At 28.1% G+C, this 72089-nt stretch overlaps 1 protein-coding gene across 2 annotated transcripts; it reads right to left on the bottom strand.

The window, feature by feature from the left end:
• Positions 1–33166: 33166 nt before the first annotated feature.
• ebi (transducin beta like ebi) lies at positions 33167–69579 on the bottom strand. 2 transcript variants are annotated; one of them, XM_087165397.1, is made up of 15 exons: positions 69303–69579; positions 63334–63408; positions 57804–57949; positions 55379–55523; positions 51805–51937; positions 49290–49434; positions 47715–47778; positions 47517–47614; positions 44216–44276; positions 41034–41155; positions 40405–40479; positions 39075–39202; positions 35674–35839; positions 34142–34243; positions 33167–33447 (listed from the first exon to the last, which is right to left on the bottom strand). In XM_087165397.1, exons 2-15 carry the CDS (start codon positions 63389–63391, stop codon positions 33418–33420), a joined length of 1473 nt encoding a protein of 490 aa, XP_087021523.1. In that variant the 5' UTR covers positions 63392–63408; positions 69303–69579; the 3' UTR covers positions 33167–33417. The 2 variants fall into 2 exon arrangements, with proteins under 2 accessions (XP_087021523.1, XP_087021522.1); XM_087165396.1 differs by having other exon boundaries at positions 51805–51940; positions 69303–69549.
• Positions 69580–72089: the final 2510 nt, after the last annotated feature.

Below are 72089 nucleotides of genomic sequence, written 5' to 3'. Positions count from 1 at the left end.
TTCATATATTGGGTTACAAAGTAATCGTATGACATTACCTTATGTGCGATATTTTATAATAAAGATATATACTTACCATTTGATAATTATTAAACAATAAAAATTATTATATTGATTTTCAATTAGTTATATTAACTTTTATATAAATCTGAATTCCGAAAACGTGTACAATTAAAATAATAAATCAAAATATATTAGAGTCATTTTCAATAGGTAGGAGCATCAAAATACAGATCAAAACTCTGATAATAATTAAGTTTAAATTTAACCAGCAGAAAACATTTTAAGGTAAATTTATAATTCTTTCTAGTGATGGGCATTAACAAAAGTGTTTGCAAAAGTTTTCAATAAATGCCTTAAAATGCATTTTCTTTTTTTAACTAAAAGGAACAATTTTGGGCATTCATGATGTTAACCGATCCGATATAAGGCCAAAAAATGCTTTTAAAAAAATAATATCCGGATGTTTATGAATATAAATATGACTATATAAATTATAAGTCAGTTGCTTGTTAATATCCTTAACAAATGTTAACAATAGATAAGTTATATTAGTATTTTCATTTAAATGATTTTTAAATAAAATTTATGACGGCCGGGATAGTCTGGTCGGTTGGGGGCTGGACTGATGTCCGAGAGTTCGTGGGTTCGAACCCCACCAGCCGAAGGCTCCCCGTGTAGTAAAGTGACTGATGCACGTTAAATCTGACGAGTCACAAAAGTCCTCCATGTTCCCATAACAACTCAATACCTGTGGGGGTACTGGATTGGAGAACGATCGTTCTCTGATTCAGTCAAAATTACGATCTGTGGATGAATGAATGAGTCCGCCCTATAAACGGATGCGACGTATGGTGTGACAGAAGTCGAATTCTTGGTCATAGATGGCGCCACTGGAAAACAAGAACTATCGCAAAGCTAATTAAATTATCAGAAAATAAATGAACTTAAAGTATTTTTAGTTCCTTTTCATTCATAGTTAATGTATGAACTCGTAACTCTTATGTATGTGTATGTATTATATTTTTACAACTTCACTGAAAATAACGATAATAAATTCATATTAAAAGTGTTAATTTTTTAAAAAAATATTGATAATTTTGTATTTGATTTAAATCAGCTTTTGTTTTATTTTACCGCCAAAATTATACTTAATTCTGCATTTTAAGCTAATTAAAATTAAAAATAAGCTTATGAATTAAATATAAATATTTATCTTTAATAGAAGTAATAGAAATCTTACTTAATAATCTCCCTCCTTTAATTAAGATCTATTTGAAGATTAATAGGTAAGTAATACTCAAGTTATAATGCTTTTGTAACTGATACTTAATTGTATCAGCATCAGTTTATAACTGACAAATTGATACGCAACCATTTCTAGAGCTCATTATGACTCGTAAAATCAACCCAAACATGGACCTACTATGAATTCGATCCATTAAAAATATTTTCATATGTTTTATCTATATTTTTTTTAATTTTGAATATTAAATTTGAAACTGAAATATGTGATGAGGAATTTTCAAAACTTTCTCACTAGAACATATTCAGAGTTATTCAGTTGTATAGTAAATTTAAGATGAATCGCATACGTAAACGAAAAAAAAACATATTGAAGCATATTTCATATCAGGCTACCTCTAATGCATTTGATTCAAAAAAGTTTCAGAAGACTTCGAACCAACGTTTTGTGAAATAGAACATACCATTTGACACTTTTTCATCGACTGAAAGACTCAGAATGTCTACAAAACATGATAAATGGTTTTTTCGGGATATTTTTTACACAAAAACTAGAAGCTTTGACTTGAAACTTATACTCAAAATCGAAAGGTACCATTTTTTTTCCCTCTGAAAAAAAAACCGACTGCATAAAATAAACTTTCGAATATAAGGAACTATTGATGTATGTCAAGATTTTTTTTCTAGAGATTTTCATGAATGCGAGGCACAAACAAGAAAACAGGAAACGCACAATGGATTAATTCATTTTCACCTTATTCGTTATGAAATAAAGAAACAATAATGTAAATTTTGTTTGTCATTTGAACGATCCTACATAAAAAATAGTTTGAAAAAGGTTCTAATCTATTTAAAATAAAATTTACTAAATAAACATAATAATTTTTGGCGCTAATGAATATACCCCACCAACTAGCATAAATTAAAATTTACCATAAATTTCCGAATACACGACAAAATTTTTTGGAATATCTTCGAAAGCAAAAGGGGGAAAGGGATTGGCTTATAATTGGATTCATTAACTTCGCAAAATTCCTCGCGAACATTAACAGCAAAAATACTTTGCGTTTGCCGAGTATTAGCGACAGATGTCTAAATATCGCAAAACGAAACATGTGAAACATAACAAAATGATTGTTAGTAAAACGACTAAAAATAACAATTGAAAAAGGAAGCACATAAAAATGACAATAGACAAAAATATTTTTTTAAATAAGATTTTTCTTCACCACCTATTTTCTTCCTAAAACAGATAATTAAATCAGCAAAGGAGAAGTAAATTTTAAGCGTTCTGACTTCAGAGTTCGGATAGCTCTCGCAGTTAGACTCAGATTTACTTTGGCTTGTTGCCAACTATGAACTGCTGATGACATTAATTGAAACTAGTATGTTAGTAAGTTTTGAAAAGAAGAGAAAGAGGAAACAAAAGCAGGAAGGGAACAATCGATGAAAGACAATGAATTTTATTTTTCAACAAATGTAAACAAAGTAAAATGGCTGGCTAGTTTAAAAAGGAAGTTGAAAGTTGCCCACAAAGACAACGTGTCTTATAATTTTTTTTTCTATTGTGTCTTGTGGAATTTTTTTCCAAATCATCGCTGTCTACAGTAAAATAGTCGTTAATGGAGGTTAGTCGTTCTTAGGAGTTACCTCCATTAAGTCAAGTTGATCTTCACGTGGCGTGTCATCAATGAAACTTGCAATGTGTAGTTCACGTGGAAGGCGTGGCTCAGATCCATGAAACAATAAAATGGGGATCTGCATGTTAAATTTTGTAGCGTGATGTTGATAGCTAGTAAAGCTTTAGGTAATATTTTGTCCAATTTTTCTGGTTAGGTTTAGGTAATAGTTAGTCCCATTTTTTTCAAGTTGATGCAATGACGGCATTGGCATGTTCAACGATGTTATTAGCCTGTGGTGAATACGGTGGTGTCGCCGACTGTTGCATACCATACCTTTGCAAAAATCGATGAGTGTGGCGTACTGTAAACGCTGTTCCTCTGTCTGATAAATACATGCTGGGTATCCCATATCAAAGTATGATATCGTAATATAATGCGTCAATCACTGCATGTGCTAAGCGAGAGGAAGAAAATATAGCAATTACGTAGCAGCCTTACAGTTGTAATACCTTGCACAAGAATTTGCTGACGAAATGACTCCATAAATTGGCAAAAAAATTAGTTTACATGTTAAACGTAAGAAAATGGATTTGAAAACATGAGGAAACAAATCAAAATCAATAATTTAAACAAGATCAGCCGTAAAAACTTAAAAATGCTACGTTTCGATAGTTTAAAAAGAAATTAAATTAATGTCAGTGTTATTATAATGTCCTTTTTTTTACTTTTGTACTGTTAATAATTCGTTCTTCAAGTCTTTATTTTAAGGTTTCATATGAAATTTTTAGAAACTCTTATTTTCTTTTTCCCTATAATAAACAAAAGTTTACATAAGCTTTACTAATTAATAGATAAGATGCATAAGATGCTCATTCTTAAAGTAAAGTAAAAAAGAAAAGAAATATGTTTATATAAATATTTTTATAATTTAATGAAAATGAAATTATTGAAGGATTAAAGTTTGCTTTTCCTTTTACCAAAATAATATATTTCATATAAGCAGCTCTATGATTATTATGTATTTGTTTATTTATTGCTTTTTTGTATTTTTAAGGAGACAAAATTAACCTACAAAAATATTTTTCTAGCTTCTGAATTTTCAAACCTAATGTTTTGTATATCATCTATGCATATTCAGCATATTTAATTTATTCAGTTTCAACAGAAAAAAGTAAAAAGATATTAATTAAAACATATTGTTTATACACCTAAGCAAAAAAATTCCTTGTTCTATGAGATTTTAAAACTAATTTTAATTTCTCAAAAATTTAGTCATGAGTAAGATTTAAGAAAAATATTACTCAAAATGATTTCGAAAATATATATTTACTTGAATAAAGAAATATGTAATTTCAAATTTTCGTAAAATTTCTTCGAAAAAATGCTCATTTTTCAATGCATTTGCTGATTAAATTTTAATATTTAAACTTATTTCAAGTAACATTTGTTGTAGACTTTGTTTGTAACCAAACCATTTTAAGTCATCCTATTGGTTTCTGCACTTCTTTTTTGTTTCGCAAGCTGCCTTAATTAAAATTTTAATTTTCTTTTCTTTGGTAAGCAAGGTTTTTAATATTATAAATCTAAAGTTAACTTCTGAAATTTTTAACCTTTGTTTTCAAAGTAAAGTCACATTTGAACATAAAAACTGAAAATTTTTCACGTCACACTAACAGCTCTACAACAAATTAAAATGTATTGATATCAAACGAGTATTTTTTCTAGATCGATTATATGATTACCTAGTTTCTGAACAAAAATCTTTACAAAATTTCAAATATACAATAAAATAGAACTAAATATATTGTTCAGTGTTGTTTATCTTTGTTTTCAAAATAAAATCACATTTGAGCATAAAAACTGAAAATTTTTCACGTCACACTAACAGCTCTACAACAAATTAAAATGTATTGATATCAAACGAGTATTTTTTCTAGATCGATTATATGATTACCTAGTTTCTGAACAAAAATCTTTACAAAATTTCAAATATACAATAAAATAGAACTAAATATATTGTTCAGTGTTGTTTATCTTTGTTTTCAAAATAAAATCACATTTGAGCATAAAAACTGAAAATTTTTCACGTCACACTAACAGTTCTACAACAAATCAAAATGTATTGATACCAAGCGAGCATTTTTCTAGATCGATAATATGATTACCTAGTTTCTGAACAAAAATCTTTACAAAATTTCAAATACACAATAAAATAGAACTAAATATATTGTTCTGTATTGATTTTTTAAAGAAAAATACTAAACAATTTGAGTTAAAACATGATAAATTCCCTTTTAGACCTTAGCGTTTAATTCAAAACATTGCTTACAATACAGAAAATCTACATACAAAGTGTCAAAGAATTCCATAATAAACTTACTTTTTTTGTAATGTCTGTGATAGCGTAAAGAAATATTCTCAATATCAACGTTTTTCTGAAGAAGTATTTAATGTATGAATTGCTATTCGATTTCGTCTGTTAGAACGCAGAAAAACATCTAAAATTCGACTCTAAAGATTCGAGGAAAAAACTTTTTAAGAGATTTATAAAGCTAATGGACAAAAATTCAAATATAGAAATAAAAATATTCAAAATTTTTGTTAAAATGACCGATTTTTAACAAGATACCTTAAAATTTATTTATCTTGAAGGAAACTGCTGCGTAAGATTAATATTTCAATAATTGCATTAATTATGGCGGGAAGGCATATACCAATAATGTTAAAACTGACCTTTTTCAATGTAGCTTTTCTCAGCATCTGAAGAAAATATTACTTTACTTCTTTTTTTTTCACAGAATATTTACATATACATGCTTACATTGCGATAAATGTTAATAAATTGCTTTTTCAGAATTTTTTTTTAAAAATTATGAACTGAAAACTTTTAATTTTTTTAAATGGTTTATCATTATTAAGCAAAAATCTTTCATAACTGAAAAAGCATTCTTGTTAACGCTAAAACATTGTCCCAGCATGCAGTTGATATAATCTCAAATATCAAAAAAAAATTTCAAAGCGATATCATGAGTACAGGGTGGCTACTAAATACTGTAACACTCCAAAAAATAAGAATTACTTTTAATCGTTCTGTAAAACAATTGCTCTCTCACTATTCCTGTAACTGACACTTTCCATAAGTGCAGACGATTTTTGCTCGAGGCAAAATACTTAGAATCAATTTAAATATGGAATTGAAAAGGTTGCTGGTTAAACAGCTTTTCGAACGCGGATTTTCCGCTTGTAAAATCTTTAAGCAATTAAAATCTCTTGCGTTTAACAGAACATTTATATATTGAACTATGAATCGATTATTAGATACTAATATAGCTGTTAAAATCGACCTAGGTCTGCTCGTCCACTCTCAATTTGTGCAAAAAAGCATATTAAAAGAATTCATGAAAAGATAAGAAGATAAACTTTCTTGCGATAAAAGGGCAGCAGAAGAGAACGTGAGTCGGAGAACTATGCAAGTTATATTAAATGAAAACCTGGGATTCCACCCTTTCTGCAAAAGAAAAGTTCAAGCTCTGAGAACTGCATAAAAATTAAAAAGCTAACAAAGATGTAAGAAATTGTTGAACTGGCACGGTAACAAAAGTGTTGACAGAATAATCTTTTCTGATGAGAAAATATTTTGCACAGAAAATAGTTAGAATGCTAAAATTGTATGTTCAGCAACCTTCTATGATGTACCTGATAATGTTTAAACTGTGCAACGCTTTCAGAACAGGAATTCTGTAATGGTTTGGTCTGCAGTCTCAAACAATGGAAAATTTCTTCTGAAATTCATCGATAAATGAGTAGAAATCAATGCTGAATATTACAAAAAGGAAGTATTGGCTGCACACTTATTGCCTCATGCTGACAGATTATATTCCAAAAAGGTTTGAACATTTCAGCAAGAATCTGTACTATCGCACCGAGCCAAGGCAACACAGACTTGGCTCCATGTCCATTGCCCGAAGTTTATCAAGCAAGAAGATTGGACCCCTTCTTTACCGGATCAAAATCCTTTAAACTACTGTGTTTGATGGATTCTAGAGTTTAAAATTCGTGCTAATCGGACTCTCTCAGAGCTTCTTAATTGCGTGAATCGGGCAATTTACCTCTCAAAATCATTATTGCCGCCATCGGACAATGATGTAAAAAATTATCTTTCGTAATCGCTAAAGATAGTGGACGATTCGAATAAAAAAAAATTTCAAACTTCCATTTATAATGTTCATTATATTTGTGTATTTAGCGTTTTCTATTTAATATCAGTACAATAAAATGATTCAATATTTGTAACAGGCTTTGGTAGCCCCCTGTAGTTTCTTAGAAAAGGTGCATCAAAAAAGGTCAGTTTTAGAATTATTTATACATGCTCTACTGTCTCCCCTTAATATGTCTTCCAATATTTCAATGTCTTTAATATGATGTATATCCAATATGTCGCATTATTATATGAAGTATACATTATAATATGTATAATAATATTTGTAGTTCAGTAACATTTATAGAATAATAATACTTTCAATATTTTTAATAAGAATTTGCATACAAAATACCTCAAACATTGTCCCCATAGAACTGACTAGGATCAATAAATATCTTGAAATGTTAAAAACAAATAAATTTCATTCAAATTTATGGTTGTTTCTAAGAAATTCATGAAAATGAATGACAAATATTCCAAGCATATTCTGTAAGTATAATAAGATTATTTTCGAAGAAATTTCATTGATGTTTTGTAGTAGCTGTTTCTCTGAGAGAACTTTTCGTTCTCAGGATATTAGAGATCTATAATAATAAAATGAAGAGTGCGTGCGTGTATTCTCTTAAAACTCCAGAACCATTTGTTCTACCATACTGATATCATAACAGAGGCTGCTAAGGTAAATTTTAGCTCTCGATTCTAAAATTTGTACGAAATTTTCAAATAGGTCGTTCGGTAATGACTTGTGAAAGTTGAGTTAAAATTGGCATTAGCCATTTTTTTAAAATTAAAATATAGATGATTCAATTTCATTTTTCAGATAATTTAAAAGTCACATTGATGTTTGCTAGCTCTCATGTTTCAAAAAAGTAATTTATTGCAAATTCTTTCATTAATTATTTATTATTCGTTATATCTGATGAGCTAAACGATTAATGTGAACATGGTAGAATCCGCGAAATACTTCACCCAATTAGTATTCCTAAAATTACCTGAAACCACGTGTTTATTTTGTTTATATTTATGCTTTTATAATGTGTTTCTATAAAACTAAATAATTTAAAATCAACGGTAATGGTAATAAAAAAATAAATTATGAGCTGGAAAGAAAGAACAATTAATAGAGAAAAATTATTGATATGTTTAAAATAAAGTAAAACTCGCAATGCTAGTAATGAAGCCAATGATGCTTAATTAAATTTAGTAATCGGCAATAGTGACATAATGGTAATTGGCGTGGTTTTAATAGGCAGCAAATATGCTAATATAGGTACAATGTAAATTTAATTTGATACCTATTAAAACTGAATCAATAGTGTACATTTCAATGGATAATAAATATTGTTGAAAGAGATTTTTCGGAGAAAATTGCTTGATAGTGATAAATTCTGACTATCACGAGTTGAACTCGAGCAACAACATTGTAGCAAATGATACTGAATGCAGTTAATCCTTATTTTGAGAGTATGTACTACTAAAAATGTGTTTTATTCAATCTAATAGTACAAAGACAAGGGAAAAGACGCCAAATAATAAATAAATAATCAGGGGTGCAATGTAGATCTACCCCCTCGTGATGTACCCCGGTCAACGTTCATACGGCAAAATTATCTACAATTCTGGCAAAAAGTTGTTAAAATCTCCTCAAATGGTTTGCCAGTAATAACAAGACAGTGACTCTCCAGTGGATTCCGGCTCACTGTGGAATCCAGGGAAACGAGACGGCCGATTTCCTGGCAAAAAAGGGAGCCTCTGTCCTGCAGAGATCTAATTCTAGACTCCCTTTCTATAATATCAAAAGCCTCGAAAAGAACATCTTCAGGGTTTCTTTTCACGAGGAACTGAAAAATCGTAATTCCAATAAACCATGGCTTAAACAGATTCTCAATGTCCCTCAGTGGCCTAAGATGAAATCTGTTACCATGTTTCGTCTGATAACTGGCCACGATTGCCTGAAAAAAACATCTATGTCGCATCAACGTGGTTCATGATCCCTTTTATACATTGTGTGACATCCACGAGGTAATGGTCTCACCTGTCTAGGTTCCCTGCTTTCCCTCGGAAATCTATCTCGTAACGCTACTGGATTGCTCGCTCTTATTTATAGATTTACTGTTATCTTTTTGATGTTCAATTGTCTTTTAATGTACTATTGGAAATATTTAAAAAAAAATACAATTGTTTTAGCTATATTTATTGTGTTGGTATATGTCTTTCAGTTTTGTACCTGACTTATGTTTTTGTTTTATGAAAGACTAATTTATTGAATATTTATTTTCTTTCACACCGTAAAGAACGGAATTCAACTAGCATATAATAAATTGGAAGAATCGGTACATAATACAAAAATATCCTCTCACGTTTTACAAATAAAACAATATTAGAAGATTACCTATACTTTTCAAAATTAGCATAACAAAATATAACCTCAATATATAATCTCAATATATAAAACAGACTAGCGGAATACTTATTCTTCGCACGGAGAGGAAAAGTAAATAAAACTAAATCAGTATCTATCAATATTAAACGAAACTGTATACGCATCATTGGCGACGCAAGTAATAGCATGAAGATTTCTACGATTGTCTTAAACAAGTACATTTGTTTTCCCCATTAATTTAGCTTTTTCATACAATACTTCTTTTTATTTCAATTTGTACTTATTTCTGAAATTAAGCATCATTGGCATCAAAATTAGTAGGGAGATATTTTACGGTTCTCCTTAAAAGAATAAGTACCATTTTCCATTAATTTTGCTTTTTCAAACATAACTTCTTTTAGCTTCAATTGCCGTTGTTTTTAAATTAAGTTATTTTAAAGATACACATTTCAGAAGCATAACTAAATCGGAATTAACACTTGATTTCAGGTAACTTTTTTACTAAAATATTTAATTTTTTTAATTTCGATTATAACACTCATTGTTGATTTTTAATTAATTAGTTCATAAACAGTCTATCAAAATCGTATAATTATACACAAAAAAATAAACTCATGGTTTCAGTTAATCTGAGAAATATTTATTCACTGATGCATTCCACATTAATCATTTTGCTTGCCTAAAATAACAAAACGAATAATTAATTACGTATTAAAGAACAATGCAATACTCTCTTTTTTCTATAAAATAGAGATGTAAAGCAGTAATCATCACTGCTATTATCTTTTAAGCATTCAAAAAAGCAGAACCTTTAACAGTTTTATTTTTAACAATGGCTAATGAACATGGCTCGAAAATGATTTTCCCAAGTGTTATTAAAATTAAAATTGATTTACAATCGTTATCATACTTTTATACATAGGTTTAATTCGTTTAGATGCTTTGGTAATTAAAATAATTTTCAACTAAATTTATGAATCCAAGACATAAAGCATAAATTTTCTACTAATCTAAGCATAAATAAAATATTGTTTAAAATAGTAATAGTTAGTGAACGGTTTTCGAGTTATACACAAAACACGCACACAAAACAGACTAACTATTTATTCCTTTTATCATTCTAGGTTTATAACTTTTAGTTAACTGGTATGCCTAATAAGCATATTTCTTTTTTCTTTTATTTTCGCCCTGTCTGCTTTCTATTTGAATTTATTTAAATTTTGTGAAAAAGCATTTTTACATGCACCTAATGTATCCAGCTGTAAAAAACATATTCTTTACGTGTTTAGCATACAACTGTGTTAATATTAAACGGAATGGCGATAAGGAAATAGATATGAGTTCGCAAAGTGGGGTAACTGACTCTTAAAAGCAAAGAAGTGGTGTTGATCAATTGAACACTTCCCCTTCCTTATAAATTATGCATTCCATTTGTGGAGGTAACAAAATATCTCTCGGAAGGAAAAATCTTTAGAAATTTTAAAACACATGTAAATGGGAAAAAAGGTGTATTGGATGTGGTTGAATCCTCTAACAAGAACCAAAATACAAGAACAATATATTCTACTCAGAAAAAGAGGTTTTGGAGAACATTAAATGTAAGTAATATGTAAATACTCTTAAAATATCTGTATATATAACGCAATAAAAAGAAATTTAGAAATAAATATATACTGTGTTAATTTATTTTTCTTCAACTATATTAATACAATATTAGAAAGCTCACTAATCAGAAGATATAAACGTGTAAGCTAACAACGAATTTCATATTACTTTTGTTTTCTGATTTAATATTTTTTAATTTTTCTTCTTCTTCCTTAAAAATGTTTTTCATTTCCACTTCTTCTTTCCTTTACTTGTTTTTGTATATATATATATATATAATATGCGGTGTATCCACACCGATATTTTTTAGTTAAAAAAGCAGCATGATTAAGGAGTCCAGTTTCGGCATAATATTTTATTTAGAAGCGATGGTGAAATAGCAGTTTAACCCCTCTCCAAAGCGGGAGAGGGGGAACACACATCCCGTCTAAGCTGACGGATTTTATTTTAGCATGATAAACAACAAAAAGCCACGCAAAAACTTGTGCTCTGCGTTTTATAGGATGATTACAAGTTGTAAAGTGGTCAGTCATTATTGCCTTTTTCTGTATTCCTACGCCTCATCAATTTATTTATTACTCATAGAAAATCATTTAATCTTTCCTTATATGGAAGTGAAAGATCTTAAAATAACTTCTCTTTTGAAGTATAAATCTAATTATTATTCATTGGCATGTTTTTAGCCTTGAAGTCCCAAAATAGAATTTCTACCCTTATCCTTTACTTAAGATATTTTATGAAAAGGAATGACGTTTTAATGCTTTTATTAATACAAAAGTATTTAATTTTTGTATTACATCCCCCCCAAAAAAAATTTTTTGGTAAGCCAAAAAAGTTTAGAATACTATGAATATATACTTTATGTTGGTATGACTGTCCTCTTTCCTACTATAAATAACCTTTTTCCAATATGTGAAAAAAAATTATTTACAGCAACAACAATAAAAACATAATAATACAATTTATCTATTTAGTGAACTAAACAGAAAGAAAAATTTAAACATTTTATATAACTATTCTAAAATAACTTTTCAAAAATTTTCACACAAAAATATAGAAAATTTTTATGCAAAACGACTTGGACAACAAGTGTCATTTAATCAGAATTTAAGATTCTGTATGGTTAAAAAAAATATTCACAATTTTTATGTGAAAGAGATGGACAACTAAGTGTCATTTAATCAGAATTTAAGATTCTGTGTGGTTAAAGGGGTTTTTTACTTGATGAAATTCTGTATTCCCCGTTAAAATGGAGGAAAACAGAGTTTCATGAAGCACTGTGAAATTGAGAGATCCAGACTGGATAAAACAAAAATAGTTTAGAGAGTTTTTTCTCACTGTGTTGAGAAATAAAAGTTCATGTAACTTCGCCCTCACTCCCAACTGATGCTGAGGTAAACATCTCCACACAACGCGATTCGGATCTCTCAAAAAAAATAGGGATTACTTCTTCCCTTGAAGAAAGTAAAAAATTTTCGGTTGGCGACTATTCATGATTTAATTTTAACATTTGTGGGCTGTGATATTTCCTAAGCTTTGAAATATGTACTATTTCAAAATTTTGTTTACTCAAATTATTCTTTTTATTTATTTTGTAATTAACTTCTGAAATTTTTTGAAGAATTTTATACGGTCCACTGAAAGGAGGTGACAACTTCCTCGTATTAGGATAAGTAAATTCTTCAAACAAAACCAATTCATCATTTTTAAAGTCTATATCTAAAAATCTAGAATCATAATAAATTTTATTTCTTTCATGATATTCTCTAGTTCTTTGAATTGCTATTTTTTTAGCTTCTTCAACAGGTGGATAGACTTTTTCATTTAAGGGATTTTCGTAGGGGAGTCTACCATGCATGAGGTATGCAGGTGGAAATTTTGTTACAGAATGGGGAGTTAAGTTATAAGTATTAACTATATCTTTTAACAAAACAGGCCAGGGAGTTTTAGTAGGTTTTTCATTAATTTTACATTTTAAACGCGTAATTATTGTTTGACCAAGGCGTTCAACCTTGCCATTAGACTGCGGAAGATGTGCAGTTGTCAATAATTGTTGAATTTTATTATGTTTCAAAAACTTTTTAAAATGAGAAGAAGTAAAGGCAGCGTTTCGATCACTCAACAAGGATTTAGGGATTTGATTTTGAAAAATTTGATGCAAAAAATTTGTATAAGTTTCTGAGCTAATGGATTTTGATGCAAAAGCCCAAATGTAGCGTGTAAGGTGGTCAATAATTAAAGTTAAATATTTTTTTGTTGAATTATAGTAATTCAATCCACCAACACTATCTATTGCTAGTAAGTCAAAAGACTGATTAACTGGGGGTAAGGATTGTAATAATCCAAATCTTTTTTGCCGCGGTTTTTTATTTAATTGGCACGTATGACAATGTTTACAAAATTTTGTTATATCTGAAGTTATGTTGTTCCAATAATAAACAGGGGTTATTAAGTTAATCATTTTCTGAACTCCTGGATGATTAAATTTATCATGAGCACTTTGCAGAAGTTTTAATCTTAACGAAAATGGAACAACTATTTTAGTAAAATTTTTCTTACGTACACACAAAACATTATTGATATCAACAAATTTACCTTGTAAGTTATCTTTCCTTTGAGCTTCCACTATTTCACTCAAATTCAATAAATGTGAAACATGAACATTATTATTTTTACTATTATTTTGGACAATTGAATGTGTTGCATCTCTCGAAAGCCAATCTGCTTCAAAATTAGCAGAGCCTTTTGTGTATTTAATATCATATTCATACATACTTAACAATAATGACCATCTAAATAATCTTCCTTTTAAATTTTTAACATTTCTTAGCCAAACTAAAGCAGCATGGTCAGTATGCATGGTGAATTTCTGTCCAAAGAGGTAATGATGGAATTTATTTAGAGAATCGACAATAGCAAGACATTCAAGTTCTGTAATTGCATAGTTTTTTTCATAGTCCCTTAATGAACGAGAATGAAAAGCTACAGGATGCAATACACCACATTCATCTGTCTGTTTTAGCACACATCCAATTCCAACTAATGATGCATCAACAAAAAGATGACATTCATGATTACGGTTAAAAATTTTCAAAATTGGTTTACAAATAATAGCATTTTTTAAAAGTTCAAAAGATTGTTGACATTTTTCTGACCACACCCATTTTACATCTTTCTTTAACAAGTTATTCAAAGGATGTCGAATACTTGCATAACTATCAATAAATTTATTGTAAACATTTATTGATCCGAGAAATCTTTGTAATGATTTTACATTTTTAGGGGGCAATAATTTTTTAATCACTTCAATATTATGGTTATCGGGTGATACAATTCCATTTTTAATTTCATATCCTAAAAATTCTATTTGTTTTTGCAAAAATGAACATTTTGAAAGTTTTAATTTTAAGTTTTCTTGTTTACAAATATCAAAAATCTTTTTAAGATGGGTTAAATGTTCATCATAAGAATTAGAAAATATAATGATATCATCAAAGTAGTTTGTAGCAAATTTAATTTTATGTTTATTTAAAATTCTACGAACTGTACGTTGAAAAATGCTCGGGGCATTCTTCCAGCCAAAAGGTAATCTTAAGTATTCAAATAGACCATTGTGAGTAGCGAATGCTAATTTCTCAGTGTCATCAGGATGAATACGAACATGATGATATCCCTGTGATAAATCTATTTTAGAATAATAACCACTATTAGACAATTTTTCTATTAAAGTTTGTATTAAAGGTAGTGGTTCAGAATCTGTTTTTGTAATTTGATTTAATTTCCTAAAATCTATACATAAACGACTCTTTTTATTTTCATCTTTTTTGAACACTAAAGTTACTGGGGCAGCATAAGGGGATGAACTTTCTTTTATAATGTTATTTTTTAACAATTCCTCTATTTGTAAATCAATTTCCTGTTGTTGTTTTGGGGATGTTTTGTACGGCCTTAGAGATATAGGTAAATCTGAGGTTAACCTAACTCTTTGTGGTTCCATTCTAATTTCTCCTACGTCGTGTTTGTGTTTTGCAAAAATATCATCATAACTTTCTAAAATTTCTTTTAAGTCCACATTTTCTATCTCGCTTTCATTTTTTATTTTTTCGTCGATATTAACCTGATAATGTGTGCACCCATTACCTAGATCTATCTTCGAATCATTTGAAATTTTTGGACATTTTTTCTTTTTCCTATTTGTCCTTTTCTTTTTATTTTTGTTACCCTTTACATTATTTTTTTCAATGTTTACTTTTACTGAAACATCTTCAACTTTTATTTTTTCAACATTTTTACCCTTAACATTTTGAGAATTTTGCTGTCTAATGTGCAAAGATAAGTTGTCATTGTTAGTATTAGCAGAGGTGATCAATCTCTTACCAAATTGAGTAACAACTGGCCCGACACAATCAATAAACAAACAAAACTCTTTGCAAACCTGCAACCCAAGTAAAGCATATGGTAAATCAGTATCAATTACAAAAAACTTAACTGACTTAACAATTTTGCCTAATTTAAGGGGAAACTCACAAATTTTGTTAAGTGTTAGTTGTCCTTTCGTTTGGGTAACCTTTAATTCCTCACATTTTTTAATAGGAATATTCAATTTTAACACCAAATCTTTTGGTATTACATTTAATGTTGACCCGGTATCAACATTCAATAATATCTCTTTTACTTTTTCATTTTTATTTTGTTTTGGACGTCCCTTTAGGTATTTATTTTTCACTTTACCTCCATTTAGGTATTCATTTTTAACTTTATATCCATTTAGGTACTCATTTTCAACTATATATCCATTTACATACTCGTTTTCAACTATATATCCGGATATTAGTAATTGCTATTGATTACTTGTCATATTTTGAACGTTCACATCAACCACATTACTAGGGTTGTTTACACACGTGGAGCCCATGTGAAATTGATTCAAAAGTCCTTTCTTTGAGCAATATTTACATTGATTCAATGGGTTCTCCTGTGTAGTATGATGTATTTTGAGTTTTGTCACATTCGGGGTTACATTTTTATTTTTAGGACAAGCCGGGGCTTTATGTCCTGGTGCATTACACTTAAAGCACTTAATGTCATATTTCGGGTTCTCTAACTTCTTAACATATGGTCCCTTATTAGCTTGAAATTTGTTTTTATCTAAGTCACTTTGTTTAAATTAAGTTTTTGTTTAAATTCAAAAAGATTACTGGCTCCATAAAGAATTGTTTTATTATTTGTTTGGTCTGGTATTCCTTGAATTATGTAAGTGATTAGAGCTAAGTCATCAATATCACTTTGAGTAGCTATTTCTCTCATTTTTAGGAAATATTCTTGAAGAGTTTCATTATATCTTTGTTTTCTTTTTTGCAACATTGCATGTACTTCTGCACTATTACAACTAAGTCCAAATTCTTCAAGCAAAAGATTTTTTAACTTTTCATATGAATTTAACTGAGTTTCACTTCTAATTAAAGTTAATGCATTATTTTTCATACACCTTTTTGCAAATAAAAATTTTTGCATATCAGACAATTTAAATAAATTAGCATGAGTTTCAAAATTTTCAAACCAAGAATTTATGTTATCATAGCGGTTTCCATTAAACATAGGGGTAACTGCTTCAATATCTGAAAAACTAACTACTAATTTTGTTTCATTTTCCCTATTTATATAATTACTAGAACTTTGACTATAGGATACCATATCTTCATCAACACTACTTTTTGTACTTATAGAATTTAAATTAACTTGTGTAAATTGATTTACACAAGTTTTAGTTGCTAAATGTGGTTCAAAATCAGTTTGAGTTTGTTTACTTTTAAACTGAGTAGTTTCCTCCTCATCTTCGGAGGGGTTTTCAATTACGATCGAATTTTTTAAGTGATTAAAATCACATAAACAATTTAAAATATGCTTGGCAATTTCCTCTTTATTTCCTTCACTGGAAATATTAAGAATGTCTGAAATTTTGATTAAATCCGAAAAATTAAAAGTATCACAAATTTCTTTTAGTTTGTTTGCAAATTCATTATCGATAGTTTCAAAAGAAAATTCTGATTTTCGATGCTTAAAAACATAATTAAATTTTACTAAATTAAATTAAATTCTCTTTTTAAACTAAGTTTATTTAAAAAGTTTAGATAATTACTCGATCTTCGATGCTTCAGAGTACATAATTAAATTAAACTTAGTTAAACTAAATTAACCAAGTAAATAGTTTTTTAAATAAAATTTGCGTAAAAAATTTACATAGTAATACGATATTTAGTAACTAAACTTAACTTGCTAACTAAACTTATTCGTCACTAAACTTAATTAATGTAAATTAACAGTTCGAAATAAATTTGTAAATAGAACTCGATGCAACTACTTGCGTTTTTCGAAATGATTTAGTAAAGATCTCCATCAATAACGGCACAAACATGAGTCAATCAAATATATCCAAAACAAAAGATAAACGAAATAAGAGTCTACAGAAGAATGTTCCTTAATTGACTTCCTCCAGAGATTTCTTTCTCCGAAAACAAAGAACATTTCTGTCAAAAGATACTTTCAACTGTCCATCCCTTCACTAATAATAAGCTGTGTAAAATCCTTCAAGATCTAAATCCCATGTTACATGAAAGTTAACTTACTTTACATTGACAAGGATTGCTTTTTATCGTAATCCTTTCTCAAATTCAACACAGTGTTAAAAGAAAATCAACTTATACACAAAATCATTTATCGCTAAGGAGGCACACAGCGTTCAACAAATAGAATTTGAGTTTTAATATCTAAATAATTTTTGAAAAAATCTTTGACTAATATTCATTGCCTAGATGACTTTTATTTGAAGCATAATATAAGCAGTCGGTGAGCTTTATGTTTTCGACGCAGCTCAAAATGCGTGTTCGAGAAGATGGGCACTGCTCAAAATGCGTGTTCTAGAAGATGGACACTGCACAAAATGCGTGTTCTAGAAGATGGGCACTGCACAAAATGCGTGTTCTAGAAGATGGACACTGCTCAAAATGCGTGTTCAGGAAGATGGGCACTGCTCAAAATGCGTGTTCTAGAAGATGGACACTGCTCAAAATGCATGTTCTAGAAGATGGACACTGCTCAAAATGCGTGTTCTAGAAGATGGACACTGCTCAAAATGTGTGTTTTAGAAGATGGACACTGCTCAAAATGCGTGTTCTAGAAGATGGACACTGCTCAAAATGCGTGTTCTAGAAGATGGACACTGCTCCAAATGCGTGTTCTAGAAGATGGACACTGCTCAAAATGCGTGTTCTAGAAGATGGACACTTCTCAAAATGCGTGTTTGAGAAGATGGACACTGCTCAAAATACGTGTTTGAGAAGATGGACACAGCTCAAAATGAGTGTTTGAGAAGATGGACACTGCTCAAAATGCAAATTTGAGAAGATGGACACTGCTCAAAATGCAATTTTAAGAAAATGGATATAGCTATTTAAGAAAAAGAAACAAAGCATTTAATTCTATTTTTAAACTTTTACTATGAAAATCGTCTTCTTTCGTATTTTAATGGGATGGGATGGATTTTTTTCCTTTGAAAAATGGGCTTAAAATAAATTTTAAATTAAATAAGGAATTTTGAAAGAATTTTAAATGTGATATCCATTTGCTTAAATCACTTAGTATACTTTTTTCAATTAGTGTTTATTAAAAAATATTAAGGTGTCTAGGTTATTTTGATATCATCGAAAAAAACTAGGATAACATTTCACTTATGATTCAAAATTTTTTACAAGTGCTTAAAATGAGCCCACACATTATTTAAATGCAAACACTTTTGTGAAACATTACCAAAAAACTTGCATAATTTAATTGCCTTTAGAAATAACATTTGAAGAGAAAAAAATATACTATGATGTTTAGGGAGCACAATAAAAGTCATGAAAATCATATGAACGACTTGAAACTATTTTTAATAGGCAGTCAAATTACGTTCTTTTTAAAACCATACAAATTCAAAGATAATGAAATATAAAAAGAATTTCTCGAATTAAAGAAATAAACTAATTATGTGAATTTTTATTAAGAAAAAATTTATTTTGACCAAAAAATACGATATTTAGCAACATTTAAGTAGTAGTATGGATTTAAGCATACTATACTCAAATATAAATACTTAATTAATAGGTTTATTAGAAGTTAACTACTTTTGCGAGTTGGGTAAGAAAAATTGAATTGGGAAAAACAGATTAAAACACAAAACTTAAAGCAAAATACTTCATTTGATTATTATCTTGATGACTTGTTCTTTTTTTTTATTGTTATTTTATACTTGGTGCCAAATTGCTCAGGGCAAAACTGACCATATCATTTTTTTCTTCGTCCTTTTTACAAGGTTTTAACGAGTTCTGTAGTGATATTAATACTGGGAAAATATAGACTTTCAAAAACCACTTTGTCATGACAACTAAATTAAGGGATTTATTAGAAGTCAACTAATCTTTCGAGCATGGTAAAAAAATTTGAATTGAGAAAAACAGATCTAAAGACAAAACTTTAATCAAAATACTTGAGTTTGCAGACAGTTTCATTATTGAAAATGTGAGTGATATTTTCTATTTTCAGTGAGTGAGTTTTGTTATCTTAGTGTCAAATTGCTTCAAACAAAACAGGTCATATTACATTTTTTTTCAAAAAATAAAAAATTTTGATAAATAAATTTTCTAGACCTCTTAAAGATCAGCAGTTCCTTTCACAAAGTGTGTGTTTTTGTGTGGAAAAATCCACACAAAATTGATTCGTTCCCGCTTTCATTCACGAATTATGAAAGAAAATAAGTTGCATGAAAATTTTTAACGTAATAGAACGTCATCCAAAAGGGAAAATTAAAAGGTCTAGAATTGTTCATAAATATGACGCCATTCATACTTTAGAGAATTTTTGTTATTTTCTTAATGCATAATTTTCTAAGAATTATTACCCATTAACTTCCTCAAGTAATCTTTCAATTGGCATCTTGACTTTTATGGCTCTTTGTTAAAGAACGATTCCTACGTCTTAAATTTAATAAGATAATCTATTTTTAACTATGAAGCTATGAATTAATGTAGAAAGACTCGTGTGCGACATTCTACATTGCATGCATATATATATATATATATATATATATATATATATATATATATATATATATATATATATATATATATATATATATATATATATATATATATATATATATATATATAAAAGTTCAAAATGAAGAATAAAACAAGGAAAAATTAAAGACGTATGAAAAAGAGGGAAATAATAAGTAAAAAAATAACAAACAACAGTTTAAAAAAAAAAGAAAAAAAAAGCGTGAAATTTTATTTAAAAAACCGGGAAAAAAATCCGGAAAAAAAAATAATAATCTTTTCATCAGCCCACACGATTATATCCGTAAAACAGAGTGTAGCGATTATATCCGTTTCACGGATATAATCGTGTGGGCTGATGAAAAGATTATATCTTTTTTTTTCGGATTTCTTCCCCGGTTTTTTAAATAAAATTTCACGCTTTTTTTTTCTTTTTTTTTAAACTGTTGTTTGTTATTTTTTTACTTATTATTTCTCCCTTTTTCATATGTCTTTAATTTTTCTTTGTTTTATTCTTCATTTTGAACTTATCTGATGGATTCTGTTTGCTTGCAGCTTAAGCGCAATAAATGAAACTTATTGTTTTTCTTAACTCTCTTCGTGCTTTCTTGTATGTATATATATATATATATATATATATATATATATATATATATATATATATATATATATATATATATATCTATATATATATATATATATATATATATATATATATATATATATATATATATATATATATATATATAGATAGATAGATAGATAGATAGATAGATAGTTTTTCTTATTTAACCTAATTGAAATGTAAAATAAAGTAAAACAGATATTTTCAAAAACGAAATACGGCAAGTGCAAGAGCAATTTTTTATCCTTTTAAAATTGAACTTCAAAAGTTAACTGACTCCCGTATCTAATATTTATTTATTTTTTTCCTCCAAGTGTACCTCTTGGCTCGAAACGAATGTGACAGTCTTCGTTTAAAGAATTATTGTGACTGCTATTTCTCGATGGAAGGGAAAAAAAATACGAGCAATAAGAAGACATCTCTTATTTTCACAGCAACAGATTACAAATCACGTTGAGTAGCTTCAGCTGCAACTGAGTTATTTTATTTCCGTAAAAATCCAGAAATGTTTATTTTTCATTTCGCAATAAGACAAATGATATTTAATTGGGTTTATATTTGTAAGCTGCGGGAATTTATGAGGTTCTACTTTTATTTATTATGTTTATTTGAAATAAAGCGTCTTCTCTTTGTTTTGTTTTTTCTTTGACAAACAAAATAAAAAGTATCTAAGATGTAGGACAAAATTAACGGTCGCCACCAGCCACAAGGCGACCAAATATAACTAATGGCGATTAAAAAATTGCCAGTCAATCGCCAACCGATCACCACTTTATTCATTGAAAATGCACCAAAGTTAATTTTATTATATTTTTAATAAATTTTGAATGATTATGAATATTTCATAATATTCTTAAAATTACTACATTTTACGCTTATTTCATCAAATTTTTTCTTCATTTTAAAAATGAAGATTTTAATGTTCACTATATTTTGAGAAATGTCTTAAAAGTTTTTTAATCGTTTAAAATTTTTAATTTTTAAAAAAAAGTGGTCTCATTTTTTTAAAAAGCGAGCACTGTTAAAAGTGCTACAAATTTCGACTGACAAGTAGCAAAATTTCCGAATTTTGTTCTACATACCTAGACTATACATAGTAGTGAAATTTCCGAAATTTCGTACTATATACCTAGACATTATATGGTAGCAAAATTTCCGAATTTTCGTACTATATACCTAGACATTATATAGTAGCAAAATTTCCGAATCTTGCACTGTATACTTAGACATTATATAGCAGCAAAATTTCCTAATTTTCGTACAATAAACCTAAACATTATATAGAAGCAAATTTCAGTAGCAAAATTTCCGAATTTTGCACTATATGCCTAGACAATATTAATATTAAATGCAAATTACATTAATGTAAAATTACCTATAAACAAGACACTTAAGGAAATGTTAAAAGTAAATTAATTAAATAAGTTTGGTAAACTCCGTAGGGAATGTTGGGTTAAGATGACGAACTTCAAATATTTTTCCTCAATTCTTTAAAATCTAAAATTTACAAAAATTATTCTTTTAACGTTTTTGCTTGAAATAAATGGTTATTTAACATTTTTATTATTTTATGCAGTAATGGTAGAAAATATTGAATTATTAAATGTGCATATTTTATAGCGTCACTTTAAATTATTTAATTCAAATGAACGAAATTCAAAACTTGAGCCAAATCAATTAAGCAACTTTTTAATCATGATTTTTCTTTTTTTAAAAATAACGTAGTTTTAAATTTTTATTTCTCAAGAACCATTTGACTGATTTTATTCAAATATTGTATTTATTCATTTAAAATTAAGCTTAAAATGGCGTAAAAATCTGCGTGTCATACAATTTAACTTTTTTTCAAGATTATCAAATAAAGTATTAAAAAAAATCAATCAGTTGAAACAATGTAAACAAGTGTGGGTAGGTAATAAACAAATTTGTTATTTAAATATTATTTATTATTTAAAATATTTTTTATTAAAAAGTAACACAATTCATCACAGTTAATACAGTAAAATTATTAGCCATGACGATTTACTCAAACACTAATAACATTATCGGATACTAATAAAACTAAATAATTTCTAAGGAAAGTTCTTTACTGATAATTCAATGCAGGAAACTGATAACGGAATCGATATGAAACATTAGCAATTGAAATAGTAGGAAACATTCCAATAACAGATAGAGAGGTAGATAATGGCAAACATAAATATTAAGATGATTGTTAGAACAGGGTCATTTACGAATTATCAATTATTAAGCCATACATCAATGGTTCTGGCCTGTGTTTCAAATGATCCGTTTTAGATGAAAGTGATGCTCTTCTATTTATGCATCTTTCGTGTCTAATTTGATGGGATCTTTCGAGCTTTATCATTTAATATGTTCATTATTAGTTGAATCATAATTCTGCCGGATAAAGTGGTACACATCTAAATTTAGCGAACGGGGAACTTAAGCCCGTTTACTCGAAGTTTGCGGGGCGTTTGAATTCTATGTTATATGATAACGTGTATTTAACATTAAAGTTTTAAAAACCTGAAATGTCTTTGACAATATTTCAAAAGGACAATATTTCGACATTTATCGTTTCAACACAAATTTTTGTAACGATTAAATCTTTTATATTTCTGTTAATGGATTTAATTCAAAGTAATAATAAACGCAATTACTTGATTCAATATAGCAAAAAATTTATATATAATACTTGATAATGTAAAATTTTATTTGTTTCAATAATTATAAATGTGGAAAAGTCAATATATAGTTTCGAGCGCTCAAAAATGAAAACTCATTCTCAAGACTCGCCAGACGTGAGAACCTGGAATGGAAAGTGACTCAAGATGAACCTCGCTCCGAAGTGCCTCTTCTTATTCTAACTGAAGGTATTGCAAACATTTTATCATTCGTATTGCATGTTTATTCCATCATAATAAATCTATTCTCCTTTTAAATACATTTTTTTTTTCTCTTAATCTCTTATCGTGTGTCAGCAAAATATCAATGCGCCAAATATTATTGTTTCAAATTCTCATTTAAAAATTGCTAACTTATGACTTATTTTAGTTATTTTTGCTTTGAAATTTTCAAAATCACATTTGTGATGTTTTTATATTTCTGCTAAACACAACGTTCAACATAAATCGTAGGACAAAATCGTTTTTTCTTTCTTTCTTTTGTATGCTAGAAAAAACTTTACAATTTTAAATTGGATACGATAATTTTATCTTAGTTTAGAAAGTGATACTGTTCAAACTGTTATTTATAAGTCAATAAAAAGTGAAAATAAGCATTAATGTATCTGAAATTTTCCCAATTCATGAATAACTTTTGCTCAAATTTAGCCCAATCAGCCATATAATAGAGATTCGTTCCTTTGGTGCCAGCTATCATCTGGCACTGAGTTTTTTTTATATATATATATATATGCATATAATACTCTACTTTTCTTCGAAAAACACATTCAAAAATACTAAACTCATCTCATCGCCATGGCTATCTGATCGAAATACTGATATTTAATTTGAATAAATGAACAAATAACGCTTTTCGTGAAAAGCAATTGAAACTATTGAAGCACATAATGCGCCATGTGTTTAAAAAAAAAATAAAGTTGAATAAAGATGTGAGTATCACGGATATTTAGGATACAAAGTGTGAAAGTTTGGTCATAAACAATTTCAGTTCTAAGCACGAGATTTATTTTAAATGACCAAATAGCGTGCGAATATAGATTACGGAACACTATACACTATCGATTTGCGATGAAGAATGGAATTGTTTAAACAATAGGGCCTCTGTTTGTAAATTTAAAAAAAAAAAAGGAGTTTCAAAAAAAGACTTTTATTTAGATAGTGTTAAAAATGAAAGGTTATTTAACTACTACATCTAATCAATTTATTGATAAAAATACACACTATGAGAGGTATCCATATACACTACCCTACAATAATGGAAGAGATACTTTCAGTTTTTCATTTTTTTTTTAATTTATATTTAATACTTAGAGGACTATTTTACAACTTTCAAAATGTTTAGTTGATGTGATTTTTTGTATTGTGCAATAAAGTTTAAAGCATTCAGGTACCGGCAAAAAATTACGAAAGAAAACAAGTATTCTTGAACAACCTATGCCAGAAAATCAAGCTTGTATAAAATTGGTTGTTTTTTACAATCAATGCATAAAATTTCGTAAATTTAGTTTAAATATTTATGGAGATGCAAACAATTTTTTTAAGAACTAATTGCTTTGTATTGTGATCTTATGTACTACAACTTTTTAAATGTTCAGCAAAATAAAACAACACTCTTGGAGTAATTTAAAATTAATTACAAAATTACTGTCCTAAAAATTTTAAAATTTGTTGAAAAATGCTCAAGATATGAGTATATAAAGTAGTTCTTTTGTACAGCGCATGCGGAGAAAAAATTTAAAATTATTTTTTCATAATTTTGTAGCGAATCGTATTTGGCGACTAATGGAAAAATTATCATTTAAATATCTTAAAAACGTAAAAAGTTTCAAGCAATTTTCTGAGTAGTTTTTGTACATTATAAAAGAAATCTCAAAACGATAAGAGATTTTCCACGTATTCGATTTTGTTCTTGCTGTCCTGTCATTATAAGGTAGTGTAATTTGCAATACTGCATAGTAAAATTTGTGGAAAACCACTGATTACTTTGAGCTTTCTTTCAAAAAGTACAAGAACTACTCAGAAAATTGCTCGAAACTTTTTATGTTTTTAAGATATTTAAATCAATTTTTTCCATTAGTTGCCACATACGATTCACTACAAAATTATGAAAAAATAATTTGAAATTTTTTTTCTGCTCATGCGCTGTACAAAAGAGATACTTTAAATACTCATATCTGCATATTTTTAGCTAATGTTTTTCAAACTCTAAAACATGATTTTTCATTTTCTCATTATGTTATTAATACAGATGAAGAGATATTTTTTCAAAAAAAAATTTTTTATTTATTTTATCTAATTTAATTTTAATTTCTCTTGCTGCACTTATTTTTTTCAAAGGAGAGTTATATGTCTGGAAACGCGTCGTTACCTTTTTACCCGCGTCACCCCTACGATTTTCGGCGTATTGCCGCGCTATAACGCGTAAGCGAAATTACTGATCTATCAGAATCGTATAAAAATCGTACATTCCATTAGAATCGATTATACATACTAACATATTACTCCCTCTGAATCGTTTAGATATACTGATAGGTTTCTACGTCAGTAATATGTTACTACTTCAATAAAAAATAAAAATAAATTAAAAAAGTCAAAAAGAGTGAGTTAAAATCAAAATCTCACATAAATAAAAAATATCAAAGCAAAAACAAAAAATGTTATTGAAAATGATCCTGATGCTTAAGTTCGCTTACCGAAAAACTGGAAAGTATTAAAAAGTAATGAATATAAATAAGCGTATAAAACTTCAATGCAAACAATGCTTCTTCACCTTTAAGTCTCACAATTTTAAGAGTTACATTCAAAACGCGTTTTGTGTTTTTATTCGTTAGAGCAAACAAACATAAAGGAGTTCTGGAAGAAGAAGAAGGAAGAAAAAAACATATCACTACTTCAATAAAAAATAAAAATAAATTAAAAAAATCAAAAAGAGTGAGTTAAAATCAAAATCTCACATAAATAAAAAATATCAAAGCAAAAACAAAAAATGTTATTGAAAATGATCCTGATGCTTAAGTTCGCTTACCGAAAAACTGGAAAGTATTAAAAAGTAATGAATATAAATAAGCGTATAAAACTTCAATGCAAACAATGCTTCTTCACCTTTAAGTCTCACAATTTTAAGAGTTACATTCAAAACGCGTTTTGTGTTTTTATTCGTTAGAGCAAACAAACATAAAGGAGTTCTGGAAGAAGAAGAAGGAAGAAAAAAACATATCACTACTTCAATAAAAAATAAAAATAAATTAAAAAAATCAAAAAGAGTGAGTTAAAATCAAAATCTCACATAAATAAAAAATATCAAAGCAAAAACAAAAAATGTTATTGAAAATGATCCTGATGCTTAAGTTCGCTTACCGAAAAACTGGAAAGTATTAAAAAGTAATGAATATAAATAAGCGTATAAAACTTCAATGCAAACAATGCTTCTTCACCTTTAAGTCTCACAATTTTAAGAGTTACATTCAAAACGCGTTTTGTGTTTTTATTCGTTAGAGCAAACAAACATAAAGGAGTTCTGGAAGAAGAAGAAGAAAAAAAAAAAAAAAAACATATCATTTCCCGGTAAAAGAGGGGAAGAAAAAAATATTATTTCCAAATAACGAAATATGAAAAGAAAGAGGAAAAATATATCTCTATGATTCGCTACATTCATTCCACAGGAATTGGAGAAGGGGGGGCTTTTAAGTCCCGTCAAATAATACTTCAAGATCTTCGAATATTCTTTTTTCTTTTTTCGTTCGAAAAGAGAAATATTCTACCCTAGAGAAAGTCTACATAAATCATTTTATGAGAAACCTTCTTTCTTTTTCGATGCCTCGGACTTAAGAAGATATTCTTTTCGTATCCAGAGGACAGGAGGAACTCGGTAATGCTTAAAATGTGTATTTTTCGGCCGCAACGGCTGTGAAGTTCGATTTTGCGGACGGAAGCAGCAGAAGAAAAAAAAAAAAAGGAAAATAAAAATAACACGATTTTTCCATTTCTCTCTCCTCAAAAGTTACGAAGAAGCGCTGAAATTTTGTGTTGTTACTTTTCTTGCGGAACAGTATCTCCCCCCCCCCTCCCCGTTTTTTATAAACTTTTTTTTTTTCTATTTCCTCTGGAAAAGATTAAATTGGTGACTTATGCGCGGTAGTCTGAAATATTCGAAATATCTCGGTATTTTGTTTCCTGGTGAGTAAAAAAAAATTGTGCAGAGAATATGTCTCACCGCATAATTTATTTCGATGTTTCGCAGCACTGGAAATGGATTTTTTAGTACCTCTGTACAGTTATTTCAGGAGTTTATATTGATTTTTATGTATACTATCAAAAATAGTTTATTTTATTTCTCTTAAAAATAGACATTACTAAAGAGTTTTTTTTTTTTTTTTATGAAGTGAGTATTACGGTTTCGGGTATATTTTAAATTATATTGATACTCTAAGAGTCGTCCAAAATAAGGGCTAACCTAAGCAATAGCGAAAAAGCAATGTAACAAAATAGATTTTTTTTCTTTTTTTAAAAAACAGACATTTTTGGAAGGGTTAGGGAGTTAAAGTCGAGTTTATGTGAAGAAGTGTGATAAACCTGTAACGAGAAAATACCTGTCACGAGACTTATCCAACTCTCAAAATACGCATTACGAAAAATAGCATACGACATATACACCAGTCATAAAGTAGGACATTCTTTGATCGTGAAATATTGATGCATTATAAACAATGAGGTAGATATTAGTAACTCTTTTTACCAATTAACCTTCACAAATTACCCCTTTCAAAAAACTATTTATGTTAAAGGCAATGGCTTTATTCAGGGGTAAAATTACGTCTTATAAAAGAATAAAAGATAACAATTTTCTATCTTCAACTTTCAGCCAAATCTTGTGACAGGTTTTTGTAGTATCACCCAAATGTGTCTAGATAAGGTCTAACTTAATATACGTGTTGGGTGTAGTCATAGATATAGAGAAGTCCCTTATTGTAGACCCTGGGTACATTGTTTTTTTCTTCTTTTTTTGCGTTCATTTACTACTCAAAATCAAAGTGAATTTATTTAAAAGAGACATAACGTATTAGTTAACTCCGTAAACAAATCCAAAAGATTCACTTTAATTCAATAAATTTACTAAAATAATTTTAAAAAATTAAAAACAAATGATCGAATCTATAGTTTAATACATAGGGATAGAAGTAACATTTTTTTAAAAAATATAGGATATTTATTTTTAAAAAAAGGACAAATAAAAATTTTGCGTTACGAATATTTTTTAACAAAATCATAATAACTAAAAACTTATCTCAAGTATTAATTTTATCAACAAAATTAATAAGATTTCGATTATAGATTACTTATATAAAAGCATCATTTATTTTTTAATTTCTTGGGCCAAAATTTGTGCGCTTAAAATAATACGATTAAATCTCTCTTTAAAGTTACCTTTTTGGGAAAAGTTTTCGTAAGCGAATTTTCAACTTTATTGTGGAATTTTCAATTTTTAGCAACTATATTTCTTGCATTTTTGTTTTATTCAAATTCTGAGACGTTGCTTTCGTCAATCATTGACTGTGCACTTCATACTCTCTTTTTCGGACCAAAGTGGCTTAGGGGATACAACACCCATTGTGGTGACCTGGGTTCAAATCCCATCGATGGCTTGCGCCAACCACAGTGCTGACGTAAAATATCCTCAGTGGTAGACGGATCACGGGTCCCCTTGTCGTCATTCTAACCGTAAGAGATTTTTGTGGTTTTCCTCACCATGCAACGCAAATGCGGGCTTGTTCCATCCAAGTTCTCTGCGAAGGCAAATTTCTTCCAATACTTGATCCAGGAGTTTCCTTCTCTTCTAGATTGGACTCAAAACTATAAGGTTACGTAGTTGAACATAGGGAATCGTGAAACCAAATTTGGGTCGGCTGTTCAACGACGCTTATAAAATAAAATAAAATACTCTCTCATTCAAGTTAGAATGTATTATATCAGGTTTGACTTGTGGTTCGATCTTTAAGAGCAGAAGTCTTTAGGGCTTTGTATTTAACATAATCATACTGAAAAATTTAATTTCTTTGAGCGGTGCAAACATCTGTAACCTTTCCTTTTGCAACATATTTCTCATTTTTAGTCTTTTAGGTGTGACAATTGACAATTCTTTTATAAACATCTCCAAATAATATTTAAGTAATAATAATAATATCAGTTTTTTTAAAATCTGATTAATAATTCAAAAATTACAAAAATTCAGAATTTTATACATCTTTCTTTATTATTTTGAAACTTACTTACATATCAAACAGAAGTCTAATGGTTAATATTATTATAAGCAAATTTTTAAAGCTGTTTTATATCGATTCAAATTCAATATATCGCATATGAAAATCATGTAATCAATTAAATATTGTTTTAGAAATTAATTTGCCAATTTAATGCTTAAAAAAAGTAAGCTGTAATATATTAAAAATTTAGTGAGTTTTATCACCAATGAATCCATGCGACAAATACATTTAAATTAAATTAAGTGATTTAAATTATAGAAGATTACTATAAGAAATCCAATGTTTTTCCAATGTTGAGAAAAATATGAGCGAAGTTAACTTGAATTTCTCAAACAGTAAATTTCAGATTATTTTTCTTCGATTCAGAAAAAAAATATGTATTTGATTTACAAAGTCAAAGAATTTACTGGCTATTTTGAGAAATTGAGAACGATTTTTTATGATAGCCGAGTAAACAAAGTTTCAAACTTTAAAAAAAAAAGTAACACAATTTTTACATTTAAAATAAACACTACAGAGTTTTCTTGCTGATTTTAAAAATTTTTTCATAACAAATAATGACTTTGAATGAAGTCAAGACTTTTTAAAACTTAAATGCTTCAAAAGACAACAAAAAAAGTTCAATAATTTGTTAAAAATGGCAGTTGATATTTTAAAAACGAATGTTAAAATGGTAGTTTTGTGCAGGATATCAAGCATTTTTTTTCCATTAAAAAATGGGCTAATACTCTTTTACTTAATAAGCTGTAATTTATATAAGCTATATTAATAACTGCCTTAATGAACTCTAATAAATACAGAGTTATAAATTGCAACTGATTTTTGGTAGAAAATTTTTACAAAAATATTAGTATCATAGTGAACTTAATTTTCAAAATTTATTCAGAGAAAATTCCCTCTGACTCTCTAGAAAACTACGGCGCCCATCTTGGAGACCCAAGATCTAGAGCAGCGGTTACCATTTTTTTACATCTACAGAACCCTAAATAATCGAGCATATTTAAGTGGAACCTCCAACTTAATAATTAAAACTAGGAGGCTTCGTCCCCTGCTCGCTGGCGCTCGCCAACTCCTGGAACTGATTTCGCAGTTCATTTCGGATTGCTTCGCAATCCAATGCTCGCTCATTGGATACTTTCTTACCTTCTAGCTTTTGTATACTTTTTTTAATACTGAAGTTCCGAAAACTTTTCACTGTTGAAAATTCTAAACCTGTGCATTTCAATATTAATTTGAAATTGCAAACAGTTCACATATTTTTCTTAATCACACTATTCTAAATTTCAGTTGTTGAGAAAAGTAACTGTTGTAAGTTTTGTTTTAAAGTCCTTCCCACCAGAGGGCTAAAGTCATGTGTTATAAAACAATATGAAATTTTAGCATGAAGTTTTAAAATGTAATGAAAGAGGGTCATAGCAATAAAGAAAGTAGAAGTAAAGTTAGTACTGTAAAATTAAAACAATATTTTTAATCAATGAGCCAAGTTCTTTAAGAAGCAGTTGTAGAAGTAGGTTGTTTATTTAAAACTTTTTATAGAATTTCTTTAAAAACACAATTGTTAATTTGGGCATTTGGCGATACAACACTTATAAAATTGAAGGATTTGTTACGTCAAGCGCTCAGGTATCATAATTTTGATCTAGTTGCCCTTCTATGTCATTTTGATTTATCTTGCTAAGTTAACTTTCAAAAAATTCTATGGCTGGCAACAGCATTTTTATTTTTTAAGTTGTTTATTTTTATTTATTTTAGAATTCGTTTTTCACCTAGCAGAATTCTTTGCCGACTGTTTTCTCTATAAATGAAGAAAATAAAGTAAATATTTAAGTGTTGTGAAAAGAATCTTATTTAGTTGTACAAAGTACTTCAGCCAAAATTTGGGAGCCACGTAAGAGAATTATATATATTAGATCAGAAACACATCATTAAAAGGCAGATTAATTTGGTGTTTTCAAAACGGAAAAGAAATGCAGCCAAAATATATATTAGATTAGTAGCTGTGAATATATTTACTGATAACGAATTATTTTGATAGCATTTAATGTAAAGCATAAAATTTATTCAGTTATCGTTTTACCAAAAATAGACTTAAAATTATAAGTTTTATAGCAAACAGTTAAATCTACAAATCTGGAGTGACATTTAGACTCTAGTTTTGAATTTTTTTTTAATTTTTGATGTATGCTCATAAGTTGAAAACGAATAAAGTACACGGAATTAATAGTTTTCAGAAAAGAACTGTTCTAAACATTTAGAATGGTTATCAAAAAAACATAATTCTTTATTCTAAAATTTGATTATGATTTTTATATTTCACTCATTACCTTCATTTGTTTTTTATATTGAATCAAAAAATTCGATCAGCAATTATAATGCAATTTATTATAAATGCATATCCTTTCCATAATTTATTCAATACATTATTATTGGACTAAATAATTTTTTTAATTTTGCAAACGCTTTTTAATTGTTATTTCACTAAAATAATTTCATAAAACTTACCAAAATATCCAAAAAAAAATTTATTTAGAAATTAATATAATGGCTGGTTTCAAAAGGTATTACTGGTTTAAAAAAAAATTTCAACTCTCGGAACCCCTGTGAGCCTTCCACGAACTCAATTTGGAACTATTTCGTGGAAGAGGATTTTGGAATCACTGATCTATAGTCCTGAATTTGAAATTTTAATTAAGTTACACATCATATGTTTTAAAAAAAAACTTTATATGAGTATCATGAATAAACTTAGATAATCCAAACAAATGATGGTCTGAACTAATGCAAAGTGCAGCAGTTTTTCTAACATTTTGTAGGGAAGCTTTTTATTCTGAACATAACTCAATATGGGTGTTAAAGAAAATGGGTGCAACTCAATATGTGTGTTTAAGAAGTTAAACATAACTATTTTTTTCAAAAAATGGGCATAGCATTTAATTCCATTTTTCAAACTTTTTTTATAAAATAAACTTTTTTTTTTCAATCGAATAAACTAACGGATCTAAATAAATTCGCAATGTTAAGTCATCCTTTTGTCTAAAGCATTTGCCATATTTTTTTAAAGGAGTCTTTCTTAAAAAGATATTAAAAGTTGACAGTTGTTCTTTTTACAAGGCTGTCACAGGTCCCAGATACTTACAACAGTGTGGTATTAAATTGATCCTGTAGGAATTTAGAGTTATTTAAAACCACTTTATCATTTAGAGTTCCGAATACGAAGAGATGCCTAAAAAAGTTTCATCTGTAATATATCTAGCCACCTCAACACTAAAGTCCATGATTTTGACCCGTGATAATGATGCTTAGAGTTTAAAGAAAGGAAAAGTAAGCATGAAATTCCTCTTTTAGTTGTTAAATTTGAATTATGTCCAGAAAAAAAGCTCATCAAGAGTCAATATCAAATTTTCAAGAGCTTTTAAAACTGAATGTGAAATAAAATGAACAAAAGATTGTAAAATACAGTGATTTTTATTCAATACATATAAATTATGAGATGAAAACATTAAATAACTATTAAAATGAACAATTTGTTTTTATATCTTCTGTACAATATTATTAAGCAGGCACATTTCTCTCTCCACCACTAAAAATAGTTTCTTTCTCACACTGAGAGAAATCGTCGCAACCCTCTCTCCCCCCCTAAAACTCAGATCAAATCCCCTTTAATAAAAAGTAACTCCTAGCAGAAAAAGTAAGCTGGTTACATCTTCCTCAAATCCAGTACAAACACCTAAAATAGATTTAGAACAAAAATTTATCAATTCATAAAAAAATATAAACAATTTAAAAAAACACTAAAAGACTGTACAATAAAACAATAAAAGACAGTCTGGTTAACTAAAAATACAGATAATTAATCAACTTTAAAATATATATCAGACAAGTCAATGTTTTGTGGTAAGTGCTTTATTCTTGTAGGGTAAGGTTAGGAAATTTTGCTGCTGGTTAGTTAGTGTTTTTTACAGTGGCCATTTTTTGAAAATTAAAAATTTTAAACAATTAAAAAAACAGTTTACATCATAAATGTAAGGCATTTCTCATATAGCGTTTCTCAAAATATGATTAATATTAGGAGGTTCATTTTTTAAATGAAGAAAAAATTTTAGAAAAAGGGTGAAATAAAGTGAATTTCAAACCATTATAGAATATTCAAAATAATTTTATATTTATTTTTAAAGAAAAATAAAAATATGAAAGAATGCATTTTGGCAAAAAGAAAGTAGCGATCAAATGTTGATTGATTGGCTAAAATTTTTAAATTGACATTTGTTAAATTAAATTTAATCGTCCTGTAGCCAGAGGTGATATCGGCCCTAAAACAACAGTTTGCACCCAGTTATCTGAGCAGGGTGCAAAGAAAACACTGATGCAAGTGAAGAATTGATTTGAAAAATAAAATTGAATGTAAGAAGAAAAGCACTTACACTGCCATCTGAAGCACTAGCACCAACTTTGTCACCCCTGGAATTCCAGCAGACTTCAAAAATACCACCAGACCCCCGAAAGCTGTTGATTCGTTGGCCAGTCTACACACAAGAAATCAGACATTAAACATTTAATATACAACACAAAATGTCTCACAATAAAAACTTTTAGAATTAAAAGTTGGAATTTCTTATCTCTGCCACAAATCTAGAGAATAAATTATTTAAAATTTTTCCAAAATTTAAAAAAAAAAAGATTTTATTGATATTATAAAATATTCCACTCACAAACATTTTTATAACACAAATAATTTTTAATTTAAAATAAATGCATTTAAATTTTTACTAAATGAAGGGGTTCGTTATAAAGCTTGCCATTTTAAATACACGGCTTGATCGAGAACTCGATTTTAAATACACCACAAGAGTCAGAATTGTGATTCATTCAGGCAAGCAACTTTTCGAACTGAAAATTAAAAAAAAACAAATGCAATTTCAAATAAGTTTTTATTTAAAAAAAAATTTTAAGTCTGCATTTCTTACTTTCTGGCTCAGTTTATAATTAACTAATTTAGTATTATATCATGAGTAAAAAAAACATACCAGAAAGATTGCTTGAAGAATATCAAAAAGGGATTCTTACACAATTACTAAATAAATGTTGAGTACAACAAAGAGAAAATTTAAAGGCATCTATAAATGAAAAGTATGTAAATAGCTGAAATTTATTTGGATGATTAATGAAGTAAACAGTTTATTATAAAGCATCAAGAAGAAGTGAAAAAACTAACTCTGTATAGAAAAATTTGATATAAAAAAATAGTCTTGAAAAACCTGGCTAGAAAATTATTAAAAAATAATAAAATTTAAATTCCAAAAAAAATTTAAAAAAGAACTTTGAAGAAGAAAAAAAAATCACTTCTTTTCCATAGCAAGGCCTTATTTTAATAAGAAATTAAATATCTGAATGTTTTTTAATCATGTAGATTCATTTTTTGAACTGCACATTTTTTCACAAAGTTGGTTTCTTCACTATAAAATTAAAAAAAAGCACAGAAAATTAAAAACATGCCACAACTTCCAGAATAAAAAAGAAAAATAAAGAGAATTTTATCGAAATCAATTCATAAAATAGAAAACTTACAAACAAAAAATGGTTCATTGACTGCTTATATACATTAAAACATAACACTACTTACTAACATAACCCTATTCAAACACTAATAACATGATGTAGTATTCAGCAACATGTTATATTAAGCACAAAAACATATTAAACTTGCTTGGTAGCATCATTTTGCACCTTTTACTTGGTTGCATTTTTTTATTAAAAGTTCTTTCTCGATTAATTACTTTAAGATGGAATTTACAAATCCCTATTAAAAACCTAGTATATTCAGTAAAAGTTCAGAATTTTAAAGTCATTTAATACCAAAAAATGTATAATTAATAAAATTGTGAAGTTTCCTTAATATTTTCGAATTTTCTCGACAAAATTGGCTTAGTTGAGAAAGGTATAATTTGAAGATTACCTGTGTTGACCAAATGTGAACACACTTATCAAATGAACCACTGGCCAAATACTTTCCATCAGGACTGAAAGCAACACTATAGACTGGCTCTGTATGTTGGGTCAATGTATAGAGACATGCCCCCCTCTCCACTTCCCACAGTCTCACAGTAGAATCAAACGAAGCACTGAAATAATCAAATTAAAGCAATCAATACATATCCATACCATTTTTACAAAGTAGAAAAGTAAAGCATTCCTGGAACAGACCAATGTGAGCAGACAGTGTCATGGAGGTTAAGGCTCCACAATTTCATGATCAGCCGCATGACTAGGGCAATATCATGACCATTGCACAGAGGCTGCCTTTACTTCACAGACAAGCTGGTATCCATTGATCTGAGACTGGGCCACCACTGGGAATCAAACCCCAGTCTTTGACAAAGATAGTCCAGTACCTTAACCACAGAGCCATCGCGTCTCTTTCATAAAGAGCCACGATGGCCCAATGGTCTCAATGACTCTTTCATAATATAACATTAAAAATTATTATAAGTTAAAGAAAACATTTCTTTTATTTTTCTACAAACATTATTGATGAGGTGCATAGACAACTTAAAAATATTATTTTAAAGCAGCAATCGCTAACCTTGTGATCTTTATGCACCACCAAGTGAAAATTATTCATTTTTGAAAGTGGAATAAGTCCATTTGGAATTAAAAAGCATTTTTTTAAGATTTTAATAATTAATTAAAGTTTAAACAAACTATAGTATTTAAAACAAAAACTAAATTTGATTAACCACTGCCAATATTTTTAAATTCATTCAAACGCAAACCCCTAAACATCTCGGTACTAGAAAAATGGACTTAGTCCACTTTCAAAAGTAATGGCACAAATATTTAATATCATGGATCATCATTTCATTTTTTGGTTTTTAAATGCCACAGTTCAAAATAAGAGATGAATATCAGTCAATTTTAAAAATTGTAATAATTAAAAAGTTATTTAATTATTCACTTTATAATATCAATGAAATTTTCTTTTAAAATGAGATCCAACAGCAGTTACCAAATGGGAAAATTCAAAAAATAGAATTCAAATCATAATTATGAGTAATCAAATTGAAATAAATAATTACAATAAAAAGAAATAATATTCAACCAGGATGATTTTAAAACTTTACATCACTAGGAACTTCAGAGGAAATTTGATTGGCTAAACTAAAGTTAAGATCACGGTTCGTAAATATTTTCGCTAATTTAAATCATTTTTTCACATACCACCAATGGTTAGAGGACCACCATTTGGTAACTGCTGTTCTACAGGACAAAGTATTGTGAAAAATTTATACAATTCTATCGCTTACTTTATTTTTTTTTTTTACCTACAACCAAAGATAACTCAAAATATTCTAAAAGAGACTAGAAACTAAATTTCGAGCTTATCTATACCTTTTTCAAAGATCTGACTCCTATAATATTTTCCCAAGCAAAAATAAAGAAAAATAAGTGTAAACATTATCCATATCTAGCTTGATTACTTAAAACATTTTGAAAAAGAAAGTACAGCTCATCAAAAGCAACATTTTATTTGAAGCTGAATGAATGTTTAGGCATAAAAAAAAAGCAATTGATTCATTTGAGCAACAAAAAAAAAAAAAAAAAATACAAAATTATTGAAATTTTTTTTCAGCAATATATAGAATAGTTGTACATATGGAATTATAAAAAATTTATAATCAAAAACAAAATAAAGTATTAAACGACATGTACCAAATATTACTGCAAATATTTTCTGCTTGTGAAAAACAAAATATGGAACCGAATAAAAAAAAATATGCTTATAACTTTTTACTCTTTTAATAGGCCAATTAGTTCAATATTTTTAAATTTACAATTTTGAATTATATAAAGAACCAGTAATATTAAATTAATAGAACTCGGGAGCCAGTATTTGAGCCTAACATTCCACTAAAACTTTCTCTGAATTCTTGAAAAGTACTGAGATTATAAAATATTAATTTCAAATTTTTAAATTTTTTTTTAATCTGTTTTTTCTTTTGCTTCATAAATTCCTACTTCTTTTTTTTAATAACCTACTACTTGGAGTTATTGTTATTAATCTAGCAACCAAAGAATCAAAATGTTTATGCAAACCTTTTTTCGAAGTCAAACAAACTAAATTTAATCCTCTCAAATGTGTGCTGTGATTTAGCATTTTCACCCGAGTTATGAAGTTGGTAGTTGAAATGTACAGATCTGAATCTTTCTTAGAGCATGAATCTGACTTATACTCTATTAAAATTTTCACCAAACACACCAAAAATACTAATATTATTATTAAATAAACATTTTTATTTATTTCATATAACTTATGAATAGAGATTTTAGTATTTTATTTAAAATTATATTTCAGATTATAACATTTAAAAAAATAAACTTTAAAAAATTATACAAAATACTGAAATTGAGCAAAAACATTTTAGAAAAAGAGCTAGATATTGCATTACATAAATATTTGCAAATACATTTACCAAATTGTTAAGCACTTTAAAAAATAAGTTTTTGAGATATTTATGTTTAATACTGTAAGCTAATCTTTAACATCCGATAAATTTCAAAAAAAATATTCAACAGTATGTAGAGAATAGTTAAAGGGAACAGGAAGGAATAAATCAAATATTTTTTGCTTCAGTATTTTTTTAAAGCTAAAACAAATCTTTAATAAACATGTCTGTAGTTTATCTAAGACTGAAAAGCTCATCTAAGACAGAAAAATAAAAAAGCAAAATGAAACTCCACTTTTTTGACACACTGTTTCATTGATAAAAATGTGATTCATTTTACATTAAAAAAGTCACACACTATGGTCAAGTTTTAATTTCATTACCCCACTGACGGTATTGACATTTTAAGTTTAAGTGCTTTCAAATGTTTACATATTTTTTTCTTTTTTTATACAACTGATAGGCTTATTTCCACCACTCTCTAATCAGAAAACTGATGCATGAAGAATGATTTTTTCTCATTACTAACTCTAGATAAAAGGGCGTTTTAGCCCCAAAAAAAACAGACTTTTTCTATGTGCAGGACCATCTGTAGATAGAAAAGGGAGTGCTGTTCTTCATGTGTGCTATCATTTGGATGGATAAAAAGAAACAGGAATTTCTACATGCAGAACTGCCAGTGGGTAAATAACTTACTTTTTTCTTGAAGAAAAAAAATGGAACATTCAATCCTTTTCTGGATGATAAAAAAAGGCAAAGGGCAATTGAAATTTACTTCTCGTCAAGTAAATTCTCAATTTTGAGAACATTTGATAAAAATGTAACCATTTACGCATTTGCCAGGCTTCAAAAAAATAAAACAATTTAATCCTGAAAAAAAAATAGAGAATTGCATACATAGTTGAGGGAATACCTGGCTAAAATTAAGTTCATGTTAGGATTGTTGGTACCAGGTCCTGTGGGACTCCATTTAATTGTATAAATTTCTTTATTGTGAGCTTGGAGATCATGTACACATGTATCCTGCTTCATGCTCCAGATCTAAAGATAACATAACATAAACATATAGAATAACATATCACCTTCTGAGCAGTAAATACTTGATCTTGAAAACAATGCGAAAAAATTAATTTGAGAATGTTTAAATTAAATTTTAAATATTAAATTGTTGCTCAACTTCAACAGCAGAAATTTTTTTTTCAATAAAGAAATACTCCTCGTAAAATTTACATTTGAATTTCAGAACACTGATGAGTACCCATAATTATAAGAATGTATAAGTGCAATTAAATCTCCATTATCTGAAAAATTGGGTGATCTATTTTATTTGTAATTGTGGTTTTGAATAACATTTTGTAACAACAAAAAATTATTTGAAAAATAATTCAGAATCTTTAAATTTGATTTTACTTCTAAGATAAAAAGTTGCTGAAATTTCTTGTCCTTTTAGCACAAAGGGATGTGCTACCTACCAACTTGTTCACCTTAGTTTAATCCCTTGCACTATTTTCGCGAGTCTGACTCGTGATGAAAATTTCAGGTCAAACATGAATATGGCGAGCCGAACTTGCAGTCTTAATCTCGGCTGAACAAGAATGTCAAGTATCTCTTCCTTGTATGAATAGGTATTTTATATCTTGTCTGATAATGCAGTTTAAGTGCTACTTAGGATACATGGTTATAGTCCAGATAACACTTGAAACCTAAGCAAACATATGCGTAAGATATTGTATTTAAAGTTCTGACACTCGGGTTCCGTCGTTTAAGCTGTTTTCGGGAAAATTCGGGTACATAAGGTAGGCACGGCGTGTTCTGAATTTCAGCGTATGCATGGGGTTAAAAGCAAAGAGCATGCAAGAGTTAGTTTAGGCACAATGTAAAGAAATGTGGTCATTTACAATTACAGCTGTTTTAAATCTGTTAAATGAGAATAGATAAAATTGCTAAATTTATTAGTCCCCATTAAAAAAAATACCAATCTTCTAATTGTCAACTAAAGTGTATAAAATAAAGTTAGTTAAATCAGGGTTCACTGCAACCTGGCATTCTCTATATCATGGGTTCATTAGAGTGGGGTTCGACTGTAATAATCACTTAAAAAAGAAAAACCACAAAAGTTTAGAGTTTTCCTTTGTTTTTAATGGAGATAGTATAATAGTACCCTCTTTATAAGCATATATAAATCATGTCATTATAAATTTCAATACTTATGTAATTATCACATTAAGTAAAATTAAAATTACCTTCAGAGACATGTCATCTGAACAAGAAGCCAATAATACTCCCTGTGGATCCCACTTGATTGCATTCACTTCATTCTAGAATTTAAAAGCACTTCAATTAATAACAAGGAGTTAAAAATCAATAAAAGTAAAAGTAAACAAAATTAAGGAAGCATAAAAGTAATAATTTAGAGTTAAAAAATAAGCAATAACAAATAAAATTATTTGAAAAAATCAAATTGCTTGACTGAATAAAAAAATACAGAAAATCAACAAAACACAAGTAGATTAAATTTTTAAAAAATCAAAATCAACTTGATAAATAGCAAGCTAAAATTTGACAATGATAAATTGAAAGCAAAATCAACTTGATGGGCATAAATCAACTTGATATATAAATTACCAAACTATGAAACCAGCAAAATACTCAATCGGATTAATTTCAGGTTTAATTTTAAAAAATAAGTATTATGTATTTTTAAAGCATAATCTAAATCAACACAAAGCTAGAAAATTCACTTCATTAACTTAAAAGTACACAAAGAAAGGAACTTAAAGTACTCAAAGATTATTTATTAATCAATGAAAATTTTTCATAGAAAACATTCAAAACAAAAACAAAAGATATCAAAAAAAAGGTATTCACTTACTGTGTGCCCAGTAAATGTCTTAATAGGCTTATCCACATCTAACTTACAAACATGAATACATTGGTCAGTAGAACAAGACGCAAAACTAGTATTAGTTTGCCAATCTACATCCAAGGCAGGAGCTACAATAAAAAACACAGGAAACATTTAAAGGATTGATTATATCTTTAATAATATATATATATATATATATATATATACACACACACACAGTCAAGCCCCGCTATAGTGAACCTTCAAGGGACCGAAATTTCTGTTCACTATATCCATTACGCAGGCAATTTAACTAATGGTTCCCAAACTCCTCCCTTTTATTACACATTATTCAAATAAATGACTGAAAAATATTATGTAGTAGCAAAAAATGTGTTATTTTTTATTAATCTTTGTCTTGCGTACAAAAAAAAAATAGTAATCTTTGGCTGATGAGCAATCCTCAACATCAGATATGGAAAAACCTCCTGACTCTTAGATAATTTTTCCTGAATTTCTGTTATTCCGCTTTTTAAACCTGTCTAACCTGCCATTCGAGCACATGAAAGTAGTCTCACAAAATCGCTTAGCAAATTCATCAACATTTGTACAGATACTTCGATTGGTGAACCACTTCAGTAATGCTTCTTCAACATCCTTCTGATTTGCTTTTCTCAACTTTTTTCAGCCATCTAAATTTTTTTTATGAGCAGAATTTATTAATTGCCTATTTTTCCATATGTTACAAACTGCAGATTTGAATAGTTTATCAGCTTTGCAAATATCAGCTTGATTGCATCCATTTTCAATTTTTCTGATTATGCCCATTTTATCATCAACGCTACATTAATGGAGAACGTTTTACGTTTACTGCTCGCCACAGTTAAATTTGAGACACATGTTTGCAGGATTTTTTAAACTGAACTGAGAGCAAAAAAGTGTTGAAATGAGGGCCTAATCAACACATATTAGTGTCCAACCCTTTGACCAATAATGAATAATTGCTCATTCTCTCTGACAGAAAATGCATATTGATTGGACTGACACCTCACAGGGGAGGCATCCTCTGCCTGGGTTGGAAACATCTGCTTTGTTTGTTTAGGGCTGGGAAAATGAGAAAAAAGAAGGAAACAAGAAAAAATGCTTATCGCTACATTCCCCTCTATAGTTGATTTTGAAAATCGGTATATGTATTTATTTATTTCATTTTATTTTTTTTTTTAAATCAGTTGAAGACAGAAAAAAGTTCATTACATCCAACTTCCTCACTTTTTTGGTTCACTATATCCACACAAAATAACATTATCCATGTATAGCAAGGCACGGGACCGAACATTTCGTTCACTATACCCGGGAATTCACTATAAACCGTGTTCACTATTGCAGGGTTTGACTGTGTATATATATATATACTAAGTGTAGACATTTCAGTTTATAAAATCAGTCTGTTTCAATATCAAATATTCTCAGAACAAGCATGATTTTCATATAAGGCACGCACTGTACCTGAAATTGGAGAAATAATTGGTAGTTTATTGGTATGATTGATGATTCGGTTCTTTAATTTCGGTGTTTCAGTTTTTATTATAATTGGGAATAGCTATATAGCTTGTGGATAGCATTTGCCATAATTTCTCACCTGTTTTCCCTTTAACTTCACATTTAATATTTAACCTAATGATCTACCTATGGTATTATTGTGGGTGAAATATATAAGATCAATTGCTGAAATGGTGATAAATTTTGGATTTAAACGAATCTTCATTTGTGTTTAAAACAACTTAAATATCAAGTTTGTCTCATCTATTGAAGCTTTTATAGAGGCAGGAGAACAGACCTGTGAAAATGTGCACACTGCATAAATTTGAGTGTATCTCAGCACCAAAAATGGGGGTGACCCTTACAAAACAATAAGGTGTTTTTAAGGTTGACAGATGTAAAAAAATAAATCCTGAGGAAAAAAATGAGGCTATGCTTTGCACCAAAAATAACCTCATTAATAAACCTCATAAATAACTCAGAAATAATTTCAGTTTAGATCGGGTGAAATCATTCACACCTCAAACATAGGTATTTGCATGAAATGTAGAAAAAATAATCCGTACACCTCAAAAACAACCTCCCTAAGCTTGGTTGCTCTATAGTAGATTTCCAACAACCTCAAGTGTGAATAAAACAACTTCATACACCTTTATTAGGAAGGGATCCCTCTGGGAGGTTAATCTTTTAAGGTTGTTTTGTAAATCAACTTTGAATAACCCTCAAAACAACCTTAAATAATATACCTTGAATTTCTGTAAGGGGAATACTGGTGTAGTGAAACAATACAGATAACTTTTGGTATGTAGTGTAGCAAAATGGGACAGTTACTAGTGTACTGAAACACCAATTTCTCTACTTGAAGTAATGTAGTCAACACCATTTTTAGTATTCAGTAACACCAAAATTTATAACTACAGTAATATACGATACACATAAGATTCTGTTAAGTAATTTTTACAATACAATATACAGCAAGGAACAATGATTTAGGATGCATTTGTTAATCAAATATATGCACAGTAAAGAGAATATATTATTTTGAATTTGAACTAGACTAAATAAAACTGAAGTGGAAAAAAATTAATTGATATAAATATATTTAATACAATTGAGAGATATTGAAAAAATAAAATATATTTATCCTTATTACAAACTAAAAACATACATACTTTTTTAAAGTGTACTTGTGTGATAAATTACTGTTTGTGACATAAATGAAGTTTAACCACTGTTAGGAAAACAATAAAATTTTAATCAAAATTTAACCTCATTAGTCTAGACTAATCACCACTACATCATTAATCATTACCACTCATCATAATCATGATAATCATCATAATGAGTGGTAATCATTTTACCACTTCTGGCATGATTTCTCCCCAACAAATCAAAAGTCTTTTAAAATTGCTTACATAGAAAGCAAGATTTTCCAAATTATCCTTTTAAGTGATATCTCATTTGAAATCTAAATGTTTGTAAACATTATTGGCTTTTTAAAAAAATACTTTCCTTAATGAAAGGTGGTAAAAACTGATGTGAGCAAATCAACATCAGAACATCCCGTAATTACTTATTATTACAATTTAACAATATGTCTACTTATAAAAACAAATGGTGTCAAAAATAAAAAAAAATGAAGAAGGATACAGTTGCTGTCGATAACTTACCCATGTGAAAAGCAAACTGCTGCCTGCATTGACCAGTACCCGCATCCCATATAATAGTAGTCTGAAAAAGAAAGAAATCAGCTTTTAAATTCTCGATATATATTCCTTAAATAATATAATAAAATATTATTTTATTTGTAAATCAGATCAGAATAAATTTTAATAAAAAAAAGTTATTCTCAATGAAGATTATGACATCAAAGAAGTAGACTTGCTCAGAGTCTCTGGAGTCATGGACTTGGTTTAGCTCCGCTAACCGTGTGGGCCAGCAACAACAACAACATCAAAGAAGTGTTATATCTCAGATATTCTTTATCTTTACATATTGCACTATCTGTTTTTATTTAGTACAAGAACTCACATTTTATGCATGAAATGTGAGTTATGAGCTTTCCTGTATAAAGAATAATACAAGTCTATGAGAGCAAGTCTATGAAACCAGATACTATGTTTTCTTGTAAAATCCTTCATTCATGATAGTATAAAGAATTATATCATAATAACAATATCATTGTTATTTATGATAACAATATTTTAGTTGTAATTTATGACAACAATTGATATTAATTTTATCATAAATAACAATTATGATAAAATAACATTCAAATTTTAGCACCATAATTTAAGTAAAAATATGCAACTCAAGTCTGATTTGATATGTATGTTAAACAAATAAAAAATTTTTATTTACAAAGGACAAAATCAATACAATTTTTTGAACAAATTCTCCAGATAATGCAGATTTTGATACCATTTCTCATTTTCAAGTTTTTCTTCATAAAAAGAGTCATGTTAAAAAAAGAAGTTGCAGAATTTAAACAAATTTGACATTTCAGAAAAGAAACAAAGCAAAATTATTGAAAGTTTTTTGTTTTTAATTTTTTACAAGAACGAACCATTAGGCAGAGAGGATAACAACTGCTCTGGATTCTACACAATATTTTAAAAAATGTTTTAGAGAACTATAAACTGAAATTTGCAGATTTATAGTTATTTTTGCCAACTTATTAAAATTCTCAACAGAAAAAATTTTGCAAAAGTGATATTTTATACATATCTTTGGATTATTTCGAAGTAGAGAAGGGTAAAAACCTTGCAAGTTGAAATTACTAGTCCAAGAATTACATATTAAAACATAAAGTTGCCACCAATAGAAAATATTAGTCTGCAATACAGAATAAGTTGCCATCTCTGATTATATCCCTACAGACTACAGCCAAAATACTTTGTGCTGGTAAAATGCAATGTAATTAATTTAATGAATTTAGATTACATAAAATTTGAATTGATAATTCAAATATAAAATGTTTATTGGGCAAAACTGAAGTTAAAAGGCTATGTGAAATTGCAGTTTTTGGAAGTAGGTTCATAAAAGTTTTTAGATAGAAAAAAAAAGAGCTGAAATATGCATAACATAAAACTATTTAAACATGTTTACAAATTAAGCAATGATAAAAAAAATTACATTGATAAGCATTTTCAATAATTTCACTTAAAGTCAAGTGAATATGCTTCTTTTATTCATTGTTTCAAATTGCCATTACTTACTAAAGCATCAACTGGAATCATTTCTTACTAATAAGCAATTTAATAATCTCTTAAAAATTCAAATTCGGTTTAATAGGTTTTAAACAGATCTTAATATTTTTATTCAAAATGCATTAATTTTGAATACAGCTAAAAGAAATTTATTAACCTCAAAACCCCTCATTTCTACATATTAGAAATTCTGAGATTATTGAGTTGTTATCAAATCATTTAAATCCATTTTATCAAAGATTAATTCAAATTTTTGAAACAATCTTGATACAACTCGCAATTCAGATTGGAAGTTGTATACTTATTGATACAAACTTATACTTATTGGAAGTTATATTTAGAGATTATTGAATCGTAAAATGGATTGAAATTATTTTAATCCATTTTATCAGAGATGGTTTCAAATTTTTTAAACAATCTCCATCCTAGATTTGGTTTATATGGTTTAAAAATGGCAAATAAATATACAACTCCCAATTCAGCCTTATGAAATTTCCAGATGTGAAAATTAATTAATCAAATTTAATCAAAAAAATCAAAATTAATCAATAAAATTTTTTTCTAAAAAAAAATTTTTTTTAACAACAAATCAGGTAAAATAAATAAGTTACTTCAATCACTTTTGTACAATTTGTGGATTGTCCCAGAGACCAAAATATTTAATTTTTGCAATTTTAAAAATGTTAATTTGTGGTGGAAATCAAGAAACAAAAAAAAAGTTTGCAAATACTCAAATAAGTGGCACATCTAAATAAATAAAAGACTAAACATATGACTAAAATAAGTTAGAAGATGAACCCAAAGTAAGTAGCTTTGAAAAATTAAAATTAACTGTGGTTGATTTTAGACTTTATCAGACAATACAGTTAATGATTTGTTTGTTTGTTCTACAAGACTGTAGGAGATTTTGTTGAAGATACACAGTCGAACCCCAATTGATGATCTCTCATAGGACAATTCATTAAAAAAGATAGGTACAAGAAAACAACGAATGCCGGTTAACGTAATATATAAAATAACAGCTTGAAAATATAAGAAAAATTAATAAAAAAGTACTGGACTTCAACGTTAATAAATTTGCAATGAGTGTAAAAGATTTTAAATAAAAAATTACATACTTATCGCAAAAATATTCATGATGCACATTTATTTAAAACATTCTGAAATTTCTGTTTGAACACACTCTTTTCTTCTCAGTGCAAACATAAATTTTTTAGCATTTGTAACATGTTGCTGTTGATCATCTATAAATTAGTGTGAATACAGAAAATTCTTCAATGATTCAAAGGCTTCAGGGCGTTCATGTTGTGAAGTTGTGATTTAGTATTTGCCACTTAAATCGATATTACTTTTCTTTTCTTAGTTACGTTTTTTTTTTCCTTTTAGAACTGACAACACCACAAGTTCTACATTTTTATCGATTGATACAGAATCAGGATAATATTATTAAAGAATCTCAAAAATTCTAACCCAAATTGAAGAAAATAAGATACTCCAAATAATTTTGTAAAACTTGTGGATGAACAGTTAACATGAGCAGTTCCAGAATTATAATTAACTCTTATGATGAATATTGGGTAAAAAAAAATTTCTGAGGATCCATGAAAGAATATGCTTAATATTTCTTAAGGAAAGTAGGTGATAACTTTTCTGCACAACCACCTAGAGATTACTTCAATTTTTTCAACCCAACTTTGTTTCACATACAACAGAAACTATATTCAAAATATACTACTAACACTATAACAAAAATAATAGTTACCTTGTCAACACCAGCACTAAGAATGTAGTTTCCTTTTTTGTTCCATTTCAAAGCAAATATTGGACCTTTATGCTGCCCTAACAAGTTAGCTAATTTACCTAAAAAATTAAAAGTAGATTTGATTCATATTTCTCTGTGGAAAACTTTTTCTTGATTAGTGTATCTTAAAATAAAAATATGGAAAACTGATTTTTGTACCTTCTGTAGTCCACATTCTAGCATAACCATCATATGAACCGGTAGCAAGCAATGTTCCATCCGACTAAAGAAATTGAATATCAAATTATCAACAGCAAATACACATGCATATTTTAAGAATAAATCATCTCAATTCAAAATGTTTAAAAATTTATATTAACTTGGAAAATCGTTTGTGACATTAAGAAACACTGTACACAACTTACAAATTTGAACTTAAATTAGAATTAACAAAATTATACATTGCTAAAAATCTAATATTTTATACTAACTGTAGCTGGTAACTGTATTTAAGAAACAAATTTATGGAAGGAAAAAAAAGATTAAATCTGCTTTTATTTTAATATTAATTCAATAACAGAAAAAACTACCATGTCTTATGTTTTCAGTTTCTATTTGGATTCTTCAAATTTAAAGTAAAAATATTAAAAAAATCTATGCAACCTTTTTTATGTAGTAGCTGTTAAGGCTAAGAAATTGTAATAAAATGAATATGTAAGGTTCCTAAACTGTATGATAAAAAAATGTTCGTAAATGTGTATGATAAAAAAAATTTGTAAGAAATTATGCCTAGAGAAAGCAAAGTCTTGCACCTACAATTAATTTTTTAAAAAAAAACCATTAGTATGGAGAGTGAGTGCTAATTAGCACTCACGAGATCAAAGTTGGGAAAATTATTAGCTCTTATAAAATAAAAAAATAATAATAATAATTATAAAAAAATTAATCTTTTGATAAAAAAAATAAGGAATTCAAATTTCAGATAATATTTGTGACCATGCAAAATTCTAAGAAAATAAATGCAATTTAGTTTATTCAACATTTATACTCTTTTGCAAGTTAAGAAAAGACCATTGCAGTATAGAATTTAAGTAATCATCCGCAACTACACATAGTTTTCAAATTATACAAACATGCCATCAAAATAATTTTAAAAACTTTTAAAAGCTAAATACATCAAACAGAAAGTTAATCTGTGCTATCTTTTATGCTATATATCACAGAACTATTAAAAAAAGGTCATAATAAAAAAAGTCTTACTGGAATCCTAGACTTGGCGACATATTTCAATAAATAAGGAGAACATTCGTTCTTGATAAAGAAACAACTACAAGAGGTTGCAAGAGCTTTGGATTTGATTCGAACACTAAAAATGAAATGACTTATGCTGACATTCCCTTAACAAATCAAATGCAAGTTAAGGAATTCTTATTTTTGCTTCGCTCTAGAAGAAAATTATTTGCAAGAAACAATATGATTCTTTTAGAATATTTTTAAATGCTAATAGAAAGACATAAGTTTTGTTTTCCTCAATTCACAAGATTTATTAAAGGAAGCAAATAGAAGGATGTGCAACGTCGTTTCTAGAGTTAGCGATGTTGATATACATTCATGCTGGGAGCTTGGCATCCATTTGGCATACAATTACATGCAAACAGGCTCTCTCCATAGGGATAATGGTTTTTCTTAACTTTCAACATAGTATAGAATTATTCATACACGCTTGAAATGAAAAGAGCAATCTATACACTCAAAAAAAAGTTAACAAAGAAAAGGAATTGGAAACACACTAACATTCCAATCTAGAGATGTAACATCCTTATTGCTGGGCACCTCAGTACCTCCCTTCTGAATGCAGTGAGGTAAGACTAATTGGTTACTACTGTTGGAGCCAGCATTGTCCTCCATATTCCAGATTCTGGCAGTCGAATCTCCAGACCTAAAAGAATAAATTAAGTGTTTTTTTATATCACTGTATTCAGACAAGTGGTTGCTAGAAGAAGAAATTACCCCAAATTTTTTTCTCAATTTCTTTTTGGTGTTTAATTTTCATTTATTTTTTTTTTAATATAGAAAATAAATAACAGTGTCATTTTTAAGTAAAAAAGCAACATTACAAATAAAGGTTTTTTTTCATCAATACACAAAACAAAACAAAAAAAATATATATATATATATATATATATATTGAAAAAAAATCATATTTCTCTTTTTTCACACCACCTTCATGGCACAAAAGAATTTAAAAATTGCTGAAATCCACGGCAAAACATGGAAAAATATATAAGAAAATCATGTTGCGCATTTACGACGAAATCACATGAATCGAACTTGTCAGAAAGGGGTCCATTAAATTTACATTTCCAGTGCTCGCGTTGTAATAAATAGTATCTTTTTAAAAACATCAAAAATTTTTTTAAAAAGTGCAAAAATCAATTGTGATAACTGCAGAAATTTTGATTCAAAAAGAGGATAGAATTATTGCGTCAAATAGTGAGTACTCAGAGGTGCGAGTTCAATTTCCCATATCATAATGTCTGGAATTTAAAAAACTCATGTGAAAATCAACAGGAATAACTGGAGGAAAAAAAAGGATCAGTCTTGTATTCTCGAAGTTTATCACGCTGGTAAGGACGGAATAAATGTCGCATTCACAAGATTTTGTAAAGTTATGCAATTATTTAAATTTTAGAACACCGGAACTCAGTAAAAGTTTTGTCGGAATATAAAAGTCCGTGGATCATGGAAGTCCACAAATCAGATGTCTTGAGAAATGTCGGATTCCGCGAATTATCAGAAGAATCAGACATGCCACAGCAGTAAAAAAAGCTAAACTTAGTGTGATAACAATATTTCAGAAACAAGTTTTCAAACTTATGCAATGCACAATAATAAAAATTACAATTTAAAAGAAATATTACACTAAAAAAAATATAAATTACATATAATAAAATAGATAATTGATGGATAAAAAATAGATGTGGTATATTGCTAAATTAACCTGACTTATTTCAAGTTATTTGCAATTATCCTACAAAACTCATTGTACTAACTCTAAGAAAATTCAGTCTGATTGAATAATTTGTTTGCACATTTTCTAGTCTAGTTACCGTTAAAGGCATATAGCAAATTATAAAGAGCCTAAACAAATACCAGACAGAAGAGAAAATTTTGGAAGCTTTTCCAATTAATCTGGCACTTTTCAAAATACATGTTACATATGTAAAGACTTGGATTTCCCAATTAGTCTATGGTAAGCTGCGGTGACTAAGGGTAAAGAGTATTCACCTCCCAATGAAGCAACCGAGATTTGAATCCCATTGATAGCTGGTTAATAGAATTTGGCTCCCAGCTCGTACCAACCTCAGTACTGATGTAAAATATCCTCAGTAGTAGACAGATCGTGGATTAGGATCCCCTTGCTGAGGAGCTAAGAATGGAAAATTTTCTTGGTTTTCCTCAGCATGCAACACAAATGCAGGTCAGTACCATCAAAAAGTCCTCCACAAAGGCTAGTTCAACCCAATGCTTGATCTAGGAATTCCCTTATCTTCTGAGTTGGGCTCAAAATTACTAGTTGAACATTAATAGTTTGAAACTCAGAATTGGGTGAGCTGTTCAACTCTGGTTATAAAATTAGCCTAAGGCAACTTCAACCAGCAATCATAATTTAACACTACTAAAAACTGCAACATCTTGAAATAACAGCAGATTTGTAATGAAAACTCAAATATCTATATTTAGTTAATGCAATTCATATTGTCACAATGACATAATGCAATGCTAGAAATTTGATGTTAAAGTACAAGCATTTGAAGTTATATATTACATAATTAAAGAACAAGAATAGTTATTATTCTTTATTTAAGATTTTTTTTTAGGTTATTTAACCTACTTCAAAAATTCAGTTTTAAAAAATAAAAATTACTGAAGCAATGAACTGGAAAAAGCTGTACAAAATTAATCTTTTTTTTTTATAATCTTTTTACTGTACTGCATAAAGATTTTGAGATTTTTGATTAAATTGCAGAATTGCTACATTAAAAACAAAAAGTTCTTTGAAATAACCACACAAAAAATTTACTGCATCATATATAATTTTGAATGCATAAAGAGTAACAAGCACAGTTCAAAGTTTAATTAAATTAATGATCATGTTAAATGAATGACAAAAAAAACTATCTTCAATAGCAAAAAGGGTGTTAGATTTAAGGAATCATTTACAAATTGAATTTGTAGCTGTGTACATCTTAAATTGAATAAAAAAATTTCTATTTAACTATTTTCAAAAAAAATAATTTGCAGATACCCAGATGCAAGTAAATCTGATGTTGGATTCCAAGCACAGATGAACACTTCTGATTCATGGCCTCTGAGTATAGTGGTGCGGCTGCTCAGAATTTCAATACTACCATCAACATCCATATTTTCAGAGTGATTTGCTGCTAGACAACAACAAAATGAAATTTAAACAATGAATACTTTAATGTTAGAATAAAAAGTTTACAATAATTAAAATTAATTTTTTGAACACAGAAACAAAGGCAAAAGAAAATTCAGTTAAATTAAAATTGTACAATTAAAATTTTATGCAAACAAATAGGCAATATTAAAAATGCTTCCCATTTTTAAGAATAATAAAAGGACAAAAAATCACTAATGATAAATTAATAATGATTGAAATATTTTCAATCTGTGATCCACAAAATAGATTTAAATGCAAACTTATTTTATTGTGTTTTATAACTAGGAATATTTGCCCCCCACTTGCATAATGCATCAACTCCTACTACTTACACTCCTTTACAAAATATGAGAAAGAAACACCATTTTTCTGGTAAAAGTTCTTTAAAATGTTTGGCATTCTCAAATACTTTTAAAATGATCAATTTTATACTTTTATGTTTGCCTAAGGCATTTCATTATTACAACCAAAGTTATTATGGATTTTTTTTCCCCAGTCTCATGTTCTCAAAGTTTATCCAAAGTTGCATTTTCCCCAAGCAAATATGTGTTAAAAAAGTATTTATCGCACGTAAATGAGAACTCGGGGAGAATGGGTGCTGGTAAGGAAGAAAGCTAAGCCTCATTAATGACATTTTGCGTAAGTAACCAAATCTAAATTTTAAATTAGCGGAACTCTGAGAAAGTTTCCACGGAATATAAATTAACGATTTGAGGCCCAATACTTGATCCAGGGGTTTTCTTGCCTTCTGGATTGGGATCAAAATCACATGGTTACAGAGTTGAGCAAAAATTGGATCGGCTGTTCAACTATGTAAATAATATAAAATCAGCAGTCTTAAGGTTCACGGAATTTAGCGAATTATCGAAAGAATCACGTGACTTTTATAATAAGATTGAGCATCTGAAAACAATTAATTGCATCATCAATCTCAAAAAAAAAGGCAAAAAGTCCCTCAGAAAAGGAAGAAATTGGATTCACACTGCAGAGTTCGGATTTTTCCTTAGAAGAAAACTATTTCTACTGGACATTTTTATTTCTAGGAGAAACTAAAAATGGACAATACCATTGTTTAGAAATAGATATTATAATAACCATTTACATCCAAATAATATTATACCAGTAATTTAAAAGTTTTTCACACCTACTTTTTCAAAAAATATTACCTGTTTATTTAAGTTTATACAGAACTTTAAAATAAATGTACTATATTATTTAAGAGTTGGTTTAAGCATTTATACTTAACAGTATTGAATTTTAAGAATTATTTTGCTACTTGTAACTGTGAATTTCAAAGTATGATTTGCCATACTAACACACTAAAATCACACTACTAAGTCTACTAACTTATTAAATGATTTATTTAATAAATTAAATTTCATCAGTTCTTTACATAATTATGAAATTAGGTTCTTAGACTCATTTAGATAAAATATTACAGCTGTTATAATTTCTTTAAAAAAAAACATTGTTTAATTTTCTTTTCAATGGTTGCCTTTTAGCTTTCACTTCTTTAAAAATATTGCTTTAAAATTTATATAATGTGATAATTGATACTATCATTTAAATTAGATTGCAATCATAAACTGTTTATTTTAATTGAGCAACAGTTACTTTTATTTGAGCAAAGATAATTAATTTTGCAAACCTTAATGCACAAAATTAGAAGAAAAAAAATTTGAATTTAAAAAAAATGCAAATAATTAAATAAATTTTTTTTAAATTTGTTTTTTTTTCTTCATTTTTTTTTTAAGTTACATGAGTTAACTTAATTTGAAAAACAGTTCATAAACAGCAGAGGTGCCAATTTTCCAAACTAGCTTTCAATTTTCAGAAATACAATAATGCAGAAATATATACAGTTGGATTTTACGGCATTCACATCAGCACAATTTTAAGGTGTAGATGTACTTGGAATAACTACAAATAAAATCACTGGAATATAAAATTAGCCACTTTAAAATCCAATCTGCAGAAACGGAATTATTAAAATAGCGAAGCAAAGTAAAGCCATATTTTAAAAAATCATTACCCTCATTTTGTAAAATCAAATTTTTGTTAAGCATTTGTTTCAAAATTGAAAAACTTTGTGCTTTTTCTCATCTAAAAAATTAGAATTTTCTATTCTCAAGTTTTTAAAGATGTGTAGCATATAAATTACAAATTTTATTACTGACCCCAACAAACAAAAATAACAAAGTTGAAGGCATTGATTACACTTTTTAGGGAAATTAAAGGAAGAGAAATTAAAAAAAAAATTATGGAGGAGGATTCCAGATGAATGGAGTAAAGTTATGGAATGCCTATCATCATTCATTGACAATAATCACCATAAGACAATAATCAATGACAGTAATCAATGACAATAATCATCATGACAATAATAAGAAAAATTTAGTTTCAAAGAAAAAGATACTCTGAGAGATACAAAAACTTTTATAAACTTTTAAACCATGTTGAATCTTTTGATTACAATTTTGTTAAACAAGCAAATATGCTAATATTTTAAGACTCTTTTGAAAAATAAAAAATTAAAGCTCGTGCTTAATTAAAATGTCAAATGCAATTTCCACAAAAATAAAAGATAAATGTAGTGATTAACTTTCAGCATATTTGTAAAACTTAAGTTTGAAATATTTTTTCCTTGAGTGTTCCTTGAGATGCTGGTTTATAAAAACAGCGTCTTAATAAAATCGGAGGTTCTTGGATGAATGTAATTTTGATATGCAGCAGGCAATGTACTACTTAATTCTACATAAATATATAATGTTAATAAAATTAAGCATGAAATTACTATTAAATAAAATTAACACTTAGAAAAGGGTTACTAAATTAAAAAGTAGGTAGCAAGGAAAATTATATGTCACTGAAATTATAGTATGATTACTTGAAACTAATATTCTAAATGGTTGATTTAGAACTAGCCCTTATTGCCTTTTTATCATCTTGCACTTTAAACCCTAAAAATCTTAGCTCTCAGCATTTCAGATTTAAATTTAGGTTCTTTTGCTTTTCTATAATGAGAAAAGATTAAGTTTTAGAATAGATTGCTGAAAGAGGGTAAGATGAGATTTCCTTGCTTTTTTTATTTCGTGTTTCTGCTAAATTGTTTCGGTACATATATTGTACATCATATAGTTTATGAAGTTTAAAAAAATTTAGTTACGAACCACAAATTTCATAATTATTAATAATTAAGGGGAAAAAACTCATTTTAAACAGATTATGGAAATTCGCATGAACCATAATTTTTATTACTTAACCATAATACTGCAATCTTGTCAAAGAAATTGTAATTATGATGGATAAATTGTAATAATTGGCACCTCTGTATAAATTATTAACTCAAACACAAACATAAAGTACTAAATTCCAAGACAAAAATACTAAAAATTATACATAAAAATAAATATCTCACCTCCTTCTTCGCCATTTGCATTAGCATTCTCAGTTTTGACAACAGAATTCTTGGAGTTGTGCGCTTGCTGTTGTCTTAAAAGAACAGCGTCTGGCATTACTGCATCAATTAGGGACAAAGATTCAATCATGGTTTCAGAACCATCCTGCACAAGAAGAAGAAATTTAATTTATGGAACAAAAACAATAAAGACAATAAATGGATAATAAAATATCCACTATGATAAAATATATTCGTCTCACTCCCCTTTTCACTCTTCTTTTTGTTTCAAACTCCAACGGAAGCATGAAAAACTTTAAATTGAAAAATGAACATTGTTGATAATCTAGAATAGAATTGTTGTATTTTGGTGGTAATTTGATCGGAAATAAAAACCCTCCTCAAAATTTTTATCAAAAAAAAATTTTTTTTTCTCCTGCTGGTGAAGAAAGGTAACCCCTTAGAAACTCATTCAATGTATGTAGAGAGTGACAGTAACAACTATCCTGTATTCTGAATTTAGGAAATTAATTGTTGTTGCTCTGACACTGACAATAACTGCAGTGGCTTATGGATAGAGATTCTGCAATTCAAAATATAATCAAGTCAACTTCGGATTATTAATATATATATAGATATTTCTTTTTGGATTATTAATAATTAGAATAAAGTCAACTTTGGAGTCAACCTGGCAATTAAATAACCCTTCCAAATCGTTTTGTAGAGGGCATTTTTCTCATACAATCAATGAAGTTGTCAATTGTGACATGAACTTCGAACATACTGACAAATAGTACATATAAAAAAAATTAAAATGACACATATTTTAATATCATATTTGTAAAAACTTGATATAATACTTTTAAATAGTGAAAAAATTGAAAATAATGTGGAACATTTTTTTTTTTAATATTCAAGCAATAATTCTAGGATGTTTACTTTGCATATTTTATCTCTTGGTTATAGTATATATATATAAATTTAAGGCCATTTTAGAAACTTTGCAAAAGCTACTTTTTAGCTATTATTTAGCTATTATATTCAAATTAGAACATTAAAAAAAATTTTATTTGAATAATAGATTTTCAAAATATTTTTTTTTCCTTGTCCAAATTCAATATATAATTAAAATTCAAATAGTCAACTAAAAGATTTAAAAAGAAAAAAAAATTATTAATACATAATAAAAGATTTCCTAATAAAATGTGAAAATGCCTCAGTTTTATGTTTACTATAGTTAAGATAAATAATACGCAAATCGTTTATATACATACTGCAGGTGAAAAAAAAAATTTCAATTGAGTTTTTGAAAAACAATTTAATACTATTTGAAATTTTATGAAAATATACTTCTATTTAGCAATCTTTTAATAATTTTTTTATTAATTGCAACAAAGAGCTTATCTGATTGCAACAAAGAGCTTCAGATAAAAGGAACTTTTACATTTATATTCTTGTTTTGTTTGTGATTTTCAATGAAAAATTCATTGGTTATTGTTTCCTTAAACAATAAATATGAAAAATTAATGAAATATTTCAAGTTTTTAATTAATAATCAAGATTATTTAAGGTATTAGATTAGTTTCAACAACTTGTACTTAAATATTTACATAAAAGTTTAAAAAACTAGTTTGTTTTAAGAGTAAATACTCATAAAACTAGCAATAAAAATTATAATTTATTTTTGTTTTTTAAATGCCTATTTTTAGGTTAAAATAAGGCCTTTTTTTGCACATATGCTAAACACAGTAAAAAAATTTCTATCAACCAAAACAAAAAATCCTTTGAAAAATTTTTTTAGAAGGCTATAAACTATGTGGTGAACTATTTTCTTAACAGTAAGTGAGTATACTACTGAGTTCAGGTATAAGGGATCGATGTAATTAAAAAAAAAACAAATTTTTAAACATTTTTGCACTTGTCTTTGTGAAAAAAGATGCATAGTAAATTAAATTCTACTTTTTTTCTCTTAGTCTGTAATTAAAAACATGTATGCTATAATCATGAAATTTGCTCATGAAAATTTTTAGCCAATTATTTTAAAAACAACTCGAGATATCATGTTTAAGGTGGTGTAAGATGTTAAAAAATCTGATTTTGAGATAAACACATTTAAAAACCTAAAATCACTAGTTTATCCAGTGATATCACCTTACACTAAAACTGTTATAACTTTGTAATAAATGAAATAAAAACAAAAGTATTTTTAGAAAGCTTAAATTACAGGGATTTTAAATTTATAATAAACTCAATTTCAGAAATTTTGTCCTAAATCATGTTTTTGCACTAGTCGTAGTAGTTTCGCACCTTAATGTGACATAAAAATTTGAGATAAAAATATTGATAAAGAGGTTTATATGTATTACTTTCGAATTGCTTATAGTTTGCAGCCAAAAAGAGCCACCTGTGTGACGCATTACAGTTTGATAGATATAAATGATCAAACCTCTCCAATGCTGATTTCAGCTTCTGTGTACTGTAAACCTTTCTGTATGATGGAAAGGAGTGCTGCGGGAGGAACAAGGGCTCCATTTATATTCGACTGGCTGATGTGGCTTTCAATACCAAATGTATAGGCAGAGTGCGAGAAACCTAGAAAACATGCACATTAGTTATAGCATTTTAAAGCACTTCATTCGGAGTTTATATAAAAGCTAAACAACAATCAATGTCATAATATGGTTAATAAATTTAGCAATAGGTCATAATCAAGGCAGGGTTCACATATAAGCTAAATTGGCTGCAGCCAGGGTTGGCAGGTTTTTGACATGTGACAGTTTTTGACAGTTTAAACCATGGTTTAAACCGTCACGTCAAAAACCTCACTCTCAAAAATGTCGAAAATGTCAAAAACCTATATTCATATGTGAAATTTAATTAATACATAAAATTTATATATTTTTTATTAGGGATAGTGTTTCTAAATATGTTCTAGAAAAAATAAATTTAAAATTTTGAACACTTATATTTTGAATAGTAACCAAAATCTTGTACTTAAAACTCACATCTTATGTAATATTATGTATTCATTTTCATGTGTTATTGAAAATCTGCAGTGATATTAAGAAATTTATTTATAACCAAATTTAGCGTATAGTATAGATTATACTAAAAATTAGACATTTTTAAAGATAAACATTAGCAGTTTTGTACATTAGACATCTTCTTTTAAAGAAAAATCTTTTTAATATTCTTTTAAATCTTCTTAATAATCTTTTTAACATAAGACAATACAAATTTAAGTGCTTTCTGTTAAATACACTGAGTAGTTAGTGTCGATTTACAGTATATTCAGCCTATTCATTTACTATGCTGAAAATTTAGTTTATCCAAATACTTGTGAATTTCATTTTGCTGAATACGATATAGTTTTGTTGAATATCTAAATATTCAGCTGTTGAATAATTACTTCTTGTTTTCAAGATATGCATTATTTGTATTAATACAAGTGGAGAAAAAAAAATTAGGAGATAAAAATTGTTTTAAAATGATAAGTGTAATAATTATAAATAAATATAATAAACAATATGAATTATATTTATCATTATTCATAAATATAACTACTTTTAAATTCAAATTAACATACTGGATAATAAAGATATTCGGTATAACATTAAAAAAAAATTTATACACTTGTATCAAGTTTGTATTTATACAACATAACTTGTAAGTTCCTTATAAATATTAGTTATATGTTCCTTATATGTCAAAATTGCATAGTAATAAACTTTTAATTTTTTTAAATCTGTTATTTTATCTTAATTTTAATTAAAATATATTTTAAAACCTGCTGATTACCTATAGTATAATTAAATTTCAATCTAATGCATGGCAACTGTTGGTAGTTTTGAAGTTTATATATTTTCTTGGCAAACTTCAGTTTTTGACATTTTTGACCGGTTTTTGACGGTTTAAACCAGTATTATACCCTTGTCATGTCAAAAACCACTTTTTGACGTCAAAAACCCAACCCTGGCTGCAGCGTAGGGTCCCGAGAAGGCAATTGCCCCCAGTGCCTCCCTTTTCTTAAGCTTTCTTTGGAGCTGGGGCTCTCTGAAGCCCAAAATAAATTCTTTTCTTACACTGGCCAGCGCTGGTCAAAATCTGATGGACGTGTTTATAAATTTAAAATAATTGTTACTCGTTACTTTTCTAACCAAAAAAGGAATAAAACGTTTTTTTCACAGATGAAAATAACTCCATTTTCGTATCCACCACCCATAGAGTGGTCAAATAGCCATCTCATTTAACACTGTGGAAAAAATGTTCTTAGTTTCTTTAAATTGCCTTCGGCTCTTTTGTCCTTACTTTAGAAGGATTGGATATCAAGAGAGGAATTATTTTGTCTAATTGACTGGTGATAAATTGCTTGAAACAGAAAATTTCTAGGGCAATAAGAAGAGGGAGAGTCTTGTTAGCATTTTTTTTTTTATTTTTTTTTTTTACTCTTGTCTTGAGATTTATGTTGCGACACAACCTGATTAGAGTGGCCCTCATTCAATTCAAATTTTTCTCAGTAACATAATTTAGATATTTTTTTTAATTTATTAAAAATTAAATGAATAATTCAATTAAATGCTTTTTCCCTTTAATTATTCTAATTGTTTTAACTAGCCTAATTGGTTAATTTACCTAATTATTGTAACTGATTTTACTTTATTTTATCATTTTTCAAATTAATCGCACATGAACCTGTTACTCCAAATTTCTATATCAAAATTTTTCTTGGATATTACGAAGACTTTCAAATTTATCACCTATAGAGGGTAAGCAAATGTTTTTATTAAGCAACTTATTGTTATGGTTAGGGAAAACAGAGGTATGCAATATATATATTTTTACTTTTTTTTTAATATTTCGTGATTTTTTGTAAACTTATTTAAATGGTGTGCAATTTTTCAATTCCCTCTCTGACAGGGTTATCTGCCAAAATTCTTGATTTGGTTGGGATATTCTGGCTGGATGAAATTAAGACAACAAATGTGATTTTATTTTGATTTTACAGTTAGCTTATGATTTTATTGCTTATTGAACATAGTTGCTTCAATTATTAACACCTTGATCTTTGTTATTATTATGTGTAAAAAATTAATAAGGCTTTTGAATTTTTATTTAACAAGGCTTTTATGAAATCGAAACTTCTTTTTAGAATTGCAAATCGAAACTTCAAACTGTTAATGAAATTTGGACAGCATTGTTTTCATTTAAGATGTGTGGATTTAATTTAATAAAACAAAATTAATAATTAAATAAAACATATAAAAAGTAAGTAAATAAATAAATCACTGAATAAAAAAATAATAAATAACTGAATAAATATAGAATAAATACTATATTTATTCAGAATAACTGAATAAATATAGTTTTAAAATAAAAACTTTGTTTTCAAAAGATGGGAACATATCATGATTTAAACAATTTGACTAGAAATAAATCATTTAAAAATATTAAAAAACATTTTAGTCAATTTAAAATAAAGCTTTTTGAAAAAGTTTTTTGATTTGCTAAAAAGGTAATTTTATTCCATCATTGGATCATGAGAATATCTGTTTCTAAGAATCAAAATTTCTTTTTATTTCATTTTAAAACTATACATACTATATATTCAATGCCTTCATTGCACAAATGTGATATGCTGCAGTTTTATATAGCACTTTAAAATATCTAAAAAATGACTGAAATTGCCAATTTAAAAGAAATTATATAATAATTTCGAAAAAGATTTTAATTAGCTCCACACGTTTTGCTTTGCTACCTCATTTTATATTATCACATGCTGAGCAGACAGTAGTGCATGGGTGCATGGATGATGTTAGTAAAAGAGTTACTGTCGAAAAAAAGCTTATTGAATTTCAGTCAATGCCCTCAACATACATTTTTAAGCTTCTTGTAAAAATGAAGTAAATAAAGAAATACAAACTAACTGACTGTCGCAAAATAATATTTAACTAAAAAGGAAACAAAAATGATATCGAAATATGTTAAATCACTAATGAGGCAGTTGAGATAAAAGACATCAAATCCCCTTTGGTCGAATAATTAAACAAGGAATCATTTCTAAAATCCGGAAATTTATCAGGCTTTAATTTATTTTTTTCCCCACAAAATTTTTCCAGGGCGATTCGTTAGATTTCAATAGGGGTTATGTTTTTTCCTTGATTAAATATTAGACATTAACATATATTTGTCTCTTAAAATGGTTACAAATTATATAATAAAAACAATTATTCTATAATTGAAAATAATATGCTTTTTAAATCTTGAAAATTTAAAAGTCGAAAACAAATAAAGACAATATATAATCTCGTGGTCAGCTCACACGATAATATCTATAAAAAAAGAGTGTTTCTGTGGATATAATCTTTTATAACCTTCATCTTTTGCAGATGAAACCTTGTAAGCTGACGACAAAATTATATCTTCTCCTAATTTTTTTTTCCAACTTATTCATTTTCTTTTAAAAAAATTTATTAAATATTTTTGTAATTTAATAATTTTTTTCCCCTTTAAATTTTTTTCCCTTATTTTCTTTGTATTTTTAACATATACAGTATTTTCTCGATTTCTCGAACTTTGACTTCTAAAAAACCTTGTTATATAAAAAATTATTTTTCCCCCTGGCATGTTTTAATAAAACATTCACGTTAAAATCATGAATAAAAATGGCCCTTTCAGCACGTCAAATTTTATCTCCTTTGATGCATTTTAACCAGTTACTTATCAAACAAATATGGTATTTTTTCTCTACAAGTTTAACAGTTAATAATTTCTCGAACTAACTTTTGAATATTAAATTTTTTTATTCTGTCTCTACTAGTTGACAATTCCTGAACTAATAATTTAATATTATTTTATTTTCCATCATACTCCTGGTATATTTTTACATGCGCTTTCATAAGTCTTAACACACAAGTTTATAAATCTAAGTTAATACTTTCGAATAAATTAAAATTTCAAAATAAGCTTTTGCAAAGTTCTTATTTGATGTTTAATAATTAATAATAAAAAATTACGACAGTTTTCTACTGGTTTACTTAAAACAGAGTTGGATACATAAGGACCCCACTACCCTCAATAGCTTAGGGCTTTGCTAAACTTAAATCCGCCCCTGGTCATAATACATAGAAAATTTAAGTTTGCTAACTTTCAAAGTGCAAGAAACTGTTTGTGTAACACTAAAAGAATTAAAGTTTTTGTGTATTTAGTAAGACCAATACCTCACCCATGATTATTTTGTGCATCATATACCCATTTTTTTTTCCTGTGAGCAGTATACTTTTTGGATTCCATTTTTCTTTTCAACTTGTAATGTTTTACAATAGTGCTTAGAGAAGACAATTTTTTCCATTCCGAAACTTTGGAACCACTGAATTAAGCAATCATAAGGTGTGATCACATAACAGATAGTTAAAATATCATGATATAACATATATTAAAAATTAAAAAAAATTAGATCAACAGCTGCAGTCTGAAACATAAAATAATATATTTCATTTATCATTTTTAAAAATGCTCTGATGCAAAGATTCTGTTGTAAATTCAGATCGTTTTCATATTTTTTTCCTTAATTATTAATTATTCATCTTTTAATTTTTTTATTTTTACATCATTTGGGATTTGTTAATGTTTTAAATACGATATTATTACGACCAGTGAATTTCAAATCAGGCAATTCGAAAAAAATTTATAATAATGTTTCTTACTCAAGTTTTTAGGGATTCATCTTTTTTTTTCCTTTAGCAGCAGGACCCATAATTTCCACCTTAATGGATCCTTGAGAAGAATTTTCTTAAAAATCCACCGAAGCTCAGTAGAGAACGCAAATTGTTTTAAATAAACTGCACTACACAGAACTTTCTTATGTTAACGTGCAGGATGTTATGTAAAAAGTTAAATTTTTCAATAGTCTCCTTATTTACTAGGTAAATAAATGCATTAAAAATTTTCATTACTCACTTCAAATCAACACTACTCACCTGATTCTTGGAGATATCGATAAACGAGAAAATTTACTTCATCACTGCTGAAACTCATTCTGTCTATCTTTTAACCTGCAACAATTTAGTTTAATAAGTTGAGCAAAACAAAAAACTTTTTGCACACAACACAGTATTACATCTACAACAATATACAGTACTACCTCAAAAATTCAGACTTTTAAAATTTAGAAACCTCTAAAAACTGGACTCATCCTATATCAATATCAATTTTAAAAATAATAAAAAACGATCTTGTCCTATTTCAGATCATTTCCATTCATTTTCCTTAAATCTCAATGTTATTATGACACAACAATTTCAAATTTTTTTAATTTAACTTTTTTAATCTGACGTTAATTCAACATCTGGATTCAACCATACATGAATAAGTTTCAAAAAGTTATTATTTATATGCAAGATTAAAATTTTATGAGTAAATTTTTGCAGAAAAGAAAACCAAGATTTTTTACTTCCCAAAAGAAAAATTTTTTCGCGAAAAACTCTTAACGTTCTGCGACTACGTTATCATGTCACCGTAAATCTGCTACAGGTATTATGTGAATTAATAATTTGATTTTTTTAGAACTCATTTTGTACTTTTTCTAACCAATAGATGAATTTAGATCAGTAACTTAGGGTGGCAGGAGAGAATTAATTTAACTTTTTTTTTTTCGTTTGGCTAACATTCTTTCTAGCACTTTTGCATCAAGTGCTTATAATTAGCCAAATGCTTGGAGTTAGTTGAAAGCCAGGGAGAAAACTGTTAGGACTACAAGGATTATTATATCAAATTTTAACCATAATATAAAAATTGTCTTAGCACACCAAAAGCTGCCACATTTTGATGACAACCTGAGGTGGCACATGAGGAACCAAAAAATAATATTACTGAAATGAAACAACTGGAAGTATTTCCTTAATGGTACCTGTTCAAGCTACCAACAATCACTAAGATACCACATTTTAAATTTGCAAAAATTTTAAAAGAAAAAAATATGGAGAAGTTTGTCCAGAAGAGGCCATGAGTTATATCAGGGGATCCAACTTATATGTGGCCGGGGGCCGCAATTAAAAACACCAGTCAAATGGCAGGCCGCAACTTTAGCAAAATTTTATATAGGACTATTTAATGTTTGAAGGAACATCAAATATTAGTCAGAATTTTATCAAAGTTTTTTTACCTATTAAATAGCACAATAACAAGCAATACAGATAATGCTTGTTACGTATCATTTCGAATCTTCTCTTAATCAGAAATTTAGTGACAAGATTTTTTCTTCTTTCAAATTTAATTCTATGATAAATTAACATTTTTTTCAACTTATTAGGAATTATACCAACAACAACAAATTCTCGAACATCTGAAATTAATTTTTCTTTTTCTTTTCCGCTCATGCGATATTCAATTCAAGGAATTTAAATAAAACATGATATCCATTCCCTCCTTTAAGCGTTTTAAAATTTACAAATGTAAATAGTTTTGACCAAAATGAATATTTTTAAAAAGTCAAATGGGAGAATTTCTTCGAGAAAATTTCTGATATGAACTTGCTAAATTATATTCATAAAATACAAAAAAAAAACGAAGTAAAAAAGAGCAACATACACGATTATTTTTGTACTTGAATAAATATTTTCTTGGATGCAAAACTTGTAAATTTTTTTGCACCATTGGTATGTTACATTTCACAGAAATGAAAAAATTAGGTTTTTTAAACGAAAGAAAAGTATTTTAAACCCATATAAATTTTTTACGAAAATTGTCACAAAAAATAACAACAACTGATATATTTTAGTTCGCAGGCCACAAAAAAAAGCTTCGCGGGCCGCCAGTTGGTAACCACTGAGTTATGTATATCCTTCAAATTTGTCATTTTTATCATGTTTTTCTTTCTTCTTATTAGAGCCACTGATTTGAATTACCAAAACTTGGCTGCTATTTTTTAGCATGATGTACCATTACAGAAATCTTGCCAACTAACTCTTAATGTACAACTCACAGCCACTCCAGGGCAAACCATAACAGATTCTTATTCTTTAAATTTTCGTAAGTATAACAACCCTTTGGGACATTAAGGATGGTAGTTGGCGCAGTCCTGGACCGGTATTAACAAAGAAATATCTGGCAGGGTATTTGTTGATTAGCCAGGCGCTAGTAAATTCAACAATATTACTTTATATATTTATATTTTTTAAATAAAATAAAAATAGTTATTTATGTATTTATTTCTTAACACAAAGTTAAAACATAAATAACATTGTTGAATTTACTTCAACTGGCTAAAAGGAAAAAAATTTTGGCTGTAGCACACAAAAAAACCAGAATTAGAAAAAAATTGTTTCTTTTTTTCTTTCAAGGAAAAAAATAAATAAATAAAATAACTTTTTGGTTTAAATCTGATTTTTTTTTATTTAAAACATAAGCAGGGGTCTGTCTAGACATTTTGTGAAAGGTCCGTTTTTCGTGAAATTGTGAAAAAATTACTCACATTCTTTCAACCAGGGTCCGCTTTTATGAATTTGTGCAAATAGGGTCCGTTATTGCAAAAAAAAAAATTTTTTCAAGGAGTTTTTAAATTTTATTCTCAAGATTCAACTGTATTTTCAAGATTATGCTCAACACTGTAAAATTGTAATTAAAAAAATTAAATTTTAAAAAATAAACAACAATGGCTGCTTCTAAATTACAGATGCAACATACAAATATTTGGTATTCAGTCTATACTGCTGAAAGCAGAATATTAATTTCGGACGAATAATGGAAGAATCGTCTGCCGAAGACAAAACTTGATTCGCTAACATCCATCTTTCTTGTTTTCTGCCCTGGAAAGGGTTTATTCGATTAACAAAATAATAATGAAGATAAACAAATTTGTGAAGGGTCCGATTAAAAGAAAAATCATTTTGTGAAGGGTCCGTTTTTAAGTTAAAATATTTTGTGAAGGGTCCGTTTTTATGAAAAGATATTTTGTGAAGGGTCCGTTAACGGACCCAAATTTCTTCTAAACAAACCCCTGATAAGGATAAATAACATTTGAAGCCTCAAATTAAAAAGCATTTCACAGTCATCTCTTTTCAAATTAATATTATGAATAAAGAATTCCCAAGTTTTAACTTTTGTTTCATAAATAAGAAAATATGATAAAACAGTATAATAACTAGAGATTTTAACTTATTTGTTACTTTACAACTCAACTTTACATGCAAGGTAGCCTACTTTACACTAGAGCTGCACAATGAGGCTATTGGCGACTCTACATGCAAATTAGCATTTAATATCTTTACAACTTTAACTTTACATGCAAATGAGCATTTCATATCTGAATGTTATTATAGTACGAATGTAAAAAATATGTTAGTCAGTACAAAAATGTATTATTTTAGCTCCTATTTACATTAATGCCATTATTTAACAGTATAAAATTTGTGGCATATTAATATCAATTAATTGTTGATTTATTTATTGTTGTTGTAAATTTATGTCACACTGGAGCAGCACAATGGGCTATTGGCGACGGTCTGGGAAACATCCCGGAGGATGATCCGAAGACATGCCATCACAATTTTGATCCTCTGCGGAGGGGATGGCACCCCCGTTTCGGTAACCAGACGACCTGCGCGCGAAGTGGAGAACTTTAAGGTAGCACAGTTTAACGAGGACCAATACCGCACACCCTCGGTCCCTAAGCAGACTGATCCAAGTGGTCACCCACCCGCACACTGACCGTAGCCAGTGATGCTTGACTTCGGTGATCTGCTGGGAACCGTGTCTTAACGATCAGTCCACTGCGGGACGATTTATTTATTGAATCAATAAAAAATTTTAATATATAGGATTAGAAAATATTCAACACAATGTATTATTTCAATTAAATATATTCATAATTAATACAATGATGAAAAGGAGCAAAAATGAAAAATGGCTACACATATACAAACACATAATATAATAAAGACATGTTCTAGAATAAGTGACTTTTACTAGAATAAGAACAAAGAATAAATCACTTTTTTGTCGGCTATTTTAATATAAAGCAATTTAAAATATAACAATGTTCTTATTGGTGTCTTGCGGCATTAAGGAAAAAAAGTACCTTGAAGGTATTTCAAATGAATTGTAAATATTTTTTCTTATGCAATCTTTTTTATAAAAATATGGTGTAAAAGTTGTAATTTAAAATAATACAATAATGAGAATACATAGCAGGGGTCTGTCTAGGTTTTTCTGACAGGTACCTATTTTGTGAAAATTTAGACGTAATTTGTGAAAAATTAAAAATTATATTAAAAAATCAACACAAAAATATGGATTTATCGTTTCCTAAGGGATACAAAAATGAAATTTTAAGAAAAAGTATTTTGTGAAACTACCGTTTTTTCTAAAATTGAATTTGTGAAACTACCGTTTTTTCTAAAGTTGAATTTGTGATCGCTAAACGGTAGTAAATTTGGCCTGGACAGACCCCTGCATACCATTTTTTCTAAAGTTGAATTTGTGAAGGTACCGCTAAACGGTAGTAAATTCGGCCTGGACAGACCCCTGCATAGATACAATATGATTTGTATACCCACATAACAGGAAATAATTCTAAAATTTGAAAGAAAAAAAATATCTGAAAAAAAAAACAAAATTTAAAAAAGCACTTTAATCCCAATTTTATTTAAGACTGTAGCAAGCATTATATATCATTCAGAAATATATAAAAATAGAGATTCAGAAACTTTCATTCTTTAAATAATTACATTATTTAAACAGTTACATTATTTAAAAAAAATTCAAAAACTAACGGAACAAAAAATTAGCAATGATTTATTTTGTTATAAGAATTTTTAAAAGACCTCGTGATTTTATCTAAAAATTTCTCACATTAATTTATTTTGCACAAGTATTTTTGCCTAAACTTCAACTTCAAATGAACATTTGAACATTGCAAATTTATGATTATTTGAAGTATACGAATTCCAATTAGCAATTAAACTCCATATTGTAAAAAAAATGTCTGTGAACATATTTTGTTTATTTGGTTATATTCAAAAACTAAAATAATTTATATAAATAGAAAAAATTTACTTATTAAAAATAATTTTAAAAAAAAGTTCATTTAAACCACATTGATTTAAATTTGGTTAATGGTTTCAACCACATTTCCTTTAAACCAGCTAAAGGATAAAAATATCATATATATAAATAAACTACTATATATTATTTTTATTTTAATGTTCTTATTATGGCGAAATTTCCTGTATCCTGATCTGTGACAGTATAATCGCCAATTCTTGGCAACTTCTAAGCAGCAACTAAAAAAAACTTTTTAAAAAAATCATCACAGAAAGGGACCAACTTGTAGCCATGGTTAGGGGGCTAACATCTACATGTTTGCTTTAAATAAATTTGCAAGTTTAAAATTTATTTTGCACCTTGGCGATTGTAATTGGCACGACAGATTACTTTAATCTTAAAATAACCAGACAATTTCACAATGCACTCTAGTGATTTCAAATGATTAGAACAGATATCAATATGGAAATATGCCAAAGATCTCTCCAGAGTAGAGCTATAACCGAAAACTACTTTATTTACATGTATGTACCAAAATGTAATTGCTTTAAAATTTGAAGAGCATTCAGATGAGTAAAAAAAGAGATAGACATATTGTAAGATATATATTAGATTATGTAAAAATTATAAGTACTTTTTTTTATTATAAATTAACCTACATGCAATATAAAACTTGCAATGACATTTAAGCACAGAACAAAACTTGTAGCTGAAGTATTTAAAAATAAAAGATTTCATTATTAGATGAAAGGGATATTTAAAAAATTTTCCTGGGTTTAAAAATATAGAAACATTTATTTTGTTAAAAAACTGAATATTCATTTTAAATACAATAACACAAGAGAAAATAAAAAATACATAAGGTACCATAAATTTGTGGACAAAAGAATACCATATATAATCTTACCTGACAAACGCTTTTTATAAAACTTTTACAGCAGTATACTTTTTTAACGCTAAGCACAATAAATATATATTACGAAACTTAATGTCATAATTTTTGAAAATCGGATATATATTAAATCTTAATTTTTCAATTTCTCTAAAAATATAACTTATAGAGAAAAATTAAATAAAAACATTAAAAATTAATTATTTAATATTTACACCGACAACAAATGGCCCTGATAAAAAAATAACAACAAAAAGCCAATAGTTGTCATGGGCAAAGTGATGAAAGAAACGATTAAATCGTACTATCGATATAATTTTCAGTGTTTAATACCACAATAGCCCAATCATTCAATTCCATATCAGTTTTAAACGCACTGTAATAATATAGTCAGTGACTTGTGGTTATGCGCTATTGCGAGTCCGGGATCCTTGGTGCAGAATTTAAATAAACACTTTATTATTCATTATGATGATCATATTCTTTATTCATTTATAATAATTATTGCATCTTATCTCACCAAATGGTCTGCGAACTAAAATATATTAGTTGTCATTTTTCAGCGGACAGTTTTCGTAAAAAATCTATATGGATTTTAAATACTTTTAAGTTTTATATCTTAACAATTTGATATCTGTTGCACATTAATTGTTTAATGATGTTTCTAATTGCTGCCCCCGGCCTCCTGTAAGTTGGAAACCCCTGTTTTAGACCTTTCACTCTACACTTTTTTAAACTGAAGAAAAATGATTATTTTTCCTGCACTTAATGCAGGATTAGTCTAGAAATACATAAAAAATCAGTCAAGTTTTTGAGAGGGAGAAACTTTAATTGCCATGTGGCTTATCTCCAAAGCTGTGTATACAATGTTAAAAATTCACTGCTATCCAACGTGAATGTAAACTATGGAATTTTTATTCCTCTTACTGAAATGGCAGTAGGTGTCAAACTAATGAAGCTACAGGTAGGAAAACAACATATCTTTCATTGTTGAAACTATCACAGATTGGTGGTAAATTCCTTTTCTTTATGGAACTTGAAACTGCAGTTTGTACTTCCTAAATCAAGAAGTGCGACTATTCTGAAAGAACTGCAATTTAGTTCAACCGGAATTCACTTTGGGGTAAAGAAGACTCTAAAGAAGCCTCGTAAGCGTTTCTACTGAAAGAAGTCAAGAAATGATGAAAATTTGTGTCAATCTTGAGGTGACTGTGAGGCTCAGAAGGGACCGAAGAAATGTAACTGCAGAAGATTTCGACATTATAATGTAGCAGCAGCATTTGAGCGTAACACCCTTTATCCAACGCCTCCTAGAAAAGAACAGGCCTCAGCACGGGGTTACCATAAATAAGAAACTCGATCCTTTAGTAGTCCAAACGAAATTACATTTTTCGTATTTCCCACCACTGCGCAGCTTAGTACCTCGAACGTAATGACATCTTTCTTGTTTTTCATCTACTACGCAATTTAACTTCATTACATCGGACTAATAAATTGATCCGTGCTGAGGCCTTCCTTCTTCTCTAGGAGGTGTTGCTTTATCTCGAATATCATATGGCATCTTAGTTGTCATAGATTGTTTTACAAAGTGGCCGGAAGCATATCCAGTACCCGACCAAAAGGCTACTACAATAGCGGAGGTGTTAGTACAGCAATCCAGCAATCCCTTATGAAAATTTAAGCAGGTATATTTAAGGTTAATTTGAGGTATTTTTGAGGTATTAAGATTGTTTTGAGGTTTATTTGAGGTATATTTAAGGTTGCAGAGAAAACAGCAATAAAAATTATACCTCGTAAAGGTTGTAATTAAGGTGTACGAGGTTGATTTATATATACTTCAGCTTGTTTTGAGGCTGTTTAAAATTCACTTCAAATCAACCAGACTGATAAGGAGATTTTTAAGGTATACCAGGTTTATTTTCTTACACTTGTAACAAAGAGGTATTTTTGAGGTATAAAAATTTTTACCTTACTTCAACTAACAATAAAAAGGTATTTATTGAGGTATATGAAGTCCTTTTATTTATACCTAAGCTTATTTTGAGGCTGTTTTAAATTCACTTCAAATCATCCAGACTGATAAGATGATTTTTAAGGTATACGAGGTTGTTTCTCTTACACTTGTAACAAAAGAGGTATTTATGAGGTATAAAAAAATCAACCTTATTTCAACTAACGAGAGTGAGGTAATTACGAGGTATAAAAAATATACATTTTTTCTACTAACCATATTGAGGTATTTATGGGGTATAAAAAAATATACCTTATTTCAACTAAAGAGAGTGAGGTATTTATTGAGGTGTTGAAGTCATTTTATTTATACCTAAGCTTGTTTTAAGGTTGCTTAAAGTACACTTCATATTAACTAACTCACTTCCCAGAGTTCCATGCGTGCCGGCAAATGGCATGTGTGTTGACAATCGAAAGTCTATTCGAAATTCGGTAAGTGTGCTTGACATTTATTAATTTAGTTTTATCACTTTTAATCAAATATGCTTCAATTTTGAAACTTAAATTTTATTATTTTTGTTTTAACGACGCGTCCTGATCTTAAATAATTTAAGTTGGAGGATATTCTTAGAGGCTATCGTTGTAGGCTTAGCAATAAGAGAGAATAACCGAAATATTTCTCGTAACTGTTTTGGGTAACATTACTGGTGAATCGTTACAGCAGGTTATGCACAGTATATTTTATTGTTTGTAGTTCAGTCAAATAGAACTATTCTATTTATTTTGCTTAAATGTATATGTTTTAACGTAGCAGAATGCACGCTGATTAATTGAGAAAAATGTTCACAATTT

This window comes from Parasteatoda tepidariorum, chromosome 6 (genome assembly GCF_982258835.1).
Source record: "Parasteatoda tepidariorum strain Cologne lab strain chromosome 6, Ptep-v5.0, whole genome shotgun sequence".
Taxonomy (NCBI): domain Eukaryota; kingdom Metazoa; phylum Arthropoda; class Arachnida; order Araneae; family Theridiidae; genus Parasteatoda; species Parasteatoda tepidariorum.
The sequence above is the reverse complement of the archived record's forward strand: the minus strand, read 5'-3'. Positions and strand labels throughout refer to the sequence as shown.

What these genes read in the sequence shown, in the direction of transcription:
- ebi (XM_087165396.1), bottom strand. Translation starts at nt 63,391, where the DNA reads ATGAGTTTCAGCAGTGATGAAGTAAATTTTCTCGTTTATCGATATCTC. An exon ending in TGCAAATGGCGAAGAAGGAG is followed by an intron (nt 51,941 to 55,378) that starts GTGAGATATTTA and finishes GTTGTTGTCTAG; the next exon opens with CAGCAAATCACTCTGAAAAT. An exon ending in AGACATTTACTGGGCACACA is followed by an intron (nt 40,480 to 41,033) that starts GTAAGTGAATAC and finishes TTTAAATTCTAG; the next exon opens with AATGAAGTGAATGCAATCAA.